General features: G+C 36.0%; 3 protein-coding genes across 6 annotated transcripts in view; 2 read left to right on the plus strand and 1 right to left on the minus strand.

Annotated features, from left to right (window-relative positions):
• The first annotated feature begins 272 nt into the window (after nucleotides 1-272).
• On the plus strand, nucleotides 273-45,945 carry trim62.1 (tripartite motif containing 62, tandem duplicate 1). 2 transcript variants are annotated; one of them, XM_079397174.1, is made up of 7 exons: nucleotides 273-432; nucleotides 1,536-2,049; nucleotides 25,413-25,508; nucleotides 32,583-32,839; nucleotides 32,963-33,007; nucleotides 35,853-35,968; nucleotides 44,318-45,945. In XM_079397174.1, the coding sequence occupies exons 2-7, from the start codon at nucleotides 1,642-1,644 to the stop codon at nucleotides 44,866-44,868; spliced, it is 1,473 nt and encodes a 490-aa protein (XP_079253300.1). In that variant the 5' UTR covers nucleotides 273-432; nucleotides 1,536-1,641; the 3' UTR covers nucleotides 44,869-45,945. The 2 variants fall into 2 exon arrangements, with proteins under 2 accessions (XP_079253300.1, XP_079253301.1); XM_079397175.1 differs by lacking the exon at nucleotides 32,963-33,007.
• A 5,605-nt stretch (nucleotides 45,946-51,550) lies between these two features.
• Nucleotides 51,551-62,984, minus strand: LOC306856849 (uncharacterized protein). Of its 2 annotated transcripts, XM_079396338.1 has the most exons (3): nucleotides 62,775-62,984; nucleotides 54,805-54,962; nucleotides 51,551-54,019 (listed from the first exon to the last, which is right to left on the minus strand). In XM_079396338.1, exons 2-3 carry the CDS (start codon nucleotides 54,953-54,955, stop codon nucleotides 53,049-53,051), a joined length of 1,122 nt encoding a protein of 373 aa, XP_079252464.1. In that variant the 5' UTR covers nucleotides 54,956-54,962; nucleotides 62,775-62,984; the 3' UTR covers nucleotides 51,551-53,048. The 2 variants fall into 2 exon arrangements, with proteins under 2 accessions (XP_079252464.1, XP_079252465.1); XM_079396339.1 differs by lacking the exon at nucleotides 54,805-54,962 and having other exon boundaries at nucleotides 52,891-54,019; nucleotides 62,775-62,894.
• Nucleotides 62,985-64,409: 1,425 nt separating this feature from the next.
• Nucleotides 64,410-72,089, plus strand: part of LOC306856455 (zinc finger protein 362-like) — an 11,986-nt gene continuing 4,306 nt past the window's right edge. The window contains exons 1-5 of one of the 2 annotated variants that reach the window (XM_079395751.1): nucleotides 64,410-64,528; nucleotides 69,353-69,416; nucleotides 69,838-70,084; nucleotides 70,163-70,288; nucleotides 70,868-71,213. In XM_079395751.1, the coding sequence (XP_079251877.1) occupies nucleotides 69,354-69,416; nucleotides 69,838-70,084; nucleotides 70,163-70,288; nucleotides 70,868-71,213 (782 nt within the window). In that variant the 5' untranslated portion in view covers nucleotides 64,410-64,528; nucleotide 69,353. Of the gene's footprint in view, nucleotides 64,529-64,715; nucleotides 65,209-69,352; nucleotides 69,417-69,837; nucleotides 70,085-70,162; nucleotides 70,289-70,867; nucleotides 71,214-72,089 lie in introns of those variants that run through there. The other variant, XM_079395750.1, reaches the window with a different exon arrangement.

Consider the following 72,089-nt stretch of genomic DNA (forward strand, 5'->3'; position numbering starts at 1 on the left):
TGATATTATCATATGCTCATTTCTGTCCATGATGAGGATGCAAGGGCTGTACCATTACAGCAGCGGGAGGGATTCACCTTCACCCGGGTAATAATAATTTATATCCTTCACGAATCCAGCCCAGATTACAAACGCAAATGGAAGATGTATACTTTACATAATTTTCCTTACAGCACGAATCAAAGTCCCGAGATAGCTGTCTTATCTTGCCATCTATTTGTGTGTCCCCCCCTGCGGAGTTGGTTCGCTCCGTTGCTGTGCTCCTCTGGATCGAGAGTAGAGCAGTGCGATTGAGAGGAGCTGCGCGTGCGGTCGGTCTTCAGCTTTGAACAATCTGACCTGATCAAAATGTGTAATTAAAACCACGACCTGGTCTTTCAATTATGTGACAGTGGGCTGTTTCCACTGTACAACGCGTCAGGACCGCTTAGGGTAAGTGAATGAAGTGAGAATGTCAGTTTTTGGAGAGGACCGAATAGATAGAAAATCTGTTTACACATCCTGCTAGCTGGCTAATTATTTAGCAGCCGGCTTGGATAAACAGTAAAAAGAAAACAATGGAAAAAGGGAAGATGGTTTGTAAAGCTGTTTTTTAAAACAAAGCAGCGATATTCATAACTTTTTTTTTGCAATTACCATGGTGTAACTTACAGGAGCTTTCTGATGTATAAACCGCTGATTTAAATGGACTAAGATCCAGTTCACTTAAGTGGAAGTCAGTATTTATAACCTAATTTAGAGAGTCAAGGTGTTTCATTAGCAATTAAAAAAATATTTTGATAATTTCAGATGATATTATATTGAATTCAGTGGTAGTCTAAGGTGACTGAGGGGCAGCGTGTATAAATGTAATGATTTTATAATGTTTTTAATTAGTAAGTAGCGAGGGAATATAATGTTGAATTATTTCAGATTTTTCTCTTTTAAATATTTTTACACGATTATGGAGGCCCATACCTATGATAAAATAAATAAACAAATACATATAATAATAGGAAAATATAAAGAATTAAAGTGAAATTAAAAATAAATACAGAAAATAATAAATAGGAAAAGGTATTGAAAAATAGATGAATTAAAAGACATTAATTCATTCATTCATTCAAGGTTGGGTCTCTCCATACAAGATTCATTTGATTCTTAGATAAGTCGGTTGTGACTGTGTGACATCTGTATAAAATTATTTTAGCAATGCATGTCTTTAATTAGCCAAGGAGTATCCTTTCACATTCCTAAGTGAAAATGTAATTAGTTTTTAATGGGCTCGATAAGGTACTATTGAATCTTGCAGAAAGAGTCCAGTAAATAATCAGATTTCAGACCTTTCTCTTTTTAATTAAGGAGCATTGACATTTTCTTGTTTACTTTCAATCAGATTTATCTGCATTCGCTCATTAATTCATGATAATTTAGGACAAAGTCGATGTCTAAAGCATTTATACCTGATCATCCGAGAGTCTAATATCAAACTTATCAAAGTATTCCTGTTGCAGAACCATCTTTACAGTGTCTTACTTACTTGCGCTCTTTTTCAGGAATCAGTCGAGGAACATTTTCAAGCCTCAAAGAGCCCAGCTGATTCAGAGACTTTGTGCGTCCTGCTCCCTGCACAGTGCATGACCGACCCCTCTGTAGATTCAAATGGCTTGCTGTCTGAAGGACGAGCTCTTGTGCTCCATTTGTCTGAGCATTTATCAAGACCCTGTCAGTTTCGGCTGCGAGCACTACTTCTGCCGTAAGTGCATCACTGAGCACTGGAGCCGACAGGAGCTTCACGGGACGCGAGACTGCCCGGAGTGCAGGAGGACCTTCACGGATCCCCTTCTGTCCCCGAGCCTGAAGCTCTCCAACATTGTGGAGAGGTATGCTGCTTTCCCTCTGGACGCCATCCTGAACGCCCAGAGGAACTCATACCCATGCAAGGACCATGAAAAGGTCAAGCTCTTCTGCTTAAGTGACAAGAGCTTGGTGTGCTTCTTCTGTGACGAGCCTGCCTTACACGAAGAGCACCAAGTCACCACCGTCGACGAGGCCTATGAAGAAATACAGGTCTGTTTGTTTCGGATTACGTATGTCACGAAAGCTCTTACTGTTTCCATTGGCATATTATATGATGATAATCTCACATGTTTTAAGGAAAGTGAAAGGGAAGTGGTGTGTGGCCAAGTAAGTTACAAGTTACCCGTGGGTTCGGGTCACCAACATTGCATTTATTTACAATTGACGTAGGTCAGTCTTTTGTTCATGAGTCTCATTACCATTTTCATAAACCTCAGAATGCCAACGGTTAACACTGTTTGTTTTTCTGTTCAGTTTATCTGGTACAGTACTAGATGAGCAGATACCCTATAGTGTCTCTTTCTTCATCTCTGCTTGGAGATACATGGGAAAATTAGTGCAGAAATATGCTTTCATGAGTTCATTCTAGATCTGTTTAGGTTTTACTCTTATTATTGGCAGAAGCTGTAATATCTGTGTTTGTTTAATCCAAACAGCTGTTCTGGTGAGATATTAATGAAGTGCGTCCCATTTACCTTACGAGCTTGGAAATGGTGTTGAAAATGTACTTTTCCCCCTCACTGTACTACTTTTATAATGATTCAGTTTTGCATTTAGTTTGTTCGAGAGAATTCAGGGCTTTATGTTGTTTGACTCAAATGCTTTTTCTGTAACTTATTTAGTCGAGGCAGGCATCTTTGTTAGGTTCTCTTTATTCACAGTACTTGCTGGTCTTTACAACTAGTCATCGCTGGTCTGTAAATACTGTTCTTCAAAAGTACCATGCCTTTGAAAACCGCTGGTTGTAGACTGCATGAATAGGTCAACTACTTTCTCCATTTTCCTATGAGTTTATCTGGTGTGCACAAATGCAAGCTCACTCTTTGAAGCTTAATTCTTCATTCTTGTTCAAGAATGTCCATTTTTGTTTATTCGTTTTTTGAATACTAGTGCTTGGATTAAAGTATAGGACCAATGGACATGTACAAATCTAGACATTTGCATTACACAAATATTACTTAAGCATCACAAGCTTTCCCCCCTTACCTGTTCAATGCATAACCCTTTTCAAATTGAAAGTGTATATATATATATATATATATATATATATATATATATATATAATTATTATTTTTTTTCTGAATGTAAGTCATAACTTTCTGTCATATGTAACTTGATGCAGGAATAATTTAAGTACTTAAAGTTCATATGACGTGTCGGTAAAGATGCATGTTTGTTTTTTGCTGTATTGAGTAGGGGTGGGAATCGCAGGGTAGCTCACGATACGATATAATCACGATACATGGCTCACGATAATATCACGATACAGCGATTCTGCGATAATCTATATATTTCTAGAAAATCCTATAATGATACATCATTAATGATACATATCTCTAAACAAAATGCCTGTGAAAAGGTTAAGTGCAAGTTTTCTTTCTTTATTCAAGTCCAAACTGTTAAAAAACAGCAAAAGAAGTTCTGTAAATCAATTTTAACATGTTGAGTAGGCTAAATTAATAATTTTATTCTTGGACTTATTAAAAGCTTACACTTTTCTTTTTCTCTGTGTGTAAACAAACACATTTAACTGCTTATCAAACAGAGAAAAAAAAATATATAGATATAATATAAACCTGGTACATTTCAAAATTGTCCTGGAGTGCTTTCTCAACCTTTCTACTCCTATCATCATAAATTGGAGTCCCACATGAAGAAATAGCCGTTCACATCGTGTCTTTTGTGCGCTCAGGTTCGTTATTTCAAATCTAGACGCACGGCAAGCATACACACTGCACACTTCTGCGCCGCATTACGTATGCCATAGGTGCAGATTTATGTTTCTGCCGGTCGGTGTACACTGTTCACACAGCATAACACGCACTTGTAATATCTGAGAGAGAGGGAGAGCATCCAGTGTTGTTCACATAAAACTGGACGCACCGGCGATGCTCTCTCTCACACTTGTGATCCGAGCGGAGAGGCTACTCACGGACTGAATATGCGCTCTGCAATAATAACGTGATCGGTGCCTATTGTCCACGCTGATAGCTGTTCTGGGGCAGCTAGTTTTCATCTCCATAAACGTATATATAGCAGTAAAGCTAATACAGTGGCTGGAAATCAGTTTATCCTTCGGTTCCTTGTGCTTCCCCATCTTCATAGAGAGCGCGGATCATGGTTGCTCAGAGCGCTCTTGGATAGAAGCTGGAAATGGCGCGGCCGCGATTTCCATGCATTTTTAGACGTTGTGATTTTTGGCGCCAGATATAGATTATCGTATCGCACTGAGAAGAATCACGATATATCGCCGTATCGATTTAATGTCCCACTCCTAGTATTGAGTGATATTTTAATTTAATTAAAAAACATAACAAATTGTGCCACTAAGGGTTTGACTAGATTTTTACATTTATCTTAAACATTTATTGTGACGTTGATGTGAGGCTCTACAGACATTTTTCTTTGTTAATACATTAAATAATGGATGCAATGGAATAGATTGAATCGCAATACCAAGTTAATTTTGTGGCTGTTGCCATAAATAGACCCGCCTTTTATCTTAATGGACTCTATAGTTTGGCATATTGGCCATTCAGCACGTCCGTCTGAGGTCTGATAACACATCAGAGGTGGCTAAAAGTGACACTTGTGTTTAGTGTGGCTTGGCCTTATCTGTAAGACTTTTTTATTGCCTGGAAGTAAGTACTTGAGAAACAGATAGGAAACTGCAGTGACACGGATGCAACTAAGACAATCAAGCCCAAGTGAAGTGTTTGAGTGGAACAGCTTTATACACAACCTGACTTTAACTTCAGAACATGGGCCTGAGATGACATCATAATGTTGCTTGTATTAACTGTAAACCATGCTAATATACGAGTCCTCTCTCCGTAATGTTGCCTTCTCAAGTGAAAAACTAGTCTGAGTGTTTGAGGTTAAAAACGTCTTGATTTGTTTCTTACAAACCTTAAGACATTAATCAGATGACTTGAGCGGTGTGGATTATTGTGATGTTTTTATCAGCTGTTTACACTCTCGTTCTGACGGCACCCATTCACTGCAAAGGATCCATTGGTGAGCAAGTGATGCAATGCTACATTTCTCCATATCAATTCCCGTGAAGTAACAAACCTGTATCTTGGATGGCTTGAGGGTGATTGAATGTTTAGCAAATTTTCATTTTTGGACAAACTGTTCATGCTGTTTTAATTATTTCTGTGAATGTTTTAAATCACAACCATCATTTTTGGTCCAATTGAGTTCTTCAGAGACTTTCACCTTTTGTAGTCAGTGCAGCAGAAGGGTTAAACACGTCTAAACTCTTGTTGGGGAATTAATAGGAGCAACATGCTGCAGTTGTCAGACAATTAGCAGCGGCCTCCTTAGAGACACTCTCCAGGGACAGACTTTATTCCGTTCCACGTCTTTTGAGATGCACACATCGAGGGACGCGTCTTTAAATGTCTCCGAGATACACACTGAAAGCCTCCGTCAAGAACAAATGCTCCCCATGAGAAACTGCATACTCTCTAATGCCAAGTGTGTACTTTATACACACGTTTTTCTCAAACACCACAAAGAGCAAATTGCTAGGGAATTCCTGGGCAGCTCTTGGGTGCAAATTAAACTGTTTATCCTCAACAAAGCCCTTTGGCTAAATGAGGTAATGTGTTGGAGTGTTGGATGGGGTTTCATAAGATGTGGCATTACATGGGAATCAATAAAGCACTCGTAAGATGTATTCTCTTAGCACTGACATGAGAAAAATGTAGCTGAGGAGCTTATTTCTTTTTGAGGAAAAAAAATCTGAAGTTACACTAACTTTTATTTTGTGACAAATTATGCAGAATTATGCATTTTGAATGAAAGTATTTATCATAAGCAGTGGCTGATGCTTATTTTCAGTTTTTTTCAGATTCACTGACATGCGTTGACTAGTACTGATTGTGCACATTAGTCATTGCTTTTGTCTTCTGCTTTTGGAAATTGTGGCCTAATGGTTAGAGAGTCGGGGAGAGTGGGGAGTGAATGTCCAGCGCTCTCTCCACCCTCAATACCACGACTGAGGTGCCCTTGAGCAAGGCACCGAACCCCCAACTGCTCCCCGGGTGCTGCAGCATAAACGGCTGCCCACTGCTCCTGGTGTGTGTGTTCACGGTGTACAAATTACGAGTATGGGTAACCATATTTGGCCACGTCGCATCACTTTTAAGAATCCACAAAAAAGTTAATTGTTTATATTATTTTCTGGCATTGTATTTTTTATATTTAACTTATTGCTCTCTTATTTTTTTGTTCAGTAAGCTCTTTTTCCTTTTGCTCTTATGGGCTTCTGTGAAAATGTTATGCTTTTTAATCTTATATGGCTTTTGTTGTTGTTGTTTGTAATCTGATGTTTCCGGCTTCCAGATGTCTCTGGTTTTATATGACACTAATTTCAGTGAACTAGTGAATTAGATTTATTTTTTAAAGAAGATCATACACAGGCAGCACCGATCTGAACCTCCATCAACAAATGACTTGCCAAGTCGACAATAGATCACACTACTTAGACTGAGCCTGTGTTTCAGTGAGAATAGAAGGCTCATTGTCTGTACTAAAACAGACTTAAGCGGTCATTTTTGATTTGAAGTGCCACTGTTCAATGCTTTTATTAGATTTAATAGATGGTCAGCTGTCTGCAGATGTCAGCACTCGCAGGACAGAAACTTTGATTATATTGTATAGTCTCTTTTAGAATGAAGTATTACCATTGGCTTAGCACATTTGCTGATTACTTGCATCATTACTATATTGTATGATGATGTGTATATTAGCATCATGTTGGCCATCGGTCAGCATGCTCTTTTTTTAATATTCTTGCTCTCATCCTCTTGTTTCTTCAAGTGTGTGTGTGTGTGTGTGTGTGTGTGTGTGTAATTTTTTTTTACACGGTCTCTTTCTCACTCTTCATTAGTCTCCCGCTCTTGTAGTCTCTGTCTGTCTTTCTCACCATTTTTTTCGCTTTTCTTATCCATATCCCATCTCTCATGTTGTAATGGCACCTTTAGAGTTCAGACACCTCTGTTTCAGCCAGTGATTGAGTAGAGGCTGAGGGAAATAGGCTGCTGGGAAGGGAAATAAAAATTCTGTGCGGTTGTTCCATCATCGCTGCAGAACCATGCCGGATACGGAGCGTTATTTAGGCGTAATGACCGTGTATGTTTATGCTTCTTGTTGCAAATAAATAAGAAAACTCTGTTTTGCCAAAGGAATAATCATATCACTTTATAATAAGGTCTCTTTTGTTAATAATTAAATGAGTTGTTCACCCAAACATGAAAATTTGCTGAAAATGTACTCTCTCTCAAGCCATCCAAGATGTAGATGAGCATTACTGAAGTGCTACAAGAATGGAATTATTAAATAACTGGAACCGCTATGTAAAATTGTGTGTGATTCCCATCCTTGTTCTCCTCTCATTTGTAGTCTGTGCCGTCTCAGCAGACTTATTAGTGCTGCTTACATGATGTTTTTGTGCCAGTGTGCTTTCCACAAAATACATAATCAAGGATTCTGATGCAGGCAGGTCTGATTGGAGCGGTTTTCAGCTGCCCGGCAAGCTCGTGTCGAGCGATGAACATATGTCAGCTCTCTCTGCTGGGCCACACAACGCTGTGAGATTTGGATTTTGCCTGTTGCAGTATATGCTCGCCATTTGTGTAATCTCCTTAACTTCGCATGCCTCACCCCTTTGACCTATCAGACTTGTGGGATGCGGCAACAGCATCTGCTGACGGACGTTTGCCCATGCACTCCTCTCCATCATTTCTTCTCCATCCCAGGTGTTTGTTACATTCCTAATGCACTTGAACATCCGTGTACCCTCTTCAACATGCTCTGTGTTTTAATAGACGCTATAGGGGATAGCAATGGATTTGTTTAGAGCTCTATAGTGTTTGCTTCAGGGGAAAGAGGGATTTCATTGCCAACTAATGCATTCTTAGCCCTGAGGGGACATGGCTTTTCTCAATGTCCTTGATGCGGGCCGTCAACAATCGCCGGCGCTTGCGCTCTCTCGTCGGTTTCGTGCTGTTTCCTGTTTCTTTGTAAACAGATTATTATACATGAATTCTGACCTTTGCAAATGTTTTGATGGAGGCAGATCGACCTTTGTTTTATAGCAATATTGGTGCGCGCTACAATACAACAAGTTTTTGAAAACTTTCATATGCTCAGCATTTATATACAGTATATACAGTTAAATACAGTAAAAACGGTAAGATTGTGAAATCTTAACATAACGGTTTTCTATTTTAAAATATAATTGTATTCTGTGATGCAAAGCTGAATTTTCAGCGTCACGTGATCCTTCAGAAATTATTCAGATATGCTTATTTGCTGCTCAAGAAACATCTGAAAACAGTTGTGCTGCTTATTTTTTTTGCTAAAGTCATGATTTTCTTTTTTTACAGAGAGTTTCAAAGAACAGTGTTTATTTGGAATGGAGATCTTTTGTAACATTAAATGTAGATTTTGAGTTACTGAATAAAATTATTAGTTGAAAGTAAAAATTAATAATATTAATAATTAAAATAAATATTTACTGACCTCAAACTTTGAATGGCAGTGTATATTGAGTTGGTACATTTTAGTGATCAGGCAAAAATACCAATATTAAGGTAATTGGCATGTATTCTAAATTGCATATTACTTCAGTTCAGTACAAAATAATGGTTATTGTAGTTGTAAAGTCTTCTAAATAATCTGTTTGGGGTTGAGGCTACTAGAGGCTGGATTTCTGATGCACTCTGGATGTGTTTCCTGCGCTGCTATTCTAAAAACGGAATTCTGTGGAAAGCGCTGTTATGTGACATAACTACTGCATGTCTCTTCCTGTTCTCCTCATCTATGTGGAAATAACCCATTTCAGTGTTATAGCTGGTCTGGTAACTTTACAATGAGGTTCTTATTTTATATTTAATGCATTAACTAATGTTAACTAACAATGAGTAATACATTTTTACAGTATTTACTAAACTTTGTTAATGTTAAGTACCATTAAACGATACAACTCTGGATTTTAATAATGCATTAGTAAATGTTGGAATCAGCATTAACAAAGATTAATAAATGCTTTAGAAGTATTTTTCATTGTTAGTTTAATAACTCTGCATATTTCCATAAGAAGTTATAAATGTTTCCTGCCATTCCATGCATGATTTTAAAGGGATAGTTCACCCAAAAATCTAAATTCTGTCATGAATTATGCACCCCCATGTCATTCTAAACCTGTATATTTCATGAGCTAGTTTTAATTGTGATCTATGCTTTGAAGATGTGTGGGTTGAAAACTTTGTAAGGGAGCTGACTGCCTTACAATGGGTTTTACTTGTTGCTGAAGCCCTAATAAGTGAACCCTAGAGTCAGTTGGGGTGGGTTCATTTGTGATGACTGTGGCAGGTCTGTTTGCTCTTTGTCTCCTACAGCCTTGAGGCCCATTTTACTTGATACAGTGTGTGTTTGTAGGTGTGTGCGTGGTGCTAGTGGGCGAATGAGTGTAAAATGAGTAATAGTGAGTCATCTTATGGAAATAAGCTTGAAACATTAACTCAAGGCAGTTAGATCAGAACTATATGCTTTCGACAGACACTAAGTACAGGAATTTCAGCTATTATGCATGTTCCCTTCATGCCCCCGTTTCAAAAAGAGGCATTAAGGGCTGGGAGATATATGTAACACACTCAGTGATTTTGTGGGCAGTATACAGTCTAGATGTTTTGCACTAGATTGCCATTTATAGACAAAGTTTCAATATAATTTTATTTATCTCGCTCAGATCTAAGTTTTCTTTTTTTTTCTGTCCTTGCTGTCGTGCAGCTTCAAGATCACCTGTAATCTGCTCCATACCTTCTCTCTTTGAACTGTTTAATCACCATTTTATCTTTTCTTCATCCTCCACACAACTTCCTTTTGAGAAATGGCAGCTTTTTTAGTTGGTAAGGGACTTGTTACCAAGTGATTTATTTTGCCTCAGGTTTTCTAACAAATGGAAAAGCAGCGGGTGGTCGGTGAGGAGTTGTCACGTTCATGCAGAATCACAGCCATAGGGAACAGCAGAACGGTCATGTTGCATTAGACACAATACAGGCTTTACATGCTTGGCTTAAGGCCTAATACACAGTGACAAAGCATACAGCTAACATTCTCTCATGCACGGAGGCAGTAGGAAAGATTGTGACCTGGTGCAACCTTGAACCGTGAACAAGCTGGGATTAGTTGGTTATCTTTGCCTATATTGAAGAAGTTAAAAAGGAAATTATGCCATTTGCTCAACTCGTATCATTCAGATTTGTATTTGGGATAATGGGACATGAGAATGGGGGAATTAATTGTCTGTTTTATTTGCGTAACATGTCCACTGTAACGGTCACATGGTTTGGCAGCTCAGGAAAATTCTGTTTGCAGTGGAATTGGATTGTCTGGAGATTTCCTTCCAGCATTTCCTGAAAGAAGTGGATTTGTATGTCATCAGAGAGAAGTGGAAGTGAAAGTAGTAGTCCACTAAACCTTTTGAAGTCTTTAAACACGTTCTTATGCTGATCCTCAGATATAGGATTGGTTCGTGAGGGCAGGTGCTTAGGAAAACGATTACAACCTGTCACTGGGTCAGCCGAGATAAGGCCTGCAGATTGTCACACTTTTCCCATATGAAGCTTCTTGTAAGCTTATCAGAATGAATGCTATCTCTTAAAGCAAAAAAATTAAGTACTGAATAACATTTTTAGCTGGAAATTGGAGATTTTCTTTTTAAATAGAGTACTGTCTTATGCTTCTGCTTAATGTTTGTTTGTTAGTTTATTTATATTCATTTTCATCTTTAATTTGTCTTTATTTACTGGTCAGTAGTTCAGGTTTACTTGCCCTGTAAACACTTTCACTTACCCCAGAGCAAAAATGTTTTTGAATGTTTTAAAAATATTATTTTTTTAGATGTATTTCATTTAATATTTATTTACTTCATTCTCATTACAATGTACATTTACAATTGTAATTTAATTTTAATTAAATTACAGCTATGTTAGCTGTATCTATGGTATGCAGAGATTTATCGCCATGTTTTTTATTTATCTTTATTGTTGAGCCCTGCCATTACTATCTGTACCCTTTTCTATGGCTCTGTATTAATGTTTCTTCCACTTTTTCAAGCTTTGCCTGTTGTTGTTGACAGACAGACGGAGCCTCCCTACTAAACCCGGATCTCTAGAGCTCCTCGCCCCTGATTAGGTTTGGGAATCAGCACAGATTACTGACCATTGTTCTGAGGCCAGCGCTAGACTAGTATGTAATCTCCTCTAATTCCTGCCCCTGATTAGCTCCAAATTACTCAATTAGACAGCCTGCTGATGGACGCTTATTAGCGCTGTACATCAGAGCATATCTGCGTAGCCATATGTTTGCTACACATCTTTACCAGGCCGATGGGTGCTGGAATGAAACGCTGTGTGTTGCCCTCGGTAAAGGACCTCTTGCTTTGCTGTTTGGGTTTGGTGAAATGTTCCGGGCCACAGGGAAATCATGCCAGACCGCCTGCGGCGAGCTTCAGGCTCTGGCCATCATCTTTGCCCCAGCTGCCCCCTTCATAGCTCCACACTGTGCTTTGGCTGTTCAGTAACTGAAAGTCCAGCTCTGTGACTCTAGAGAAAAATGTCCCACCATTCAATAAGCTTGACCCTAGTTAGTAGGAAGAAAAGGGCTGAATAAAACCTTGCGCTTTTTGCAGATGTTTAGATATTTCTAAACCTCTGCTGAGATATTTCATGCTCGTGCTCAAGGGTCAGATTCATGAAAATCTTCTGAAGGAAGAAGTTAAGAAATGTTTTAAACAAGACATTTGTAAGAAATGTCGCGCCGTGTACCTAAAGTCTTCTAAACAGCCAAAGTCTGTCTACACTGGATGCAACAAAGCTACTGTTGATGATAATTTGAACTTTGGGTCAATACGTCAGTAGTATGTACGTACGTACAGCATCAGTTTACTGTCGGGGATTTGTCGTGTAGACCGCATCACTGATTATAATGAGTTCTGTAGTATTTTGTTGCGCTGTGCCGCGCCGTGCGTCATGGTGTTATATTAACATTCTTATATTAAATCTTATATTAACAATGATGGTTTTGGTGGTGATCTGTTTGTATAGCTGTTCTTGTCGAAACTTGAGCAACTCTTAAAAAAAAAAAAAAAAAAAAAAACCCTATTTTTTTTCAGAGGAATTCTGTAATAGTCATAACACTATTTTGTTGCAAATGGATTGTTTTAAAAAGGTTATCCTAACTTTGAGGTTATTTAAGGTGATTATTTTCATTGTAAATGGCTTGACGAGTTCAGCACTTGCAGTGTCTTTTTTTTTTTTTTTTTAAATGTACCATGCATTTTAAATGCTTGTTTTAATGCTTATTTTATAAAGTAGTCTTAACTTTAAAATGTTATTTACTATGATTATTTTCGTTGTGAATGGCGTGATGAGAATTTAGCAGATTTTAAACAATTTGAATGGTTATTTTAAAAAGTTTTCCTAACTTTAAGTGGTTATTTACAATCATTTTTATTTTTAAATGTTTATTTTGGGGCATTTTTGCCTTTTATGAGATGGCAGATCAGAGCTGAGAGGAAGCGAAGTGGGGAATCAGGGAATCAGCACCGACCCAATGATTTAAAAAAAAAAAAAAAACATTCTTCTCGGGAATTCAAATTCAGGTTTTTAAAAATACTTCTTAAAAATAGTTCTTAAATACTTTTGGAAATCCAAAATATTCTAAACTTTATTTTTGCTTCTGTTTTGGTTCACTTTCACAATTAAGACTCCGCCTCTTTATTCCTGTATTTGTAATGTACTGAAGTATGTTTAATGTGGTTTATTGACATCTGATCTGTAGTGGCATGCAAATTCAAGGAAAACATTTAGCATGTTTTTTGGCAACACCTGATGCGGGCCGGATAAAACCCGCTGCACTCCAAGGCTGCTCAGTTGTTTTGCAATGTAGCTGAGAAATGGAATTGAAATGTTCTAGAGGCCGTTTTGATTTCAATACTGTGTGGTTTTAATACTACATGATGTATGATATTTTAACCAACTGTCCTTAAGGGTGAAGGATGTCATTTTGTTTGGTGCCGCTGCTGCAGAAATGACTTGGTTCACCTTGAGGAACTAATTTAGGGGTATTTTTCATCCTGCAACCAGTCTCAGATGGAGCCGTTAGCGTCCACTGCAAGGGTCATTGGGCACATTAGACTCTTTCAGTGGCTCAGTAAATGGAAGCTGCTCGTCCATTTTGATGTCCCTGTTTGAGTGCTGTGTTCAGCTCTGTTCAGCCACCTTTGACACAGACTGCCTAAAACCATTTATTGTCAAACAGTTGTGGCTTTGTCCGCTGTAGGACCAGAATGAGATGTCTCCACTGGGAATTGGAAGAAGACACTTGGAATTGAAGATTGTTGAGTCAAGATTTGGTTCTTTGGAAACGGGTGCCACTTGTGGCTGTGTGTTAAATCTTTCTTAATGCAAAAAGTTTGAGATGATTAAATTAAATGTTTGATGAGAGTGCAACATTTAAGGTCCTGAAAGAAAATAATCCCACTCATTCTCCATTCCTAAATTTTTAAAATGTGTTTGTTTTTCATTTTAATTAGACTTTTCAGAAATGCAAAACCATTGATAATAATGGACAAATTGTTCTTTAATTATATGTGGCAGAAATTAATAACCAATCCACTATCCTTAGGAATGTTGAAGGTACAAAAATCATACACAGCATAACATTCAAGTTATGCTGTTTGCTAGCATTATTCCTGGAACTGCACTAGCCAAACAGAGCTGATATCATTTTGTGTGACATTTATAGACATACTGAAAGAGACAATACATAATTTACCTTAGATCTTGAAAATAAATTAGAAGGAAACCGATGTTGAAGGGATATTTGCGGGTAATATACTCATCCTCGGGCCATCCAAGATGTAAGTGATTTGTTTTTTCTTGAGTTAAACTGAAGATTTTTAGCTGGAACTAGTTTTCTTAGACTAACATTAGCATCAAGCTAACTGAGATTGATATGTTTTTACTTTACTTTTTCATATCAGGGTTTGAAACATGCCATTGATAACCTATTATAAGCAGATATTCACTGCAACTGCTTAGCATTTTTCTTGTAAAAGCCCTTTATTGTTATGGAAATACCCAAAATTTCATGAAAATCTCACTCAAATTATATACTATTATAATCGTGTTTATTATCTTCATGTTTCGTGAGTAGTAACGTTTCTCTGGATTCGTTGTGGACTGAACAGAATGTGAAAGTGTAGGGGAAGCTCGTCATCTGAAGAGACGGGGCGGGTTATGAATGTGTAATATGAGTGACATGAGCAGGGAATAAGCTTCCTCTGAGTCAGAACAGCAATATAAACATTAATAACTTAACAAAATGCTTATAACTTTGTATTTGCTGCAGTTAAAAGCTCACACACTTAAACTTGATGAATATGCAACGTGTATAATTCCCTTCCTTTTCCAGGGTTTATGTGTGCTGCGTTGTCTAGTGAGTGTATTTGATAATAACATCCATGGGGTAATGTTTCTTTAAGTCATTTCAGATGTGTAATAGGCGATTTTGTATATACATACAGTTGCATTTCTTCTTTTTAAACATACAACACGCTGAGTATCAGAGGTTTTATTTAATCCTAAAGCGCTTTTTTAAGATGACATGGTTATATGTTGGGTTTTGCTATAATCTCCCCAGTAAAGGATATTTTTAGTTTCAGTTTCATGCCGGCTTTTGTTGCTTTAAAGCAGATTCTCCTTTCACAGTTACTGAAGAAACCACTGGGGTGAAAAAACATGTATGTTGGCTGAACTACCATCAGTCTGAACCAACATGAATAAACAAGAAATGTCTTCTTTATCTACAGTAATGCTACTAAGTAATGCCTTGTGGACAGTTGAGTGTACATCCTCCTCAGCCAGTGTTTTCCAGTCCACTGCATCTCATCAGCCTCGCTGGAGGTGACCCCCCCCCCATCCTTTCACTTCCTGCCAGTGGGATTGTGAAGGGAGCCTCTCCCCGTCCCTGTGGAGTGCTGGGATGCGTGTGTTGAAGGGAGGGCATGTTTGAGCAAACTACTCTAGATGATCTAATATAGATGGCATCTAATGTAGATGGCTAGATACTGTTTGACAGTACATCATGCAGTGTTGCTCTAGGATGGAGCATGTCAGCATGCGGGTTGTTCAGATCCCCAGTGCTTTTGAATGAAGTCCTTAACTGTTGTGTCAGTTCTGTCTAATTTTCTCTTTTATTCCTTGTTCTCTGCACAGCAAGTTCAAACTGCTTGGAGCTCTTTGTCTTTTTCTCGCTCATAAAGGGCCTTCATGACTTCAACAAGTCCTTTTGGCAGCTTTCAGCAGAAGCAGCAGGCAATACACGCAGTGCCTGCCAAAACCCAGGGTTCTGCCTAATGTGGCAAATCAACAAGACTCCCCTCATACCCACCGTGTTCAGTGCTGTTTTTTTGTTGATGGATAAATCCAGGAAGGAGTGGCTGGTATGAGTATTTTTTGCAGGAAATTCAACCTCAATATGTCATATATATATTACATATGTACTGATTTTACTTAATGCTCCTTAAATGTTTAAATTAATAATATTATATAATATTAATTTCGTATTAAATGTATTTCTTATATAAAATATGATTTTACTGCTTATTTAACACTTCTGAAATGTTTAAATTAATAATATACTGTATAATATTAATTATACTATATAATACAAATCATATTTGTAATTCATTTTGAATGATACATTTTTTATGTAAAATTTACATTTTCTAAAATCTAAAATGTTTTTTTTTTTAAATAAATTTATTAAACACTGTCCATCTACTATTTATATGATTTATTTATTATTGATATGATTTATTTTTTTAAATCTTTATTATACTCTGGCTGTTTACACATTAACATTATTAATAATTGTCAAATAATACAATTTTTATTTTTACATTTTATAAAAAAATAATTGTTTATCATTTTTATAAATTGTATTATTTATACATTGGCGTCTACATTTTTTAAAGAGTAATTATGCTTTATTAATAAAATTATTTAATATTTTATAAAATAGCATATGATGGTATCAAATTTTCATGTTGCGATTAATTGCTAATGCTTTTATCACGGTATACAGTATTATCACGGTATTGAAATTTAGTTGCAAAAAAGTGTTGTTATAAAATATAACAGGTTTAATAACTTTTTTCTTATAACAAACAGAACTGAACATTTACATAACTACAATAAAGTAATACACAAAATATGTATAAAGTAAAAAAATCCCAGATTAAAATGCAAAAGAATTATAAAGACCAATAAGTAACACTTTACAATAAGATCTCATTAGTTAACCTTAGTTAATACATTAACATTAATAATTAGCAATAGCTACATTTGCTACAGAAGTTATTAATCTTTGTTAAAAACTACAACTGTTAGTTCATTAAATAACACAGTTGCAGCTTATGATTTTAACAGCATGTTATTAAATATAGAAATTACCTAAGATTAATGAATAGACTGTAAAAAAACTAAAAATGGAAGTTGTGTCCGTGACATCACCTGTAGTTTTTTTTTTCTGGATGGGAAATTTAAAAAAATCGCTTTGCCATCATATCGGCAAGTTTTAAATCCAGGTGTAGCCTAAATCCTGCAACCGCAAATCTCTAAAGATCTGCCGTTCCTGATACTAAGATTCTTTTGCATATCCACTTGGTCATGGTGCAGATAGAGGGCTGGCGTGTACTGTAGCTGGTTGAAGAGTGCTTGCATGCACCATGTTTAAACTCTCTGTCCTGGTAGAGAAGGGGGGGGGGGGGGGGGGTCACTGCATTGTCCTACATTCTAACCTCTGGAGGAAATTCTGCTCGATACAACCCACTTCCCTCATTTGCATTTACCTTGCGTCACATTTTGCTAAAGATTCTGAGCCGGTTTCCTCAGCGTTGTTCAGTCTCAACTATCAAGGCAGGAGGATGGGGGGGGGGAAACAAGCACACGGTTTACTCAACTCTGAGTCACTCATTTATCCGTGAGGGAAATTTATAAGGTAGATATAAAACTGCACAGAACGCTTTCCATCACGGTGACAGTGACAGCATGCTGATTGCCTCTGCACTGCCTGGCTTCCTTTATGATTACGTTTTAGTCCCAGTTCAACTGATTTATTCAAATTCTTGCATATTGCGACGCATTTCTGCATGGTTTTTGAGAGTCAGAGCCATTGAGGAATGGTAATCATGTTACGATTGAGGAGTAGTAAACTTTGTGCTGCCAGCTTTTCCTGGTGTCCACACAACCAAGATGCACCAGTTAGAAACCTGCAGCATTCATCTTGCATTGGACTGAGTGGGAGAGGTGGATCAGCTGGATAAAAAAGGTCAGATTTGTCAATTGTGAGCTGTAGCTTTGTTTGTTATTGGCATCTAACGTGTTGCACGGACCTTGACAGTGATAGACACCAACCCTACTGTCAATTGGTTGTAAACAAAGTCGGCCTCTGTGCCTCACTGGTTTTTATTTATTTTTTAATGTTTTTTGCGCATGGCAGACCTGTAACACAAAAGTATTTGAGGCAAGTCTTTTCATGGCAGCACCAGGTGTAACCACACAACCTGTGCTTGCAATGAGAAACCAGCCGAATGTATGCAAATCATGAGGACACGTTCATTGCTGTCCAGACCAGAATTTTTTTGCAGGATATTTAACCTCATATATATTATATTTATTCATTTTTAACATAGAAATATTAATATTGTAATCTATATTTAATTTATTATTTTATTTGATATAATATATTTTTTAATTGATTCTACTTAAAAAAAATAATATGTACTGGCTATCCTCTATTTACATAATGATTATTTTTGTATTATTTATATATAATTTTTTATATATAATTTAATTTGATAAAATATCATTTTTAAAATGTATTTATTGCACACCACCAGCTCTATACATATTACATTCATTATATATATTTTATTTATCATATGTAATATATTTTATAAACCGTATTTTATTATAATGGCATCTACATATTTTAATTATTAATAAGCATTTGGGGCAGTTCTTTTCATGCCAGTACCAGGTGCAACCACACAGCCTGTGCTCGCAGTTTTGAGAAACCAGTTGAATGTATGCAAATCATGACACATTCGTTGCCATCCAGACCTAAATCATGACACATTCGTTGCCATCCAGACCTAAATCATGACACATTCGTTGCCATCCAGACCTAAATCATGACACATTCGTTGCCATCCAGACCTAAATCATGACACATTCGTTGCCATCCAGACCTGAATCCTCACCCTGTTTGCTGTATGAAATCTGCGATGCATGCTCTATAAATTGTTTGCATCTCAGCTGCATTTTCATACTGCTGCATGCTGTGTCAGTGTGCTGTGGCAAAGATGACGTGCTTAGACTGCAGGGTGCAGGCCCTCCCTCCCCTCACACAGGCTGTAGTCTCTGCTGATACCATGGGAAAGGCAACCATAAGCATTTGTGGCGCAGTTTGAGCACATTTTCATATGTAGAAAAGAGGATGAAAAGCTGTGAGATCTCCGACCTGACTTGGCAGCCAATTTGTGTGCTTTTTTCCCTCATATATGTAGCTTGTGTTTAATGAATAATATACAATGGTATTCATTATATCAGCTGGAAGGTTTTATTCCCCAGGTGATCACAGCGGGGAAGATCTTCCCTGAGATGTCACCATTACCGCAGTAATGGACAGCATAAAGGGCAAGTGCAGCTGAATCGCCCACTCACTGCGTTATAAAAGCAACTAAGTTTGCAAAATTATATACTATGATACAGCAGTTTTACAAACAACAGAATAATTTAATGAAGCACCTACTCAAGTAAGTTGTGAGTCAGAATCCTCTCAAATGCATCAGTAAGAGTAAATCAGTATGGACAGACTGTGATGATGCCTTTCCACAGTTTTTATTTTAAGAAATGTACATTTATAAAATTTTGTGTTTATTTTTATCTTGGCATTACGTTTCAGAAAACTGCTGTTGAGGGAGTGTCTGCAAAAAATTGACTTTTAACCACTGTATTCAAACAACCAATATTTTTTTCCCTTTTCAAAGTCTTAGTAATGCTGTCGTGGATTTTATCTTTTGCTATTGAATCAAGTGGGAACACAAAATTATATTTGTTGTGGTTTTAGTTCACCACTATAGAAGCTGAAAATTTACTTTACAGGTCATCCAAGATTAGGGTTGGTTATCGAGAACCGCTTCCGTTTTAGAAACGGTTCCAAATGTCCAAGAACCAAGTACTTGATAAGACACGTGCATTTCGATTCGGCTTAACGGTTCCTGCGTTCGCATTTTGATGTGATTTTAAACGATTTACGTGCAGGAAGGGAAAGAACTTGAGCACTGTTTGTGTGCAGCGCACACATCCGAAGCGCGAGCACAGAGAAAAGCGGTCTGCGTCCGTTCTCGAACCGTTCCGTGCATTTCCACTGAAGAAGATTTGCGCCGAGCCTAAACGTGCTTCTCTTTCACATTTATCAACCAATATGCACAAAAATACGTCAGTATATCATCATAAACGCATCCGTTTTTGTCCTAAGTGAACGTAAATAGATGTGAAAGAAAACGCACGTGTAAAAAGTATTTTTAGATCTACCCGCGTGCGTTTGGTGTTAAAGAGACAGCAGCCTAATAAACATGTGCTGCCTGTTAATCAAAGAATAAAAGAAAATCATTCACTGATCTCGACTTAATATCATTCGTAACTTAAGTGACAGTTAATGTATATAATATTTATGAAAAGAAAACTATGTATTTATGCTATTGCTAATTGATTTGTTAGTTCCCATCTTATTACTGACTTTTTACTTGTCTTTATCAATTTAATGTTCAATTTATTAGTCTAGTTGTTTTTGCTTTGGTATTTTTTGTTAAAACCATAGGCAAATGTTCCTAAGTGTAAAAGGCCTACGTGTTCTGTAAGTTGCTTGCTCTTGTTATTCAGCTGCAACAGAACACTTTGTAAAAAGACAGAATAAGTATGTTTGACATCTAAATGTTTCACTGAATTTTTTTTTTTAATCTTATTGGAATCGAACTAGGAATCAAAAAGAGTCGGAATCGGATACACAATGATACCCAACCCTATCCAAGATGTAGATGCGTTTGTTTTTCACCAGAACAGATTTGGAGAGATGCAGCGTTACATCATTTGCACACCAATAGGTCCTCTGCAGTGAATGGGTGCCGTCAGAATGAGAGTTCAAAAAGCTGATAAAAACATCACAGTAATCCACAAGTAATTCATACGACTGCAGTCCATCAATTAATGTCTTGTGATGCGAAAAACTGTTTGTAATAAACAAATCCTTCATTAAGGAATTTAAAGCGATAGTTCACCCAAAAATTTAAATTCTGTCATTAATATCGTTCCCCCTCATATCCTGTAAGACCTTCATTCGTCTTTGGAACACAAATTAAGGTATTTTTAAATGAAATCCGAAAACTTTCTTACCCTGCATAGACAGCAATACAACTGACATGTTGAAGGCCCACGAAAGTTAGTGAGGACATTGTTAAAATAGTCCATCAGTGGTTCAACCTTAACTTTAGGAAGCTACGAGAAAGCAGTATTATTTTTCATTTCATTTTTGGGTGGACTATTCCTTTAAAGGCCTTTGACACAAACAATGGATTGTAGAACATTGAACATGGAGCTGTTTGTATTTGCATTTGCACATTTGGCATGCAATGATTAAATAATAGCTTTCCATTGAAAATTGCAAAGACTTCTGTGAAACATCAATCTGTTTTTTTATTTTTTATTATTATTTCATAAATTAGAAGCACATACTTACCTACTGATAAACAAGAGTTTTGTGACGCTTGTTTTGCCGAGCCGTGCATAAATCACAATACATTTGTTATTTTTTATTGTTACGTTACACGCAATCCAGCAATAATCTAACACACATCTGTTGTGTAAGAACACCCCTTCTTAGTAGTATAAGTATTCATGGGGATATGCTACATTTAAATTAAATACTTGGGAAGAATAGGTTAGTATTGTCTGTACTTGTTTTTTAATCTTCACTTGACAGCAGAAACAACTTGCAGTGGTGTCTAGCAAACAGGCATGTTGTGTCCTGATAAGTGATGCATGGCGATGGCCGAATGATTCACACGTGGCCACTACCCTTATGATTCATGTTTGTTATATGTGGTTGAGTTGGTTTGATTGGACCCTGTTAAGGAAGGAGTGCAGATGACACATTTGCTGTCCTCTTCAGATGTGATTTACACACTAGTCATAAATAGGGATGGCAGAAGCGGCCTTGCACACCCAGGCTGTTTATTACTTCAGATCCTGCTGCCTTGCAGAATTATGACACCGGCGCATACATGGTTATGCCAAAGTGTCCTTGATTGTGTACCCTTCGGCCTGATGAGAACTGTGTAGCTGGACTATTTGGAAAGCTATTTCCTCATGGCAACAAATTTCCATTCCATTTTGTGTCATCCGAGTGACAGAGATGTTTTCCAGGAATAAAAACATGTTCACTGTCTAATGGTTCTGAGCAAGTTTGCCAGTTTTGACTCAAGGTTCTTCAGTGACGTCAAACTGCTTCACTTAGAATGCATTTGATCTCAGGGGTTGAAGGGCTGCGTGAAGTATCTTGAGTACGCCTGGTGCGTTTCATTATTTATGCACCCTTGATTATCTCATTCACTCTCATCAGTGCCAGCAGTTAGAACATATCTTTAGCTTCTAGGCAGCTGGTTGTTTAATGAATCCTTGAGGAGGTTCATAGAACGTACAATGCTGCTGAATCCAGCTCAACCGTAAGCAAGTCAAATGGCAATTCAGAATAACAATTGCTAAAGTTTCTTGCAATAACAAGTAAACTTTGTGTATATGTTATATACTTACACAGAAGTACATCATGATGCAAAAGCCAAAAAAGATACTGTTACGATGAAACCAGAACCTTTGCGATTAGGTTTGTGGTGAGTTCTTCCAGGGTAGCGTAGGCTGGCTAGATAACATTGTCTGATTTATAGAAAGAGTCGGTTTTTTCCTTAAAGGGACAGAACACTAAAAAAATCACACAATGAAAGTGGATATATCCAAGGACAACTGTGGTCACCATTCACTTTCATTACATGGGGGGCAAAAAGCAGTGTGATCCAAGTCATAAGAGTAACGAAATGAGAGGAAGTAAATGATCATTTTTGGGTTTACATAGTCTTGAACGTTTTGCCTGTTTTCTAATTTGTAAATATTTATTCATAGTTGTTGGTTTGGTCTTTTTCAGAAATGTCCATGAAGAAAAGTACATTTATTTATTTATTAAATATTTATTAATTTTGAATAATATTTATATATTCAAATTAAATTATTAAATTCAATGCATTCGTTTATTAAACATTTAATTATTTTGTAATAATATTTGTATATTTATATATTATAATTAGGTTTGCAGAGGGGCAAAAAGTTTCTGGGGAAATATTTCACCTCTTTGCAACCCTAATTATAATACAGTGTAGTGTAGTATATATATTTCATAAATATTTTACACATATCTAATAAACCTTGGTCAGTATAAAAGTGGATGTTCACTGTTGAGCTCTTATCGAAACCTGATTCCATTTTCTTTTGAATATGTTGCTCAAATGCAAACGCAAAGATGAGTAAAACCAGAGTGAAATAAGTTTTAGTCTTGCGATCGGCCTTCAGTGACCTCCTTCCCCTTGCCGTGTGGGATCCTGGGGAAATGTCATGTCAAACTTCCTCTCGCCTGCTCAGATTGATATAAACGTGGGCTGCCTCTGACCTCCAGTGCTCTGTGCTCTCCATGCAGCTAAAACCAGCACACTCTGTCCTTTGTTCAGACATTCTGAGCATGCCAACTCGATTCGCTGGAAAAATGATTAATTTGCAGGCTCTGTGCCACAAGTTCAGACAGATTTTTAAGAAGTTGTTAGTTCTCTGGAAAGGTGGAGGTAAATGGCACATAAAAAATGTATGGTCTATAATGATCCAATAACCATTTGCGTTTTACTCCCTAAGTGTACTAGCTGGTTATGTTGCTTTTAGTTGATGCATTAGAGACGGCTCTCATCTGTCAGGTATGCACACTGAAACAAAGCGATTTGGATGCTGGGAAGGGCATTTAGGTACTTGTTGAGCACAAACGCCATTTCCCTGAAGTATTGAGCTTTATAAAGAAAGTAATAGTTTTTTCTGCTCTTCTTCCTGTAAAGGATACATTTGAGAATTGTTTTCTAGTTAGCTTTATTTTATTTCAGGTTTAGTAATTTTCAAGATTTTTTTTTTTAATTAAAATCAGTTTCTCGTCTAATAAATATATTCTGTTTTATTTATGCTTTATATAAATGACCAAAAATGATTTTTAAAAGTTTTAGTTTTTCGTAAATTTTCAATGAATCACCTCTATTAAAACAACACAACACTGCAATGTTGGATGAATATGTTTTCAGGATAATCTTCTAGTTTATCAGTTAGTGGTGTTTCTCAAGGCAAGCATCAAGTATTAAGGTCATTGCACATTGAGTCCGAAATTTTCGCACGCTAAAAAATAAATACAACCTCACGTTGTGTCAATCACGTTTACACACTGCCTACGAAACTGTCGTCCGTCATAAAATATTGAAATCATGTTAAATTTTCTGCGTTTTCGCATCCGTAGCAAGCATTTTGATAGGAAACGATGAAGAATATGGAAAAAAAAAAATGCATACAAAAATTTCGGACTCGGTATGCAAGGACCTTTACTCACTCTTTAGCATTAGAGGTTTGTTCGAATCCCTAACCTTAAGCATTAAGCTTTGTTGTGTAACTCATCCCTCACCATTTGCTAATGCTACAGGCAGCCATGATTACTGATTGAAATTACACTGCTTATTGTTGAGAGGTGTGTTATTTACCAAGTAGTTGTCTGACAAAAAAATCTTGTGAAAAAGCAAACGAGTTAATTTGTTTCCTTAATGTTTTTATGTATTAGATATGCACAATTAATTGAAATATAACCAAATTCGTGATATATATATTTTTTTATAGCCATACTTACACATAATTACAAAACAAATGGTTAAATTGTGCAGTCCAACAAACAAGCAAAACTGGATTTTTTTTTCATTAATTTTAGATCACAGTTTTTATCAGAAATACAATTGCAATACATATTTTTCCCCAAATTGCACAGCTCTATATTAATATATGTATATTATACAGATGAGCTCTGGCTCTTGTGTATTGTAATGGGGCTGGTTCTTTTTAATAATAATAATAAACTTTTTTTATAAAGCGCCTTTAAAAGCAGCTTCTCAAAGAGCTGAACACAATGTAATCAAATACAATAAAAAGCAAAACAAAATCAATAAGCAAATGCAAGTTTAAAAAAATGTGTCTTAAGTTGAACTTTAAAACCATCATAATTCTGAACTTCCCTAAATTCAAGAGGCAGAGAATTCCAAAGGACAGGGGCATAGAAAGAGAAAGCCTTGTCACCCAGACGTGTTTGAGGAACAACCAACAAGTTTGGCTGGGAGGAGCGCAATCTACTACTAGGAGTGTATGGATGCAACAATTCTGTGAGGTAATGAGGTGCCAGGCCATGTAATGCTTTAAAAGTAAGCATTAGAATTTTAAAATCCACTCTAAACCTGACCGGGCGAACAAACATGGGCCGTCATCCCGATTCTGCCACGTCCATTGCAGCACAGACCCACTTTCCCTGACACAGACCTCTCTGGAGACTCGCTGTTTATTTATTAATTTCTCTCTCTTTTTTTTGCCTGCAACTATAAAGATACTTTTCTCTGTACCGTTCTTATGATTTGAAACTTCCAATCTAGATAAAAACCATTCACAAAAGGACTGAATTATAGTAATATAGCCTATTTCAGTCTTAAAAGGTTTATCAGATATCAGCACTCAGGACGTTAAGACCAATGGCATTAATCAGACTTGTAGCAAATTGAAATAATTCTCATTGTTAAGGCCTTGATGGAGCTTTTTTCCAGTCTGAGTGACACAACTTTTGTGTCCTATATACTAAAGATAAGGATCCCAGTGCCAGAAAAGTGTGATGTCCTATAACATCAAGCTCAGTGATTTTTATTTTAGCCGATCATGCAATGAAGGGTTGTGTGCAGCTTCAGTAACATCACATTTATTGCTGTCAGAGTTTTGGTATCTCTGTTAGGATGGCTTTGGAAGCAGTTCAGACTAATTACTTTGGATCAGAGGTTGCCAGATTAATGGGCAATAAATGACATGATCTGTTGTGCTGTGGTTCTCTTACAGAGGGAGATGAAGGAGCAGCTGGCGACTCTACAGGACAGTGAGAAGGGTCATACGGAGGCTTTGCAGCTACTGCAGAGACAGCTCACCGAAACCAAGGTACACTCATGTTATTCTGAAGAGAAAAATCACCAATTTAACCTGGTGCTCCATAAAACACACAATTTTCCCGCGGGCTTCCATTAAGGGTCCAACCCTAGCCATATAACGATTGAAGTGAGTGCTGTTTGCTGCTGTCATATTAAATAATGCTCCACTCCCTTGTAATCAGATTCATATTATGATATGTAATAGGTATAGTAGTTTTTATTGCTGAATGTTTTATGCCAGAGGGTCAATTCTAGATTGATGGACTAACTGTGATTTATGGACTAGTCATCCACAAATTCAAGACCTTGATTCAAATTACTATGGCTTGATACTGAAACCACGTCTCCATTTCATCTCTGAAACCACATCTGGAATCAGGTTTTGTGGAAATCGAAATGCAGCTGAGCTGACAAACAGTTTATTCTGCTCACCGCGGCCATTACAGATTCATGGCAGGTCTCTCACTCTGTCCCTTGCTCATTTCTCTCTCTCTCTGTTGACATTGAATTTCCAACAAGCAAACTGGTTTATTGAGCAGGTCTTTAATCTTGACACCTTGTTTTAATCAGTGTAAAGGGACACCACAGTCAATACTGCAACTTTGTCCGTCTCGCTGTTTTCTTCACTCCCTTTTTTAATTATCCCGCTGTTTGGGATTGAAGATTACTGTGGAGGAAGTGCTTCCTGACTGTGGACCTCTGGTTTTTACTTTCTGGTCCGTTTTTACTTTCACTTTCTGCTTAAATTGAATTGACAAATTAAGACGTTCACCAGCATAAATCTCATATCTATAAATGTCTGTATGTGTGTGTGTGTGTGTATACATGTATAAATACACACACACACACACACACACACACACACACACACACACATTTTTTATATATTTAACACCATTAACGCAGCTTTTCCTCCTGACATCCTTTGGTTAGTGTTACAGTAGAACACTATAGTATGTCACTTCACTATATGAACACACAATCAAGCACGATAAGATGCAAAAGAAAACTTACTTCAGTACTGGCGCAAGTAGTGCTTTAATGAACTGAAACCCACAAAACTGTCAAAATAGCAGTTTTTGGTGAGTGAACTCATAAACACAGTCTTAAAAGGGTTAAAAAGTTCTAAATGACTGTAAAGAACTGGGAAAAATTCGGGGAAATCTTCGCTGATTAACTTTTGATTGAATCTATATACATTTTTATAGTTTATGTGAAGGTTGTTTTAAGTTTAATTAAATTAAGTTATATTTTTCGAAGCCTATTAAATATAAAAATGAATGGCTTTAAATTATACTGTAGAATGGCAATAATTAATGGCTAAAATTGATGGAAAAATGCATTTAATAAAACCAGTAGCAATATTGGCATCATTGGCCTTCATTAAAAATCGGCTATTTAGTAAAAAGATGCCATTTAGTACGTATTTAAAATATACCTTCTTTGTTATTTCTACATTAATTTGAAGTTTCAGTGTAGAATTATGACAATATAAATATATTAATATGTGAATAATTGTGTGTGTTTATAAAAACAATTGTGATTAATTTCTTTCATCGATTCTTACTACAAGTTCCTGGTTATATTGTTAGTGATTCATCAGTACATTATTCCAGAGAGAAAAACAAATGTTTGTCTTCATAATCTTTCATCAAAATATAATAAATGGCTTCGTTTATAAGGACCGATGTCCCCAAGCCCTCTTCTTTTTTTTTTTTTTCCAACCTTGTCCTCTCTGACTGGTCATGTAGACCCACTGTTGACGATCTAAATTCATTTCCAATTTCACATTTCACAAAAATCTGTTTATTTTTACAAAAAGGTTTCCTGTTGTACAGTCCCATAATGCAGAAGTAAAATGGATTGCAGGCCATGTTGAATGTTACATGTCATGAATTTTCGAAGAACAAATTCCTTGTAGTCTCTCAAGTTCATTTAAACTTGATTCTTAGTGATTGCATTTTCTGGAAGCAGACCATGTTGTTCATTTCATTGATCTCACAGATTGCATATTTATCAGCAAGAACTGATAAAAATGCAAAAACTGTAACTTGAATGCAATGTAAGTCGCTTTGGATAAAAGCATCTGCTAAATGCATAAATGTAAATGTTATCTTGAAAGCTGATTAAACCTAAGTACCTTTCAGTTCTCTCCCAGGCTGTCTGCTGAAAATGTAGATGTTCGCATTGACCAGCCAGTCGTATCCTGTCTGAATTTATTGATGAGGTGCCTTAAGATGCTTGACATTGACATTCAGAACCATCAAGGCAAAATGCAGCCCAGACTCTGTTGTAGAGATAAGAGCTGTCACAGCACAACCTTTGGAGAAGGAGATTTATCGAGTAAACTGAACGCAATAATAAATTGGCCTCTTTGTTTCTAATTGATAATAAAGTGGCTAATTCAGGGCTGTGTTAGACTAAAGATCACGTGAAGTTACTTTGTGATATTATTAGTGGTTCTGAGGCAAACATCAATATTATTATTTTTGTTCATGCTATTATTATTATTATTATTCAGTTTGAAGTCCATATAATTTTTCTGACGTTCTAGAAAAAGTATTTTCTGTTCACAAAGGCTGCATTTATTTGATCATCAATACAGTAAAACCAGTAATATTGTAAAATATTATTAACTTTTCTATGGAAGCTTGTTTCCACCAAATGATAAAAAATTATTGCAAATTTTATTTTACAGTTCAGATTTTCTTGCAGTTTTCCTCAGAATTAAGAGAATTGCGAAAACAATTACCTTTTAATTTTTTTTTATACTGTGGTGGAAACAGGCTGCCATAGTTTTCTAATTTAATGTAATTTAGTCCTGTGATACAAAGCTGAGTTTTCAGTATCTTTTAGGCATATGATGGTATGAAATATTCATGTTGCAATAATTGCTGAAGCTTTTATCACAGTAAACGGTATTACCGCGATATCAAAATAAGTTGCGAAAATGTGTCGTCTAGAGAAAAAACGTTTTTTCTTGGAACAAAATGAACTGAACATTCAAATACAATAAAGCAATACACAATGTAAAAAGTCAACAAATGTTTCAAACAGTTTAATGTGCAAAATAATTCTACAGTTACAGTTTTTTAATAATATGTTATTAAATATTGAAATTAAAGATTAATAATTGCTTTAGAATTTTTCATTGGCAGTTTGTTAACTAAGGCATTAACTAATGTTAACTAATAGATCTTTAATATGCAGTGTGTAGTAGCATTACTCCAGTCTTCAGTGTCACTTGCTGATTTAATGATCAGGAAACATTTATTATTATAATCAATGTTGAAACTTGTGTCAAAAATACCTCTAGTTCATGTTAGCTCATTTTTAACTTGTTGCCACCTCCCTGCTAGCATGCTCTAGATTTAGCTCAGCGGCACGGTTGCTGACAGACCCTCTCGTCTGAAGTGCCGATGTTGTATCTGAATGGAAGACCCCAAGGAAAGATGTGTCTGATTAGCAGATGTCGTCGCAAGCAGGCTGCTGGGAGGCCGAGTCGCACTCGGCTCATGGCATGTGTTTACTGGCTTTAAATAGAGCCCATCCGAGACAGCGTGGCCCGTGGGGAGACCAACACCACTTCAGCATCACAAAGTCCCAATCATCCATCAGGCAACACCAGGTGGGCTGACTCGGCCAATGCAAATGACGCCAGAGAGAGACGTGATCTTAATAGGATTTCATCTTCCTGGTGGCAAGGAAATCACATTTCCCATTGGAAAGACAGAAGTGGAACAAGTCCTTTATTTCATTTGTTAGTTGTCATCAGTGAAGTCTGTGTTTTTTTTTTTTCAGCTCTTACTATAGGCGAAGAAAGAAATGAAAATCTGCGGCTCGCCTTGTTTGTATGGACACCCATTGGTGGAACGGTTTCCATCATGCATCGATTCGACCTTGAGGTTTCAGATCTTTGATCCGTCGACTGTAACTGATGTTCTTTACACTTTAATGGAGATGATCGGCTTCCTCAGAAACATTTCGTTTTATCTCTCTTCAACTTGTTTTCCTATGCTGAGTTTGTTGGCTAGTTTCACAAATTCTCTTTTACGTTCGGCATCGACCCCTGCTGCTTTTATCTCCATGCTCATCTGCCCGTCTGCATGTGTAATCATGCCCTTCTCATGGAGGCTATCCCACAATAACCCAGAAGATTGAAGGAGGAGCAACCTAAGGCCAATTCCACTGACTATTAGACCATGTCCCCGTCTCTGATGTGCACTTTCCACTTGCTTGATAGCCCACTACAATACACTGAGAGACTGCCAAAATGATCATTTTATAACAATAACTATACATAAACATTTTAAATATATATAATCATTTAATATGAATATAGAGACATTTGGTAACATTTTATTTCGATAATCCACTTTAGACATTCTACTAACAGTAAGTAACTAGCAGTCATTAGAGTATTAGTAGACTGTCTGCTTAATAACTTCTAACACTTTATTTTGATGGGTCCACAACATACAACATACTGACTATGAGAAACTTTGCAAGTATATGACAACCTAAACCTACCCTACTGAGAGTTAGTAGACATGTCGTTGCAAATTAATGAGAATTAGTTGACATGTAGTTGACACATAGTTACAGAGTTACTTATAGTTAGTAGAACGTCTAAAGTGGACTATCGAGTATAACCAGACATTTAAATATAAGTACCATGGTTTTAAAATGACATGCTTTTTGCTGTGTCCTAACCAGATCATTCACTCTTAATTTGTCTTTTAACAATTTGAATCCACAGTAAAACATCATTCCGGTCGCGTAATTCTCATTTTCTTCTTCACGGGTAGCTCCAAGCTGTACACTCCAGTTGTATTTTAAACATCAAATATGTCTGTGGTTTTGTCACTTCAAGCTGTATTTTATTTGGGACCCACAAATTACTTGATGGCGGAAACTTGTCATGTTATACCTGGTTAAGACAGATCTTTTGATCATGTTCTCCCTGTGTAGGTTGTCATTGACTTGAAACACTAGTCTTAGACTTCTCTAACTGCACATACCATTATCTGTGACAATTGTTGAGTGCATGGGAATCACTGTTGTAGATTTGATAGTCAAATTTAACTTGATGCATTAATTTTGTTCCATTTTGGTTATTTTATCCTTTAAGTGCAGCAGATCGTTGCCTAAAAATGGGAAGGCATTTCTTTATAGTTTTGAGATTCTGATTAAAAACTATTGATTCAAATTGGACACTACTGTAAACTTGTTCCAGTTATTTAAATGGATTGTTTGACAGAAGTGTTTGTAGTCATGAGATGGCAATGGAAGAGAAATTTTGTAAAATTTCAGTAATTTTGTGGTTAGTAGATTTTTATTTTATTTTATATTTTATTTAATTTTATTATTCAATTGAATTTTATTTGCGGAATATTATTACAATTTAAAATCAGTTTTCTGTTTATTCCTATGATGCAAAACTGAATTTTTAGCATCCAGTCTTCAGTGTCACTCATTCTAAATCACTGATTTGCTGCTCAATAAATATTTCTCATAATCATCAGTGTTTGAAATACTCACTGGACACTTTATTAGGAACACCTTGCTAGTACCGGGTTGGACCCCCTTTTGCCTTCAGAACTGCCTTTATTCTTCGTGGCGTAGATTAAACAAGGTGTTGGAAACATTACTCAGAGATTTTGATCCATATTGACATGATAGCATCACGCAGTTGCTGCAGATTTGTCTGCTGCACATCCATGATGCGAATCTCCTGTTCCACCACATCCCAAAGGTGCTCTATTGGATTGAGATCTGGTGACTGTGGAGGCCGTTTGAGTAAAGTGAACTCATTGTCATGTTCAAGAAACCAGTCTGAGATGATTTGAGCTTTGTGACATGGTGCATTATCCTGCTGGAAGTAGCCATCAGAAGATGGGTACATGGTGGTCATAAAGGGATGGACATGGTCAGCAACAATACTCAGGTAGGCTGTGGCGTTTAAACAATGCTCAGTTGGTACTAAGGGGCCCAAATTGGGCCAAGAAAATATCCCCCACACCATTACACCACCACCACCAGCCTGAACCGTTGAGACAAGGGAGGATGTATGCATGCTTTCATGTTCTTTACGCCAAATTCTGACCCTACCATCTGAATGTCGCAGCAGAAATCGAGACTCATCAGTCCAGGCAATGTTTTTCCAATCTTCTATTGTCCAATTTTGGTGAGCCTGTGAGAACTGTAGCCTCCATTTCCTCTTAGCTGACAGGAGCGGCACCCGGTGTGGTCTTCTGCTGCTGTAGCCCATCTGCTTCAGGGTTCGAAGTGTTGTGCGTTCAGAGATGGTATTCTGCATACCTTGGTTGTACGAGTGGTTATTTGAGTTACTGTTGCCTTTCTATCATCTCTAACCAGTCAACCCGTTCTCCTCTGACATCAACAAGGCATTTTCATCCACACAACTGCTGCTCACTGGATATTTTCTCTTTTTCGGGCCATTCTCTGTAAACCCTAGAGATGGTTGTGGGTGAAAATCCCAGTAGATCAGCAGTTTTTGAAATAAATACTCTGACCAGCCCGTCTGGCACCAACAAACATTCCACGTTCAAAGTCACTTAAATCCCCTTTCTTCCCCATTCTGATGCTCGGTTTGAACTTCAGCAAGTCGTCTTCACCACATCTAGAGTTGCTGCCATGTGATTGGCTGATTAGCAATTTGTGTTACCAAGCAATTGAACAGGTGTACCTAATAAAGTGGCCGGTGAGTGTATGTGTTGCTTAGTATTTTAGTGGAAACTTAATTTTTTTTTTTTCTAGTATTGTTTGATGAATATAAAGTTTAAAAGATCAGCATTTATTTAAAAAAAAATTAAATAAAACTTTTGTAACATTATAAATGTCTTTTAATGTCACTTCTGTTCAATATCATGCATCCTTGCTGAATATGAATTTCTTAAAACGTTTTTATGCTCCCCATTTGCCCTAGAGTAAAGACTTTGTCTAAAACAAACATGCTTGTTTGACATCTCAATAAGTGTGTACAGTGGGTGGTGAAGGGTTGGTATTTGTGACTGTGTATTATTTTAATTCTAGTCGTAACTTTCTCTTCTCTACTTCATAGTCATCAGCGAAGAGCCTTCGTGCTACAATCGGCGTCGCGTTCGAGCGACTTCACCGCTTCCTGCGGGAACGACAGAAGAGCATGCTGGAGGAGCTGGAGGCAGATACGGCGCGCACGCTGTCTGATATCGAGCACAAGATCCAGCGCTTCAGCCAACAGCTCCGTGACGTCAAGGAAGGGATCCAGATCCTTCAGGAGCGACTCAGTGAGACCAGCCGTCACGAGTTCTTGGAAGGAATAGCCCTGACGTCAGACAGGTACTGAGGAGGGCATGTGACTCAGGGAGGAGTGGGTGAGCGTATGTTGAGGGTGGTTTGTATGGTAGTTTGAGATTCTCTGGCCTAAAACGTTTTGTCTTTTTTCTTGTAACTGCTGGTCAGGGAGCAAGTGATTCGTGGAGGGTATTGCTGGTGGAAGCTACCAAGGCAAGTCAGGTTATTTGACTTATGTATGTGACCATTGCACTTTGCCGTATGTCACAGTCAGAAGAGAGATCACTGAGGAACAGGCTAGGTTGAGGTTAGTTAGGAAGTAGAAAGATTATTGAAGCTTAACCAGTAGGGCTGGATGTTGACAAAAAAAAAAAAAAATCAATTTGATTTACAAGCTTGCAATTTGATTCCGTTTTGATCTTAATTCAGTTCAATTTTATATATATTCTATTCTATTCTATTCTCTCTAGGGTTGCAAAGGGGCATAACATTTCTGCTATTTTTTTTTTTAACTTTACAGAATTTTCCAAAAAATGTCAAACTTTTCTTAAGGATTTTTTAAAAAATCCTCAAATTTTCAGAAATTTACCAGAAATTTTCCACCACTCTTCAGTGTTACAGTAAATCATTCTCTCTCTCTCTCTCTCTCTCTCTCTCTCTCTCTCTCTCTCTCTCTCTCTCTATAAATATAAATAAATAAATAAATAACCTGGAACATGAATGTTGGAAATAATTACATTAGATCCAAAAGATAGTTTTAGCAACATAGCACAGATGCTACAGAACACCGTTAGCTGACTAGCTGTATAAGATTGTGTGCTACGCCATTATATAACTTCACAGGCATTACTGGCTTGTACTTTTACATCCATAATATTATAAATTGACAGTTTATTGCTGGTCTGTCATTTTACAGTGCTGTAATTTTTAAAGATGTCATATTATCTTAAAGGGTACACTACTATGAAAATCACACAGCTTTAGCGTGACATCAATAAGAAAAAGTATAATTTTATAGATATTGTTAATAATAGTTGTTCATATTCAAATATGTATGAACTTAATACATGACCTACACTATTTATTTAGCAAAATCCTGTCATTTTAATAAATATTACATGAAATGTATTAAAAATAGTTTCTGCTCCCATTAAGCTCAGTGTGCTCTCTTTAAGCTCTTCCACATTGAACATCTATGTAAATACTTCATAAACAGACTTTACATATAAACCGATGGTTGTCACTTTAAGTTAATCTAATCGATTTTCTATGGATTCTGTCAACTCCAATCTGCAGACTGGCTCTGATCTTTGGCAACTAGCATCAGCTTCTCCAGACTCTACATCTGTGGAAAATCAGGGCAAAAATCATGTAGTGTTCTCCAGCCTTAAGAGACTATAGATAAATTGATATCCATTTAATAAGAGGTTTCATAATGAGGCTAGTTTCTGTGTTCATCCCCATGAATTAAATGTTTTATTGGTTTGTTTTATATGATTTTTGAATGTTACTTAGCTGAACTTGGACTAGTATAGATGTTGCAATGTGCTTGATTATGAATATATAACTGATTGACTTGAATGCCTTGTTGCTTGATTTTACTGTTCTGTTTTTGTTTTGTGATTGACTTTGTACCTTCAAAAAATATATATATTTTTAAAATTTTCCTTAAAATAAACAGGAATTTTTAATAAAACATGATGTGAGCTTAATGGGAACAGGGGTGTGCTTAAAGGGTACAAAATTTTACCCATTAAGCACAGCCGGACGTTTTGAATTTAATTATGAATATCTTAATTGAAATGCTTTTGTCATTTAAAATAAAATTAAATATTTTTATATTCGGGCCGAGAAATTAATATTTTATTTTAACATAGGGCTGGGTGATAATTCGATAACGATAATTATCGCGATATAATTTTTCCTTGATATTTCCTTGATATTTATTTCAAGGAAAATTAATGGTCTGGCTTCTACAACTTTCACTTTGGAGCAAAAATCTGGTTTTAAATTTGAAAAAATAAAGATTTGACATTTATCGTGATAATTTTTTCGGCCATAACGCCCAGCCCTATTTTAACATAACTTTTTGTACTGAAACCAATATCTTGTGCACTAAAAATGTCTCAATGTAGATTTTGGTGAGCTTAATAGGTATGTTTACCCTATGCAAATGGTGGCTATCATAACTTATTTTCATGACAAATTTATTCAAACATACATTAATTTAAACAAATGTTGAAGAACAGGTTAGGGAAAAAATATATAGGTTAAAAATTCATGAATGTGTAAGACAGTACATATTTTTAGCAAACTGTTCCCCTGTTGAGTTCGTTTTTCTAGATAACTATCTCGCTATGGTCATTAAGTGGCTTTTTTTAATGTAAATGTAACGTTACGTAACATTGTTTACAAACTGTTTGATTGGCATCTTTCTGCGGTTGAAACACTGAGCGATTACATGAGGCGTGATACATTTTGATAAGTTGTACTGTTTCTTTTAACATACTGATGTTCATTCGTGTTTATTTTGTACTATTACTAGTAGTAAAGAGAAATACTTCTACAGCGATCTGTCACATCACCAAGAGCATCAAAGCAGTGTTTGTTATTAAAAATAACAAAGCTGGTTGCGATTTATTAGAGGACAGGCATGCTATAAATCCACATATCTTAGCCTTCTTAATCAGCATAAATATTTTGAAGTTTAAGCCTGCATTTTGAGAAAACTGCATTTCTGAATGGGTGTGTAACAGTCTTTTTATTTGGGAATGATGGGAGGGGAATGGGTTAGCCGTATGGGAATGGAATAGCATGATTAATGTTGCTTGAACTAATAAAAGTAATCTGCAGTGTTGCCAAGATTGACCTCACTCCCAACAGCGAATTTGAGCTGTTTGACTTTGCAGGGGCGGCACAGCTATGTAGAAAACACAGTACGATTCAAAAACGAGTGTTTGGAAACAGGATCTAGCCTTTGAGGAAGAATCAGCTTTGGGTTTGGTGGGTTGCCAGTGTTGAATTTGAATAATGCAGTTGTTGTCCTCTGTCTCTGCAGAATAAAGGGAAAGATCCACGAAACAAACCTCACCTATGAAGACTTCCCAACATCCAAATACATGGGGCCGCTACAGTATACGATCTGGAAGTCTCTTTTTCTGGATATATCGCCAGGTAATACGCCAGAACAACAGAATTGCATTTTTAATAGTGGCTATATGTCATTGGGAAAACAACTGCATCCCTCCTGGGAACAAAAAAATTACACTACAAATTGAGGTTATTACAGTTCTGAATGCTTATGCCTCGAAAATAAAGCTCACGATAATGTTAGCCTTCAGTAATTTGCACAAATATACTAGATCCAGCTTTCCCAAACAGGGTGTATGAAGGAACTGCGAGAAGTTTGTGAGATTCCTATGTGAATCCTGTTTGGAAAACTTTGATTTAGTATGTTTGTATGTGTTTAGCAAATACTTCCCAGCATCTCAGCATTATCATGTGCTTATATTCCAGGCATAATCATTCAGAACAGTTCAAAATCCATTTTGCGATGTATTCAGCCAAGCGCACACTGCAGGACTGAAGCTCGTTGCCCTTTCTATTGAGTGCAGACACTAATTTCAATCTTGTTTGCGGTCATGTTGGAGCTCATTTACTTCATTAATTATAGACTAGGTGGGTCACGATTATGATGGCTTGGCTTCATACAAGAAAGTTTTAATTTGCACTGAGCCATTAGCTTCTGTCTTGTAGTTAGCAGTTGGATTGAGAGATTTGAACAAACCCAAAACTGTTTGTGCAGCAGACATGAATAATACCTCAAATCATGTGGCTTATTGAGGGGAAGTGTGTTAATATTTGTCTGAGAGATCAGACCAGTGTTATTTAAATTATTATTGTTTATATTAACATAAAAATATTATATTTTAAATAGCCTTATATATATATATATATATATATATATATATATATATATATTAGGGATGCACGATATTATCGGCCTGACATGCAAAATTATGCCGATATGTCTTGCCGATAAGGGGAAGGGGTTAACTCGCATGTGCTCAGGGTGTGCTAGCGATTAGATCACGTCAGCAATGTGGCTCATTCTTGAAGCAAAGTTTTGTCTGAATGATGAATAGATTGACTGTTTTGGATCGCTGCATTTAATGTGTGAAGGCATGTACAGAATGACGCGTTCGGTGTGGGATAGAGTAAACAGTTATAGCACAAGCAGGGGCAGCAGTGACAGCCTCCCCCAGGTCCTAATGCCCGTTCGGTAAGTAGTTTTAATAGTAGGGGCGCAGTTGGCCTACTTCTAATTAAATTAAAAGTAAAATAGCCTACACAAATAACATTTAGACTGTGTTTCTGATTAAATAAAACAGTAATTGATGTAATAAAATAAGTATGTTTTGATTTAATGGTCAGAAGCTATAGCTTACATGAAAAAAAATAATCACAAACATGACACTTGTAAATTAAATAATTTTATATATACTGATTTATTCATTAATGTGTAACGTTTTATTTTTTAAACAAATCATGAGCTCTAAAAGATTTTCAGAATTTTTACAACTCTTTTGTTTTAGACCATCTACAAATGTTAAATCTTAAAATAAAATATTATGGTTAAAACGGCATCTTTCTGGGGGAAAAAATGCAGCGATTGATATAGTTGATTTATATTTATTTTCAAAGCTTCAATGTACTGTTAAAAAACCTTTATTATTTTTTATTTAATTCTAATAAATAAGTTCTTGTTAAAAACTAACTAAAATTAATAATATTTTGCTTATAATTTCTGCACAGGAGAGACTTGGTGTTGTTTCCAAACAAAAGGAAATATATCGGTATCGGCATCGATATCGGCCAAAATTAGTTGAAAAATATCGGCATATCGAATATCGGCAGAATACCAATATCGTGCATCCCTAATATATATATATATATATATGTATATATGTATATGTATATATATATATGTATATATATATATATATATATGTGTATATATATATATATATATATATATATATATATATATGTGTATATATATAAATAATTTTGTGTTTTGGGCATTTTTATTAGATGTTCTTTTTTAACATTTATTTTAAATATTTAAGTTTAAATTATTTTGTTAGAATTACAATTATTTATTATTATTATTATTATTATTATTATTATCGTTCATTTTTATTTATTTTTTTATTTCCATTTAGTTAAATTATTTCAGTTATTTGCCAAAACAAAGTTTCTAATCTTTGTTTAATTTTCCTATAATATTTATATTTTATTTAATTTCAGCTATTTCAGTTTTTTTCCCATATAACTTTTTATTATTAGTAGTAGTATTTTTTTAAATAGTTTTAGTTAACAGTATTGACTCTTGATCAGATTGTCTTTTTTTGCTTGGTGGCACGTAGGCAGGACAAAAAAAACAATTTGAGACCAGAATATCATAACCACCTTAGAACTACCCAGCGCACCATAGCAACTACTCGGGACACCTTAGCAACCAAACAGCATCAACCTAGCATCATGTGAGCGAGTATTAAGCACTACTACATTTTGTTCCGAAAGAAATGGCTTCTCATTGAATAGCCTGTTGTTATTTGTGCATCTGTTGCACATTAATAAAGTAATCATGTCCAAAGATCTAATACTAATCATTGTGTATGTATTAGTGTATCCAATTAGAGGTGATCTAATCAACACAAACACAGCCTGTGTGTTTACAGCCCTGTGAATGAGATAATGCATGTCTGATTGAGCTCTGCACAAGTGGGCCATTTTAATCGCTGCGGTGAGAAGCACTGCAGGCCTCCTCCATCTGTATTCCCCCTCAGTAGCCACCTGAGGCAGAGCATTATTTAAAATAACACAGCAGGGAATATCTCACTCTCTCAATCAATTCTCCAATTTACCACCGTCCTTTACACTGACAGAAATAAGCAAGGGCAACGCTCAGCCTGTTACATGAAACAAATCCAGTTCAAACCCTTCCTTCCACACTGCCGTACCCACTGCTTTTTATTCTGTACTGGCATGGCGTTTTTTTGAATTTCCATATAGACCTTTCCAATACCTTTTTTTTCCTGTCAACCTAAAGCCAGTTACTGAGCATATAAATATTGAAAGTTTTATACACAGTCCTGTAAAATTATATTATTGTAATTTAGTAGAATGTTTTATTTTTTAAAGTGTAGTTAAAAAAGTGTTGTAAACATATACATAATGTGTATTCTTTTTTTTTTTTTTTTTTCAAATTTTCATATTTATTGCAAATAATATTGATATTATAGATTGTTAATAATTAGTTTATTTATATTTATTTACTTTTTAGTTTTTTATATATATATATATACACACACAACAGTTTTTTCTAGTTCTCTAATCTGATTGGCTGAGAGCCTTTTCCTGGAGTGTGATATTCTATTCTTATATAAACGCAATATCACACTCGTAGCCATGTGATATGGCTATATCAGCTATATAGCCATATATATTTATGTAGCCGTATATGTGTATCTATAACACTTTTTCACACAGGGCCCTGTGGGTTTGGATTTTGTTTTCCCTTCATAAAAATAAACCCTTCATTTAAAAACTGTAATGTATCGCAATATATCGTATCGCAACCTCTGTATCGTGATACGTATCGTATCGCCAGATTCTTGCCAATACACAGCCCTAATATACATATACATACATATATATGTATGTGTGTGTGTATGTGTATGTGTGTGTAAATGTAAATATCCTTTTTTTTTCCTCTAATCATTTATTTATTTCCCCCTCCAAACCTGAACAGCAATATTTTTTGGCACTTTCTGAATCCAAAGCCAGTTATTGGTGCTTGTTTAGTTTAGCGTGACTGAGAGAGCGAGGAGAGGCAGAGACAGATCGAAAGCAAGTCGACAGAGGCTAAATTATTTATAGGTTACCTGAAGTACAAACTGCCAATGTCAAAAGAGTGGAAATGTCGACATCCTATCCTCTGGACCGGCTTCTGGCACTGCCGTTTGTCTTGAAGGTTTTAAATAGCCAAGACATTGCAAATTTCCCTCTTCATCTCTGGTCTCTGGCAGACATGCCCATCTTTGGTATTGTGAAGCATTGTTTCACTGTGAATTTTCCAGCCTAATTTCATACAAACCCAAAAAAGTCACTTGTAAAAAACCACTAGTGGTGTGTGCAATGCAAAAGAATGCATACCATGCCTGATAAGTGATTGCTTCAGATAAGCATTCTTCATTTTCTCCCCATATTTCCTAATAATCTTTCTTAATCTTCATGTAGTTTCATAGCTCAATTTTCCAGGATTATATCTTGGCAGCTTGCATAACGTAATTTTGCAACTGCTTGGCTTGGGTCTCTTTTTCATGTCCAAGCTAGTGGCTTGTGTCCATTGTTTTTGTCTGTATGCAGGAGGCTTGTTCTCTATCCAAGGTTTGCGCTTCTCTCAGTCCATTTCTTTGGCACCACTGAACCCACAGCAAACTGGCACCATAATGGGCATTGCAGACCATCCGCTGCAGGCATTACCAGTCAGGCAGCTGTTGATGGATGGAGTTTATTTATCCTTCCTTGATAAAGTACTCAATGCCTGGCAGCAGCGCTAAAACAGTGGCCAGTGCTGCAAACTTTAGACACTTTTGCTCCTGGCCTGTGCTTGTATTCTGATTGCTGGATGGATCTTAAAGCTTACAATCCTTTGTGTTTGACCTGACCGATGATGAGATAGAGGGAGTGTGTTGATAGGTTTCAGAGGAGTATTTTTTCACCAGCTCCGGTATTAATTGTGTCAGCGCTTTTGATAGACAAGTATAACCTCCCCAAACACCCGTTTCCAGCTGCTCCTTTAGCCTTTGTGCCACTTTTCTCTTTGATAAGTATAGAAGAGAGAGTAAAAAGAAGTGGTGAAGAGGTGGAGTGGGATATTTAGGTAAAAGTCCACAAAGCACATGCACTAACTGCTAGACCACTGTGACCTTTTTGTCTTCTATGGATGTCCACATATAGACACCCAAAGGCAAACTATCTTTCTAAACTCTTACTAAATCTCCTTTAGGGAATCGGTCAGATTAATGCATAAGACCAATAACAAAAGAGCAATTTTATTTAAGGAACAATTAATGATTTGATGACAATAGTTGAATTATTGAAAATTATATTCACACCCAAGTGGTGCAATCGCGATTAGTCCATTTTCGACTATTCGATTTAAAAAATCCTCGACTTAATTTTGCTCGCATCAACTGACAATACCGGAAGTGGTGCATTTCACGGACGAGAATCCATAAAACACATTAATAGACTGTTTTCCAAGGCTGCATGATATATTAAACCCATTTAAAAATTCTAATTAAGCATAATTGTTCATTTACAAACATAATTATTTCCATGCGTGTAGGTTAAGTTTGTGCGTCACACAGCGGCTCCGTTCACAGTAGCTCCACAGAAACTGTTATCATTTACATGTGTGGAGCGTCTCTAACTCGTCTCTGCATGTTGTTGTGAGTTTGGGTTTATTATAACGTTCATCTGGGAACGCAACGTGCGCCATTTCATCAGATTTGTAAGGTAAATCATTTATAAATCTACACAAACACAGGAGAATACATCGCGGTTTCAGAATAAAAGCTCAAACCCTCACTCTGAGTTTTGATGTTCATATATTAATTTAATTACAGTGGCTATAGCATTTCTGTCCTAAAGAAATGGCCAAATATTAAAGATTAAGTGGACATTTGATTTAAATGGTGCGTGGTCAATATTAAACAAGCACTAGATCGCACAGTAATCTGCCGGCTGCAAACCTTTGTTGTAATGCGTAATCTACATTAGCTCTATTGATTATAATCAGTGTTGGGCTAGTTACTCAAAAAATGTAATATATTTCTCATTACTAGTTACTCCTTTCAAAACTAATATTGTTATTTTACTTATTACTTTCTGGCAACAGTAATTAGTTACTAGTTACATTACTTTTTCTTCACGCCCCACAGAAGTTGTAATTGTGTGTCTTCCACATAAAATTCTTCTAGGATGTTACTAACAACATATTTCTTCCTCATCATTTGACCAAAATCCACATTGCATCGTAGTCAGAAGTTATTACAAACACTCAATAGTATGTCATGTGTAGCTTGAAGCTAATTGGAATTTCTCCGTTACTCGTATACGATTATATTCAATTTTCCAAAAAGATTTTGAATTATAGTAATATAATGTACCACATGCTGATCGGGGGATGTGATGCCAGAGTAAAGTAAAGCCACAACTTGCACACAGCAGTGTTCAGATCATCTTTTTTCCTGACAAAATCAATATAATGCAATATTTCTGCTGAATGTACGCTTTTCCATATTCCAAGCTTGCCTGCTGCACTGGGGACATCACATGCATGTGCGAATCGTGAAAATTATGAAAATAAAATAAATAATTTGATTTGTTGGATTTTAAATCAGGGGGGTTGAGGCATCAAAAGTAACTTATGGATGGTAACTAATATTATTACTGAAATCGTATTAGTAATTAGTTACACTAGTTACTGCAAAAAGTAATATTACAGTAGCTAAGTTACTAGTAACTAGTTACTGCCCAACACTGGTTATAATACATTATGTATTTTAACAGTTTTGTTCAATAAAACCATATGATTTCTTGCTTTTGATACTTTATTTGAACTAAAATAGTGGAATTATTATTGCCTCATTGCTATTATAAATGTACTAAAGTCATTTTAAAGGCTATTGTTCACTTACATCTATTTTTATTACCACAAAAAAAAAAGTATTATAATTATAGGGCCCTATGAAATCCGTTTTATTTACAAATTCATTTTTTTTTTCCATTTTCATTTTTCTATACTCTGTTTTAATGGTTAAATAAAATTGTATTAATCATAATTAATTGAGTTTTACAGTTTTAATCTATTATTTTCTGGATTCCATTTTAATGGTTCCATTGAATTCCATTAAATAATCAAAAGCATCTCCAATTAATTAATTTTATTTAAAAATAATAGTAATAATAATTTATTTTTTTAAATAATGTGTATTTACATTTTTCTCCTAAATAAATTCTAGTAAATAATATTTCTGGTAAATACTTCTTTAAAAAGTGTTTTTTTGATTCTAATTGTATTATTATTAGACTAGAACACGTGGATATGTTGTCGTTCTCACACTATAGTGATTTGGATATGAGATGGACACTCTGTGTTGCACTTTACTTTTGCTTTAAAGGATTTCATAAAAGTTTGGATTTCATTTGGCGTTTCACTACTGAAGTCCTCTGTTCGTTTTTTTCATCATGCTGGAGATGTTTGTTTAATTCTGTTGTTTAAACATTTCTAAGAATACTTTTAATATTTAAAAAAAAAAAAAAACTTTTAATAATAAAATGTTAATACTTGATTCCAGTGGACTCTAAACATTGCATTTATTTAACGTGAATATCCAACTGTTGGGGTTAATTGAACAGATTTTTTCCCCTTTGTAGTTGCACTCACTGCTGTAATGAACAGAAGCCCAGAACATGTGGATATATTGACATTAAGAACATGCTGACTTTCTCAGACTTTTGTTGTTATTTTCTTTTCATTTTTATTAGGTTTGTTTACATTTTTACTTTTTTATGGTACACTACTGAATGGCAAAGTTGCAAGTTTAATAAAATATTCTTAAGTAAAACTGTTGATTTTTTTTATTTTTTATTTTTTTGTGGAAAATTAATTGTTTTGGATTAATCGATAAATTAGTCGATACATTAATCGAAATAAAAATAGTCGTTAGTGGCAGCCCTACACCCAAGGTGGTAACCCGGCCATGATTGTAGAGTAAATGCTTTCTGGAGGTATTAAAGTCATTTAATTGTCATTTAATAGAAAAGCTCTACTTATTTGTTATTACTTTTTAATTTATTAATTAAATATATTTTCAAAATAGTTGTATGTTCTTTAGAAATGTATTTATTTATTCTTAGTTTTTATTATTTGTATTTTATAGGTATTTTCCTTTTTCTTTTTTGTTATTTATATTTTTCTTTTTAATTATTGTTTTTCTATTTTTAGTTTTTATATTTATTGATTTTCTATGTATTTTTCACACACACAGAGAGAATTTTAATATTGATTTATTGATTTTTATTTTTATAATTATTTAATTAATTATTTTAAAAAAAAATTATATTTGTAGTTTTTTTTATTGTTTTTCTATGACATATTTTTTATATTTATTTTATGCAAAATGTATAAATTTTTTCTTTATTTTTATAGTTTATTTTTTAGAGATTTATTGTTTGTGTATATATGTGTATATATTTGTATATACACATTATATTTTATGTATGTTTATATGTGTATTTATTGTTATTTGTTGTCATTATTATTATTTTTTAGTTTATTTATTTGTATGTATGTTTACCTGCTGTAATATAACAGGTGATAACACGCTTATTTTGGACTGATTCTAAATGCACTGATTTTCATTTCCTCTATCTTTATGTTCACAGTGCCTGCTGCTTTAACCATGGACCCCATCACAGCTCACCAGCGGCTCATATTATCAGACGACTGCACCATCGTTGCATACGGGAACCTGCATCCACAGCCCCTGCAGGATTCACCGCGCCGCTTCGACGTTGAGGTGTCAGTGCTGGGAGCCGAGGGCTTCTCGGCAGGCGTCCACTACTGGGAGGTGATGGTGTCCGAGAAAACCCAGTGGATGATCGGAGTGGCCAACGAGACGGTCAACCGCAAGGGCAGCATTCAGATCCAGCCCAGCCGAGGCTTCTACTGCATCGTCATGCACGACGGTAACCAATACAGCGCTTGCACCGAGCCCTGGACACGCCTCAATGTAAAGAACAAACTGGAGAAAGTGGGCGTCTACTTGGACTACCCCAAAGGTTTACTGATTTTCTACAACGCTGACGACATGTCCTGGCTCTACACCTACCGAGAGAAGTTTCTAGCTAAACTTTATCCATACTTCAGCCCCGGTCAAAGTCACGCCAACGGGAAAAACGTGCAGCCCTTGCGAATTAACACCGTGCGTTTATAGGAGCCGAGTCAGCAGAGAAGTTCAAAAAGAAGAAACTGAAATCTAGGTTGTATAATAGTGTTTCTTTCAGCTTACCTGAGGGTGCTCGGTAGGTCGCCGACACGTTACTGAATGAAGCGATCTGACTGATGGATTGTGACGTAAGGCTCTGTAGATGCCTGGAGTTGGTAAATAAAATGGAGAGCCTTGCACTTTTCTGAGAGCTGCCTGTGGGCATTTTGTACATTTTATTGTCGCCGGTCATTTGTTATCTTGCCGTGGCCAGCCTGCTTGCCCAAGATTTCCCAGCTGCTTGTACACAACACCCCAACTTGTGTCCCTTCAGCCCCTGCAGGGTCCAAACGCTCCTTTCATGGCTCAAGCCTGGGAAAAAGAGCTTATCTGTTGTGCAGACGGAAATAAAAATGTGTTGCCTGTTTCGTTTTGTGCAATTGGTTTTGGTGTGTTTGTGGAGACACTGAACTAGTGCTGTATGAACTTCTTGATTTCTTTTATCTCAATAACTGCATGATCGGTGAGTGGAATATTGTGTCCCTCAGGTCTTGCTGAAAGAGTTTGACTGCAGTAATCAGGCCCACAGACACCCCGTACGCGTGAATGATCATGTACGTGTTTTTATCCCCTTCTACTCGAGATTCAGGACTCCAACACCACTAACGCATCTGCTGCTATTATTAAAAAGGGGCCATGACTTTTCGCATTTGTACAAATCGCAGGACAGGTGATAGATTTTGCTTTGGTGAAAAGTACGTCCCCCACGCCTTCCTTTTCCCTTTAGCTCGATAGTGCTTTTGTTTATTCATCTTGTGCTTACTTTCTAGAACATTCCAGTGTTTAGGGTCCCGGGACTTCTCGTTAAGAGGGTTAATACATCTAATCAGGTTATAAGATGGTGAAAGACATGTCCGTTTCTGAGAGACTACATCCGTTGCTCTTTAGAAAAGTCTTGAAATAGCTCTATTTTTTGTTGTTGTTGTTGTTATAAATCAAAATTATTTCCCCTTGTAAATAAGAGCCTGATGCAATTTCAATGACTTAAATATATATTATGAAGCGCCAAACAGGAAATAATTATATAAAATATAAATATATAAATAAAAAATGTGAATATATATATATATATATATGTCAATAATGTATGTAAATCTGAATATTTAGTTTTAAGTCTGAATATATGAATGTAAATTGTGAATATGTACTGAATAAGTAGCAATATATAGATAAAAGTCTGAAGATATAGATAAAAACTGAATATATAAATGCAAATCATGAATATATGTATAGAAGTATATAGTTGACATGCCCAATAATAAAGATATTTTCATGTAGAGATGTAGACGATATATATTAGAATTTACAGTTACAGTATATGTTCAGGATTTACAAATATATATTTTTAGAATTTTAACTATATATTCATGATCTATATTTATATGTATAAAAAAAATTACATTCATGTATTCAGACTGACATCTACATATTACAATTAATATTTATATATACAGACTTATAACTATATATTCTGAAGTACATTTCTATATTCAGATTTATAAATGTATATTCTATATTCACAATTTACATTTCTATATTCAGATTTTATATACCTAATTATAAGTTTGGCGCTTCATTTTATATATATATATATATTATTTTATTATTATCATTATTCTTATTTTTTTACAATGCATATATAGTTTTAAATGGAAGCACTACAGTCCTGGAATCCACTCGTAAATGTTCCTTAATTTCTCAGATGTGGCCACTATTTCAGTTTGGTGCGTTGCTGTTTTCAGAGGCTCAGTTGTGTGCTCTGAACCTGAGTTTTAATGCTAGTAATTATTGCTGGTTCCTCCATGAATTCTTACCATTATACGCCCTGGTTGAAGTAACTTCACCTGGAGTGATGGACAGGTTCAGAATCCATTCCCTGTATTATTCTGTACTTGAACTTCTCCGCTCCTGATTGGTTCTGATGTACATGTGTGTTTTGTCGTGTTTGGTGTTCAAGGGTAAAGGCCATTTATAATATGGACCTCGAGGTTGTTGCTCGTGTTTTAAGGCGGTCAGACGATTAATATTATTGTTAGGTGATGGTGATGGGTTCTTTATGAAATATAGTTATATAGTGCTGAGGATTGTTGTTGTTTGTGATGATGATTTGTGTGTTTGGATGAGAGCTGCTTGACACCCATCTTTGTCTAAAAGCGCTCTGATGAGCTCTTGAAACTGGAGGTTCATGGAAAAATGTTTTAGTGTTCAATTAAAAGAAATGGTAAAACCAGAAGCATTTCTGACTCTTCATTATGATTGACTGATTTCATAAACAGTCCAACAAGTGTCAAATGAGACTAAAAATAAAGGTGTTACTAGACAGAAATCCTGATTGTCTATTGAAGAACATATCAATGACTGTTATTCAGGAAACAGAACTTGAATTAACATTTACCTTCAGGGGTTTAACTAGTAAAAAGACAATGTTAACAGTGTGTTGTGGCTTAACACCGGTATCACCGCCAACACTGTCTATCACAGCAAGCCTAAAAAGTACAACAATAATAAAACAGTACGCTACAAACTAACTTATATAATGTAATTAACATAAAGGAATAAGACGAGGCATGGCATAGGCTACACCAGAACGTTTAGCAAACACAAGCCTCCATAGCGTAACGTGAGATAAGCAGCAAAGACAGCTTCTCTGGTTTAAGAAGCAGTCTTGTATTTTACTTTCACTTGAAAACCAAATCCTCCATCCCTTCCGCCATCCTTTCCTCAGTATTCGTGTCATTTTTGCCGCTGTTGCTGACGTGGCGAGTATAAACCAGGCTCTGCTCCCAAAGAGCACTCATTGAAAGCGCCTCTCTCTCTCTTCACATGATCAGAAATCTTACTCCTGCTGCACTGTGCGTTGGCTCTGCAGCGCGTGCTTTATGCATGGAGCAGAGCATATGTTTTGGAGCAGCGTATAGACCATGCACTGGCACAAATGCGACCACGTCAAACATTTGAACTCGCACATAACTATCGGTATCGGCATCTTTATCGGCCAATATCATTCTGAATAATCAGGCATCGGCAGAGAAATTCAGTATCGGTGCATCTCTAATATATATATATATACATAAACATACTATTGTAATATTTATTAATAATTAAGATTTTGTATTTTTATAATTTCCATTTTCAATTTTAAATTGATGTTTATGTATAGTATGTTTTTATATTCTGCATTTTTCAGTTAGTTGCCAAAGCAGTATTTCTAATTAAGTTTTTTTTTAAATCTTATATATATATGTATATGTGAGTATTAGAGTAATACATTGACGTGAATATACAAAACAAACAGCTGTTTCCGAATCACGAAAAATGACAAATATTAAATGTTGTTGGCCAGAAAGAAAATTTTTGGTGGTGAGCATTTGAAATGATTTGCATTGTGACTGTTGCTATAGGCCTACTCAAATTCTCAACAAAAAAATTAAATAAATAAATAATCCTTAGCAATTTCCAACTGGTGAAACTCCTTTCTTCCTTCGACATGCACTTTTCTTTTCCAGCTGTTTATGACGCATCAAAAGACAAAGCGAGCAATTGATAAATCGCTTTTGCCATCTAAAAACAATGTACTGCGATTTGGCACTTAGTCCTCCAAACTGCCGAAAAATGGCTTGTGTGCGAGTAGAAGAATTGATTTTCCTTGCATTTTTAATGAAATCATTGCATCAACCTGTGTCCAACAAGACTTGGGACATGGTTTATGGATCTTATATTGCACAAGTGTTTTGTTATTCACTGAAAGCTGCTATTACACAGTCTCCTGCGTCAAGGAACCGCGTTCTTGTGTGTAATTGTGTAAGTATCCCTCAGGACAAGGGTCCTGTCAAACCTATAGACTTCTGTACAATGTATCTCTACAAAAAAAAAAAAAAGATGCTGTCATACTAGCTGTCATAACTAGGTGTGGGCGGTGTGAGGTTTCAGCTAGGAGACCAGCTTTAAAATCAGACAAAAGACAGAAAGAATGCTGTCACGCTGTCTTCAAGACACCTCGCCATCATTATAATGAAAAGCTCACTTTCTCACACCTAGAAATGCTAGGATGTCACTGCAGGGCTTCAGGGAAGACATTGCACTTTAGTGAGGAACTTGCCTATATAGCACCAGATGCTGGTTTAAATGATACATAGATATCATGATGGGGCCTCGTAGGCAAGGTAAATCATTCAGAAACGTTAGTCAGTGTTTAAATAGTGGCTGACGTAAAAGGTTTTGAGAGTATCTTCTCATGGTGGTTGATGTGGCACTCAAGCTGTAAGCTGCTCTTTTTCTCAGTCCTTACCCTTCAATCATTTTTTTAACCACATGATATCTGCAAACCTATAATGAATTGTACATTTTATCTAAACTACTTGACTTTTTTGAAGTCAAATTTTATTGCTCAGTGTTATTTTAGTATAATTGAGACACTAGTTTTTATTAATATTTTGAATATATATTTTTCATCTTATTTTAAACAGTTTTTTTGTTGTTTTTTCTTTTTTTGAAATATTGTTTTTATTATTTTATTTATTTTAGTATGTCAAGTTAAACTAAATGTAAATCAGAAATGTTGCCTTGGCAAGTATCTGAAATCAAATATTTTTAATAAATATTATTTCAGTTTCAGCTTCAATAACAATTTTTTAATGGTTTTAGTATTAGAATCGGTTCAATATTCCTTACCAGGGTTGTTATTGATAAATATGAAATAAAAAAATCATTTAAAATATTAATAAATGCTGTGATAAATAATACTAAAATAACACTTTTAAAATATAATCAAATATTATATTAAATGTAAATCTTAGCAACTAACTGAAATAATTTTTAAGTACTAAAATTACTAAACTGAAAATAAAAATAAATAAAAATAAAAATAAGAATGATTTACTCCTGACCAGGGATATTGATAACTAAAACTGTTTAAAATCATTTTAATTAATAGAAGTAAATGCTAAATAAAATTGGCAACTAACTGAAATAAAATTGAAAAACAAAAGTTGAAGTACTAAAATGACTAAAACTGAAAAATAAGAAACAAAAACAAATAAAAATGATAAAAGCACAGTTGAAACAAACTAAAATTAAAACTTAAACTGAAATAAAAATAAGAATTCTTTATTCCTAACCAGGATTGTTATATCTAAAACTGTTTAAAATAATTTAAATTAATTGAGTTAAAGAAAAAAATAAAATGATTAGATATTAAATGAAATCTTTGAAAAAAAAAAACATTAATAAAATCTTTTGGCAACTAACTGAAATTAAATTTTAAAGTACTACAATTGCTCAAACTGAAAACTGAAATAAAAAATAAGAAATATTTACAAAAAAGATAAAAGCACATAGTTAAAAGTTACAAAAATGTAAATGAAAACTAAAAATATATATTAAAAAAAAGTTAATTTAAAATATCAATAAACACTATAATAAATAATACTAAAATAACGCTGTGGCTTACGCATGTTGTGTCAGAGTTATAGCACTGCCTTTTACGAGTGTTCAAATAATTTGCAGAGTTGTTTGCTCTCCTGTTCTTACAGAGATTCACCTGTGCATGTGTGCCTGTGCAAGTCTGAGTTCTCAGGTAGGACGCGTTTATGTGCTGTCAGTTGTAGCGTTTGCCCTGTGGTGCTTTTCTGTAGAACTCAACTAGAGCTACAGAAGGGCCCAAAAGGAAGATGGGGCGATTAACAAAGGTTTCTTCAGTTTCCGAGTGCGGTTTCATATGCAGATACGTCAAGACGGCGCAGGGAGACCTCTGCTGTTGAAAGCTATACTTCAGAGCTGTGACCTCATCCAAAGAGGTTCTTTTTCTCCTTCAACTTTGTGATTGTTCTTATTTTCCCTTGTTCAGTCCCTAATTTGCTCTTCATAAACCTCATTCTGTACCGATTCCAAGTTGTGGGAAACTTTGGAGTTTGATGAATGTGCTCATGACAAATAACCAGTGCCTTCAAGCACTTCTGTACGCATAAATACTTTATTGCACATTTTTATTTTTTATGATAACTCTAAATGCCACTGCTCATATGACACTATTGTTCTGTGAAGCACAGCTCCCTTCGAGCCCCAATCCTTTTTTAGGGAACCATAAACTGGTTTTGGGTTTAAAAATAACGTAACAATCTAACATGAAACCAGCTGGTGTTCTCGGAATGAACAGATTATTTACTTTGCGAGGAAAATGCACCTAATAAACTCATGAATTCTTAACACATCTGTTTTGGCAACCTTCATTTGTCGGCTTCTATCAGATTTAGCCATGCATAGACGATCCATCAAACGTGTTTGTCTTTTGTTACACGGACATTGACGGATTGGCCATCTCCAGTTTTCAGCTTCACAAACCTCCTCCATCAGAGGTAATTCAGAGTTCATGCATCACATTGCAATCACGTTTTTTCACATTTTCTCCTGTGGATCATTTTACACAATGATTACAAAATTGGTCTGATTTTTAAAAAGGTTTCTATTTAATGAAAACAATTGCCTTATTAAATGAACTATTATTTATAAGTTTTTTGCTTCTGGGGCCTTCTGTTTTTGCTTTAGATTTTGAAATGATACAGTCTAATATAAATCAAAGATTGCACATTTTTATATATACACATACACATACACACACACACTACCAGTCAAAAAACTTTAAACTGCAAGATATTTTATTTTTATTTTTTTAAAGAAGTCTCTTCTGCTCACCAAGCCTGCATTCATTTGATCCAAAGTACAGCAAAATAACAGCATAAAATAACTTTTCTAATTTAATATATTTTAAAGGGCACCTGTTATGCAAAATCCACTTTTACATGGTGTTTAGACATAAATGTGTGTTGGCAGTGTGTGAACACAACCACCCTACAATGATAAAACCACCCACTCCTCATTTTTTTATCCCTTTTAAACCAAGTCAGTCTAGGCCTGCCATTTTGATTCTCATGCAGTGTGACATCACATTGCGTAGGGCCAGGCCACGGGGGTTGATTGACAGCCCTGCATTGCCATAGTTTACACCCTCAGCAGTTGTAAGCTGTCCTCTATTTTCTCCGCGCTCGAGCAGCTGTAATGTCAACAATGTCTCCCAAGCAATCCCAGTGCTCCGCTTGGATTTAAGACTGAATATAAAAGTCTTCATTTTCTCCCAACGTCCGAGCTGCTGAGGACACTGTGGATTACTTTCATTTCATTTTCAAGGTAATGCGCCTCAAAATCTACCTAAATACATGATCACTCCAGACTCCTTTGTGAATGTCATGTCGTTATAGTGCTCAGCATTTTGTGTGTAGATTAAGTATTTTTTAACTGACCTGCGCCGCGCTTGTGAGATTAATTTGCGCCGTTCGTAGCGCAAGATTTGTTCGGTAGCGTGATTGATCCGCGCCAATGACAGGTCAGTGCGGTGCGAGCTCTGTAACATTGCGCTGTTTTGTCCCACTTTCAGTGCATTTGGCTTCCCATATGGACAGCTAAACACTGGTTCTCTCGCTCTGTTATATTGCTTCTACCAGCTGTTTATTGCTGTAGATATGCAATGCAGAGACATATGTTTTTATATAATTTAAGATGTATAAACGTATCATCACTTTTGATCAATTTAAAAAAAAAACTTTTTTTTTTTTTAAATGGTTTGAATTTTAAGGCGATTTTATGGTACTAAGTTATATTTATGCATATATTTATGCATAAATTATTGCCTATTAACCACAATTTCATTGCATGAAATTTCCAACTTAAACTCTCATTAGTCTTGAATGCTTTAGAGCACAGACTTAAGTTTGGTCTCTTTTAGAAAGGAGACACATGGCAAATTGCTGAAGTGAAAAAAGTGAAATTTTCCAAATTTGAGGTCGATATCTCAAAAAAAGAGCTTTCGGTAAGATTTTTTTTAGGCGCAGTACCAAGCTAGAAGAAATTGCTTCTTCATTCGTGTCCTATGATTCCAGTCATTTTAAAAAATCTTTTTTATTTATTTTTTATTTTTTTCACACAAGTGCCAAAATCTTTACAAAGTTTTGTATCATTCTGATGAAGTAAACAATTCTAAAAAAAAAAAAAAAAAAAAGTCAAAAATAACCAAAGAGCACCAGATGGTTAAATACACAGATTTGTATTTGTTTATGCACACATCTGCCCTTCAGCACTTACAGATCTGGTACTCTGTTGACTGATAGAGATAAGAGTTTCAAGTTGTACACCACCAGATTCTCCAGGTTAAAGATTAGAAGAATATTACCGCTGACGACTGTGGGAAAAACACAAACTAGAGCCACGCATACCAACCCTGTGAAGATTTCTCGCCCTGAGCAGGGACTTTCCCTTTTGGGAAACCAACAGCGTTTGCTTTGAGACTTTGCGTCTGTCCTGTTAAAGACCGCCAATGACGTGACTTCCAGAGGATGATCCGTTTTGGACTGTGCAAATGTTGCAAGGCTGAATGATTGCTTTTGTTTCTCAATATTGTCTGCCAAACCGGTTTGTTGAGCGCACAGTACACCATTCCCAGGACAGATCAGTCGTGGCTCACTGTTCACAAACCCAGCCATGTGAACGCCACAGCTGTTGAGTGTTTTTTCTGAGTCAACCAGAGTTTGTGACATATGCATTAGCCCAGGGCCCAAATAGTCCTTTTTCTCGCCCATCTGTGCGTTTTTAGATGAGTCGGGCAGTCTTCGGGACGCCTTCGTCCTGAACAGACCCAGGCTCCCTGTTAAACTCAACAGGATCACCATAGAAGGAAGAACCCAGGAAAACTCATCAGTACTGGGAAGGCAGGTGAGAAGATGGGCACCTTTTCCCCGACAGGTTTCCACTAAGATCTGCTCCAGCATCCAGTCATGGCTGCTGTAGATCCCGCTCGTGCTCCATGCTAGAAAACATCCCAAATAGCCAACTGTACTAGAGAGGGATTCACTTGCATCTCGTCCCTTTGTTCGCCTGCCTTGAGGACACAGCAGATCAACCAACAACTCCACAGCAATCAAAGGCGGCATCAGCAGCAACACAACTCCATAGGCCTTGCAAAGGAAGAGCAGAAATCGAAGGGCGATGACATCTGAAGATGCGTAAAAAGGTGCCAACCAGGACTCCATGAACCAGACGTAGAGCAAAAACACTGGAGGAACACAAAAGAGGCATTAAAGGGAGTAGTTCACCCAAAAAGGCCACCTAAGATGTAGATTTGTTTTCTTGAGTAGAACACTAAGGAAGATGTTTAGCTGAAACTGTGGTCCTTGGTGATTCATAAAATGCAAGTCAATGGTTGCCAGTTTCTTTTTTGAGAAAAAATAAAAAAAAAAATGCCCGTGGCTCCTTATGATATAATCTTATGAAGGGAAACAATCGGTCTGTGTAAGAAACTGATTATTATTACCTGTTAACCAGAGCCTCAGGCAAAATAATTTTCCGTGAACTGGTTCTCGTTTCATTTCACTAGTTCATTTACTTAATCAAGCAATGACATAAAGTATACACATATTACTAAAGGGATAGTTCACTCAAAAATGAAAATTCTGTCATTAATTACTCGCCCTCATATTGTTCCAAACCCATAAGACCTTTGTTCATCTTCAGAACACTAATTAAGATGAAATCCGAGAGCTTTCTGACCCTCCATATAGACAGCAATGGTCCTACCACGTTCAAGGTCCAGAAAGGTACCAAGAGCTTCGACAAAATAGTCCATGTGACATCAGTGGTTCATCCATAATTTTATAAAGCTACAAGAATACTTTTTGTTGCTCAAAAAACTAAAAGATCTTTATTCAACAATTCTTTACCTACATCTTGGGTGGCTTGAAGGTGAGCAAATTAGCAGCAAATTTTCATTTTTGAGTGAGTTGTCCCTTTAAAATGGTGAATTAAGTGGAGAATGTGGACAAGGTTTGTGGTTCTGCTTACTGGTGACAGCGAGGTCTGTAAATAGCAGCAGGCAGCAGCAGCACAGACTGACAGCAGTGATGGTGTGCGTGATTACAGACGAACACAACAGCATGCTGCTCATCAGTTTGCACACACACAGACGCAGTGTAACATCCAGAACACCCTCCATCTTCACACTTAGAAGAGACATTAAAAATACAGTGTCACTTGACCTTTCATTGTTGGAAGTTGGAAGTAAGCTGATGAACAAGATAAATGCACAAGATGTGAAAGTCAGATGATGTTCACGCCCCAAGATTCACTTAAAAGGCAATAATGAAATCAAATTTGACCCTATTTATTTTCTTAAACACGTTCCAGGGGCCTGTACTATGAAGCCGGTTTAGCTGGTAAGTTTCAGTTTAGTTTGCAGCAATCCTGGGTTTTAGGTACCATGAAAGAGGCTTGGCTTTTAGCTTCAGGGTTAGGGTTACCTGCTTGGGGCGGGGGGCAAACACTTTTTCACACAGGGCCATGTGGGTTTGGATTTGGTTTTGCCTTCATAAAAAAAAACCCTTCATTTAAAAACTGCATGTTGTGTTTACTTGTGTTATCTTTGATTAATATTTAAATTTGTTTGATGATCTGAAAAATTAAAGTGTGACAAACATGCAAAAAAAATCAGGAAGGGGGCCAACACTTTTTCACACCACTGTATATATATATATATATACACACACACACACAACAAAATTGTCTGGCTTTAATGATAATTACAATTTACATATGATTTATATAATTATAATATGGTTTATTATTACTCCATTACACACAAGCACTTTTAGTTTAACAATTATTATAAAGCTTTTATTTTAAATGAATATTAATATATACATATGTACTATAAATAAGTGGTAGAGTCAACAGATAACACTTTAAAAATGGCTGCATGTGACCTTACATGTTTGAGTCTCTATCACTATATATTATTAAATATATAAACTAACTTCACAAGTTTCACTTGTGACTGCACTGACAGACCAAGATCATTTCCTTTATTTGTCCTCTTTCATGGACAAGTACTTCAGTGGAAATGTTTAAATTCCTCATTCTTTAATCTCAACCTTTAACAAAAGAGTTTTGAATCTCGCGAGAAATGAATCACACGTGCTCTGTGTTGTAATTGGCTGTTCGCCGCTGATGTCACACATTCATGTGCACGCGCTCCAGTCGTGAGAAAGAGTCGACAGAGAAAGTTGATGATCAGCTTCATGGTACCAACAGAGCCAGATTGGAGTGGTTTGGTTTTGTCAACTCTAAATGTATCCTATAACTCTGAATTTGTTCATCTACCATCATGGTACAGGGCCCTGGTCTTGTTGTGGATTATTCATACAGTAAGTGTGTCTTTTATTTTATTTCCATTTTAATCTCCTCCTGTGTTTAATGTTTCATTAAAAGTAACTTTTTTTTACTTCTGTAATGTCTTTCCATTTTGGCTGAACCATTTTGGTTTTAAATGCCCATTTTCTCATAATTCAATCCAACATTTCCAATTGCTAAAATGCTACTTTTATGGGGGGTTTTTTGTTTTTTGTTTTTAGTGCTGTCAAGCGATTAATTGCGATTACTCGCATACAAAATAAAATCACTTGTTTGCATAATATATTTATGTGTAAATATATTTAATATAAGCATAACATTTTTCTGAAATATATGCATGCATGTGTGTGTATTTATATTTATACGTAATAAATATGCACAGCACACATACATATATTATGCAAACAAAAACTTTTATTTTGTATACGATTAATCTCGAATTAATCATTTGACAGCACTGTTATTTTTATTTATAATTATAAAAAAAAATAAAAAAATGGCCAAAGTGTAGTGAATGCCATATCATGTCAACTTATTGATGCTGATTTTCAAGAACCTCAGGCTAATAAAGATATAAAAAGAGAATGCATTTAGTAAAATCAGTTTTAAATTGATCACAAAAAAGTAACATTTTCACTTAAAAATAAAACTTTAAGTGAAATAGCTATCTACAGTATATATCTAGATAACTTACCCATTCTGAAAATATGTATTTTTTAAAGATATACATGTATTCACTTCATAACTTAATTTGTCATTTGTGTCAGATGCCGTAAAACGCATGATATATTAAATTGATCCTAACAACAACACTGTGGAGTCTTCAATTATGTAATAATGGTGTTCAGTAAAGGAGTTCCCTACCCTCTTTTTTTATATATTAAACATATATGGGCCATTCTACAGAATTTGGTCCAAAGTCTGTCCTCTCCTCAAATTTGTCACTACCGAAACGGTAATAATAATTTAATATTTAATTAGAAGGGTTGTAGTGTTATATGCATATGTATATATATATATATATATATATATATATATATATATAGTACAGTGCCCTCCATAAGTATTTGAACAGTAAAGACAAAATTGCTCTGTTGGCTGTGGAGTCAAGACATTTGCAAATATGATTAAAAGATGAATATGAGACAAAACTACAGAATGTCACGTTTTATTATTAGCCGTTTCAACAAATACATGTTTTACCAAATAAAAAGAACAGCACTTTTAGAGTTCTTCTCACTCATTGATGTGAGCATAAGTATTGGGACAGTTGAACATTAGGCAGATATAAAAGATTAAAAGCTATTATTTAGTTGCAGATCCCTTGTGCACAATCACAGCAGTGAGTCTGTGACCCATAGACATCACCAGACTCCTGGTCTCATCCTTTGAAATACTTTCCCTTTAATGCAGACAATTCCAATTATTGCTTGTTTTGGGGAGTTTCTGCCTTTACTCTCCTCTCCAGCTGGTGAAATTCATGTTCAATCAGATTTAAATCTGGAGATTGACTTGGGCAATCTAAGACTTTCCATTTCTTTGCCCTTATAAACTCCTTGACTGAACTGGCAGGGTGTTTTGGGTCATTGTCCTGATGCAATATGAATAGTTGTTGGTTGCTGGTGTCGCTGGTGTTTTCCAAACTCTTGATTTCTCCATGCCCTTTATTTTTGCTATAGCTCCAATTGACTTCCACCAAATTGCTAGCTTTTCTCTCAAAGTCAGCTCCCTCATCTTCATCCTGGTTTGTGTGTCATCATTGATTGCAAGATTCAGAATATATAAGTAATGGATATAACTGATACGACACATTCCCTGCTTTTAATATCTGAAGAATTAATGCAACAGGACACAGCTGATCACTTAGAAAGACCTGAGAGGCAACTGCTCCAATACCAGCCCGATCTCACGGCAATTCGTACATATTTTACGAGGTGGCTAATTCGTACGAATTCGTACGACCTCACTCGTACAAATTCATACGATTTTTGCTTAATCGTACGTATGCTCACATCAGATAGAGGGATGAAACTCTAGAAGTGATGAACTTCTTAGCTGGTAAAACATCTATGTGTTGAATCACCCAATAATAAAATGTGACATTCTGTAGTTTTGTCTAATATTCATCTTTTAATCATATTTGTAAATGTCTTGACTCCACAGCCAAGATAGCAATTTTGTCTTTACTGTTCCAATACTTTTGGAGGGCACTGTATATATATATATATATATATATATATATATATGCATGTATTTATAAGGTATGAGGGAACGTACAAGCCATAATTCATTCTGGTGCTCTCACACACTTATATTCTCCTCTCACATACATATATGTTTACTTTCACACACTTAGGGAAAGGAAAGGGAAAGGGAAGTGGTATGTGGCCAAGTATGGTGACCCATACTCGGAATTTGTGCTCTGCATTTAACCCATCCAACGTGCACATATACCCAGAGCAGTGGGCAGCCAATGGCGCCCGGTGAGTAGGGAGTAGTCTACACGGGATGCAGCACAACATGATAAATCCTGGAGAGTAAAACTGATGCATCATTCTATTCATGACGTACTGACACAAAGCTCAAATGATTTGCAATAGTCACATTGTCCAAGTAGGCCTCGCTGCAGTCCACAACATCCAGGGGGCGTGGTTGGATCCACATCTAGGGGGTGGAGATGGGGTGGGTTTAGGGATCAGTGGGTGGAGATGGGTAGGTTTAGGTATAGGCAGGTGGAGGGAGTTGGATCTGGATCCAACCATGCCCCCTGAATCTTGTAGGCTGCAGTGAGACGCTTCTCGCTTTGTTGTGTCCAGTGCAGACTACTAGACTCTTGCAGCGCGGCGCGTCCGGTGTAGACACCGTGTGACAGAAATAAAAAATGGTCCATATACAGCGCGGGAAGGTTATTCCTGACAGCAGGGCCGGCCCGTGGCATAGGCAGTTGCCTAGGGCGCAAAATGACTGGGGGGCGCCGCACAAAAAAATTTTTTTACGTTTTTTTGTCGGATGTGCGCCCTCTTCTGACCATCGTGCGTTCCTACACCCATATATTAAGCAAAATAATTTCTGACAGTTAACATACTTTTAGTACTGATCTATCATCGAACTGATTAAAAAAATGTTAGCATAAAATAAAATTTACATCAATGAAAAAATCATAAAATTTGACAACATGTCATGTTGGAATATTTTAAACACTGTGTCATGACGTAATTATAATACATTATCATATTAATAAAGCAATAACGCATCTCCTCCAACTGGCTAGCTATCTGGCTACCTTTATTTTGTTGTCTGTTAGACTATATTAGGGATTTCATATTGCTCATACTTTTCCTTGGTGTAATAAGTAGGCTACTTGTCACTGTAGGCATAGTTGTGGGTTGCATTTCTCTGTTTGGGAGCTGTCTGGTCTCTTCAATGTTTTAACAGATTCACTCATAAAAATACCTACAAGGTGCATTTATTTATTATCACAGTTTATTTACTACTTATTTATACTAATACTTATCAGTATTTATGTAATATTATATTATAGTAAAGTTTAAAAAAAATCTACATTTTCTGAAATTTTTCTAGTGGGGGGTGGGGGGTAGAAATATGAAATCTGGCCTAGGGCACCAACAGAGCCTGGGCCGGCCCTGCCTGACAGGACACCATTCGGTAACACAAACGTAGTGATCATCCTTATATTACAAAGATGCACTGAAGACGGACACGAAGAGGAGAGAATAGTCACGCAAGCAGATAAAATATTGTACCAGAGAACAAATTCATTGTTTGAGATGCTCGAAATACTGGAAGAAAACCATAAATATTGAATTGGGGTGGGGGTTATTATGAATGTATTTCTGAGGAAAAGTTTTGATGCCATTTTCTTTTCCTCTTACCTCTGTAAAATACATACAGTATTAAATGAGTGTTTATAAGCGCGGAGCTGTGTACAGCAGTGGAAACCCTATATTGCTATTGCTGCTTTATAAGCGCCACCTGCTGTCAGAAAGTGAATTTGTCTTTGAATCAGAAAGAGCTTTATTGTCAAGTGTATTTACACACACACACACACACACACACACAAGGAATTAGTTGTGGTGTCAGGAGCTTCAGTACAGACATAGTGCAAACATACATATAATTAAGGTAATAAAACACAAATAATAAAGAGTAATAATAAAATATTTATTCAGCTCATCTGATGTTTTACTTTTGTGCAGTTGCTTCATTTTGCAGATATTTTTTTTTTGTTTGCTTAAGGTTAGTTTGACCAGTAACAGAGCAAAATAAACAATTAATAAATGAAAATAAATAAATAAATAGGCAGGGAGTATGTATGTATATGTAAGGAAAATGTATGTGTGTGAGAGCACCAGAATGAATTATAGCTTGTACGGCCCCTAATAATAAGGGTTACATCCATCTATTAAGATTTTGCTTACATCTACATGTAAATATATATTATATATATATATATATAGAGAGAGAGAGAGCTATTTTAATAAAAAAAAAAATCCAGAGGTAAATCAATAATTACATTTTTAACAATATTTCAAGTGTAATTTATGAGATTTGTAAAAGACAAAAAGTTGATCATACTGATTTCAAAGTTAAGGATTCATTAGTTTGAATATTCATTGAACCAAAAACTAAACCAAAAACATTTTAGTTGATAAATCAGTATACTTTATTTTTGACAAAACATCCCATGTGTCGGTAGTGAGAGCACATTTTCGGTAGTGACCACATAACTTGCATACTAGAACACTACTAAAACATACTAACATTTTTATTATTTCCCCCAAATATGAGGATTATGTGTTCACTTTTGTCACTTTTGCGACAAGTTTATGTGATAACACCCAAAAAAACAAATATGTCACTACCGAAACCCCACCAAATGTTTCGGTAGTAACAATTTTAGATACTTTTGAACCTAGCTCAAAGAGGCTAATAGCACAGTTCTGAACAGCGATACATGTATAAAAACTAAATTTTATGGAATAACTCCCAAAAAAAGTGTGCTTTATTGCAGAAAAAAGGTGTTCGGTAGTGACGTTCCTTAAACTTACACAGATTTTTCAGCACATTTTGAACACATTTACTTGATGAGACCTATCTACTCTACACCTTGTAGCTACGAGAGAGGGGACACAGGAATATTTCCTGATCATAAATTTAGGGGTGTAGTTAAAATCAGTCAATAGACTAAAACATACACCGTTTCGGTAGTGACATGAAAAATGCGGGAAACATTTTTCTTACATAATTTACAAAGAAAATATAAAAAAAATAATTAGAACTTCGCCTTTTAAAAGAATCAGAAAGATACTTTTAAAAACAACAATGGAAAAAAATACAAAAATTATTTCAATATCATTTTCATAAGTTGAAATTTAAGGGTTAGGGTTTGGGACAGCCCCCCTCCCAATTGAAAGTACCCAGTAAATGATGATTATATATTAATCTTTCTAATATTTTATATATTATTGTGGGTTTCAATAGATAATAGAAGGATCCTAGTTAACATCTAAGATTTGACTACTTATTTGACTACTTTTTTGGTGTTTTTTTAATTGTGGGACAGCAATTTACACCAACTCTATAGAATGGCCCATATAACCAATGCATAATGATAACACAATGAATTAAAATAAAATATTTCTTTCAAAAATAACAGAAACCATCTTACAGAGTTAAATATTTACGGAGTTGACAAAAACTGCAGAGTTAACAAATACCAATGGTTTTGACAAAGGTCCAACTGAGGACTGACAAGACAACTAACCTAACATTTAATTTAATACAACAATCCTTCCAGCGGATTCCAGTCTCATTCTGGGTGTCCAGTAGCTCATGAGAAACAAGAAACAAGGTTTAGTGTATGTGCTGTCCTGTAGCAGCAACAGAAATGTGAAGCCTGTCTTTAAAGCCCATCAATTATATACATTTTATTTGTGTCTGACCTGCATGACGTAAGCAGTAGGCAAAGGATTACCAGAACATCGCCTGATTTATTCAGAATTGTTGACACAAAGCGAGACAGTTTTATATTGTGACTTTATGCTGAGGACAGGTTGAATTACATTATTTTCCAAGTATAGAGAATGTGTTTAAAATAATACAAAATTGTTATTTATTTTTTAATGGAAGCAATGAATGCCCTGACTTTACAGATTTCCTTTAGATGTAAATTTTATGTTTTTTTTTTTAATACATTTTTCCAAAAGAGGGCTTTTGCATGTAGGACATGTTTTGTCCCTTATCTCAATAATCAGTGATATATATTTACAATGAAATGTTCTCAAATGAAGGAAGGCTGAGGTGTCACAATAGCACTGACACTATACCAACATCTGTGTTCGGCACTTCTAGTGTTTTTTTTAGCATTGCTGTCAATTTGTTGATTGTATTATGTCTCGCACCTTCTGCATTTTTTTCTAGTCTAGTATGCACTGAGCATTTTGAATATTCATTTATTTTTGTTCAAATCTGAGTTTATATAAGCTTTTTCAAGAGCTTTCCACTCTATCCACTACTCAGGGTATCTTCTTATGAACATTAAAATCAACAGCATTTTGCATTTGGTCATAACAACAGGGCCAGCACAACCTGATGGACTCACTCACCAGAAACTAGAGATGAAAGGATGTGACCTCAGACATCTGAGGAGCTGCAGGTCCACGCACAGACAGATCCTCAGTCAGCGTCTGTCCACTCGTCTTCTCAATGTTTGTGTGCTTGTGTGCATTTCTCCTACCCCCTCCCCCAGTGGGACGTGTCCAAACATTTACTCTTCTTTTTTTGTGATGTTACCTAGACTCAAAGCACGTGTCTGTGTGGAGGGAGTGTCAGTGTTCGATTACAGAAACCAGTCCATCTGCTTCCTCCACGACCACAGGCCTTCAGATGTGCGCATGCGTCTTCCTAATGTAGTTCTCGTGTCTCTGGTGGCACACACACACCGCACGCTTCGGTGAGCTTTATTTGACTGATGTTAGTGACTGATCCACGCAGTCAGACTGAAGAGGACTGAGCACGTTCTGCCATCTATCGATCAGCTGAGAGAACAAAAACCGACGAAGATCGAAGCCTAAACAACGAGCAAAGATACAAAACTACACACAGTAGTATTTGATCTATTAATCAAATAACATTTTGTATCTTATATTTAGTTTTATTTTCATTTTAGTTGTTTTGTTGTGTTTTTTATTTTTGTTAGCAATTTTAAAAATGCTCATATAGTTTTTATTCATTTTATTTTAGTTATTTAATATGTCAAGTTAAATAAAATAGAAATATGAAATATTAGCTGAAATAAAACAAGTTTAAGTTTTGTTCTATTTTATTTCGTTTCAAGTAATTTTGTTTTAGTTAACCATACTAATCAGAAACGATTATGTCTATATAGCCTAGTTATTATTATTATTAATTATTTTAGTATTAAACCAAATAGAAGGGAGAAATCTTGCTTTGACAACCAGCTCAAATAAAATAAGTTTTAGTTATTTTAGTACATCAAGTTAACACTAAAGCTGAAATATGTATCTTATTTTATTATTTTATTTCAAGTAACCAAAAGGCGTTAACTATAATAACCCTGATCAGAAATTAATATTTACTTTACATAATTAACTAGGAATATATATATAAACTATACAATGTAAACCATGTAAAAGTAGCTGTGTTATTCATCTTTATAAACCTTTTCATTTAAAGCCTTATGCTTAAATAAACTTGTTTTGTAGACACTTACAGGTTAAGTTCACTAATGATAAATTGTGTGTGTGTGACAATGTTTTTTCAATGTCTTTCATAATTTTAAGGTCGATCGTAATTCCTATACTTCACAGTGGTATTTCATAGTTCTGATGACTGTATTTAGATGTTGAAAATGGTCAATAATAACTAGGCCGGTTGTATTAGTAGGGCTTATATATTTATATTGTTTTTGTTCGCACACAGTATCTCTATTCTATTCTATTCCTGTTAAAAATCCAACCTACTGTTTACATCCCATGAGACACAGAGGTATAAATGGACGTTATGCAATTCTTCAGTGCTGTTACAAAACAATGTTTTATTTTAAATGGTTTTTTTATAATAGAAAACGCCTATTACAGTATCTATTCTTTCTATGATGTTTTCTGAATCGCTCCATCAGTTCTCTGACTTGTTACAGTAACACCAAATATTAAATAGTCCGATTATTTTGCTGCGGAAAGCTCTGATGTATATTTGATCATATATGATTTCTGTGCCTGCAGCACCCAGAAGTGAACGGCAGGCGACCCGGAAGGTCTGAACTCCCTCTGAAGGCAAAGCCGAAAGAACATCTGAACCTTTCGTTAAATCTAATAAATCCACCGTCGAGGTGTGCAAGGTATGTCTGTCGCGCTCTTTCCATCTTCACCATCGCATATATATATTTTTTTATGTTTGCATGATGCGTTGAAGCGACGCTAGCAGTCATTCGAGTGAGCAAAAAGTTCAAATAAAAGAAAAAAAAAATCAAAAGCGGACGCATGTTGCAACAATGTTGCATCCGCGCGCTCCCGCAGAACTGCGTCACGATAGAAATGTTACATTTTCGCCGGAGAGATGCGCGTCTGGTTCCATCTGCGAGATTTGTTCGCATCGCATGATTGTTGTAGGAAGTCTCACGTTTTTTTTTTTTTCCTCCTCTCTCCTCCAGCCGGGCTATTCAAACCTGCAGATCTAAGTAAACAATCATTCGCGCACTTAATGCAAATAATGCGGCGTTTTACACGTCGCTCTTTTCATCTGAAATCACACGCTTTATTTTTGGGGCTAAAATTTTGGGATCTGCAGAATATGGCGCCCTGTCCTTATAAAAATAAGACAGGCTGCCATTTTTGTTTTCCTTTTGTCTGAAATTTTTAATAAAACTGTCTGAGAATGTGGGAGAGGCAGACACCGGGGAGAAGCGTCCGTTCGCCTCCGTTATTCTGCGACTGTTTTTAATTTGACGTTTGATCAAAGGCGACGTGCTTTAATCGAGAATAATCTCAAGGATGCCGATAGAATAAAAGAAAAAGTTGAGTAAGTTTTATCTCCGTTTATATCAAAGCCTCTGAGACGTGTCATTCTTCTCCTAAATGTTGATTTGATATGTACATGTCGGTTAAAGCTTAAATAGTCGTTAAAAAGCTTAAGCTTGAAATAGTTTTAAATGTTGTCACTCACAGACTTCACCTCAGACTCATTTATATGTAAACTAGGACTAGCTATAAGTAGACTTCTTTGTACACTATTGTAGCGTGAAAATGTATTTGCTTTTTTATCAGATGAATTTACATCTAAATGGTACGTGTTTATTTTGGAACATTTACTATGGTATTCTTGGAAGTGCTTTTGAGTTCTAAATATTGTATGTGAATTTCAGGGCTATTAGTTAATGGCATTGCATTATAATTTGTGACTCTGGACCACAAAACCAGTCATAAGGGTCAATTTTTTTGAAGTTGAGATTTCTACATTACCTGAAAGCTGAGCGAATACGCTTTTCATTGATGTATGGTTTGTTTGGCCGAGATATAACTATTTGAAAATCTGGAATCTGAGGGTGCAAGAAAAAAAAAAAATCAAAATATTGAGAAAATCACCTTTAAAGTTGTCCAAATGAAGTTTTTATATATTTACGGTGGGAAATTTACAAAATATCTTCATGAAACATTATCTTTACTTAATATCCTAATGATTTTTGGCATAAAACAAAAAACTCAATAATCTTGACCCATGCGATGTATTTTTGGCTATTGCTACAAATATACCCGTGCTACTTACAACAGGTTTTGTGGTCCAGGGTCACATGTGAAATACTCTGCAGTGTTTACATATAAGCTATTTTGCATTTGGAAACCTGGTGTTTCCGGTCTTTTAAAAATCGCTTGTAAATTTCTCATTATGCTATAGGCTACATTATCACCAAATGTTGGATTTAGTCTTTTTGTCAAATTTTTTTCTTTCATTTAACACAGGTTTTGTGTTTCTTTGGAACTCGTAGGCCTCGTTTATTTAAGCTTATAATCAAAAAAGCATTATATGTGGATCATTTTGGCAATATTCACTCAAAAACTGAGGTGCAATAAAACAAATCGGTTACAAAAAGAAACACAAAACCTGTGGTGATGGAATTAAAACAAGTTGATTAAAATATTCAATCCAGTATTTGGTGATAATATAGCATAACAAGATATTTGTAAGCGATTCTTTGTAGGCCAGTAATTTTTGACTGGGAGCACCACAACAAGGTAGATTTTAGGAAAGTTGTCAAAGTCAGTAGGCTTTATTCAAATGTGATATCATTAGTATTTACAGGAAAAAGAAGACCCTTTCTGGGTCAAACTGACCAGAACGCAACAGGAAAGGATTCCTTGAAGTGGTTGTATTGAACAAACAGGACAATGACATTCATCTTTCCGCCCTTCTAATTTTACCTTTACCCATCTGGACCTTAAGAAACGGTTCCATACGGTGTGATTACTTTAGGCGTATCGTTTTCTTGCATTATGTCCATGACACTGTGCTATGAATGTTTTGGCAGTGCTTATGGGTCTTGAGAGTGTTTGACTAAAGGGCCTTGCAGAGAAATTCATTTAGCGGAGCCAAAAATAATAAAAGCGATATGTCCAAATATATGAGCCCAGACCCCGCTGAATATTTCCTTAATGATGCTGAAAAGGTGTCTGTTTCACTTCCTGCTAAAACTGTGGGGTAGAGTTTTCACTTTTCCATATGAATCTGCCACATTTACATATGCATTTGACATTTTCAGGTTTTAACATTTAAATGCTCAAATATTATCTTTTTTTATTTTCTCTTTATGACTTTACAGTCAGCTTTGCTTTGAAACAGTGCTTTCTGCTTGTAAAATTAGTGATAAGACCAATAATTTGATTTGCACCAATGTATTTTTATTTTGCTATTACAAATCCAGCAATTTAACAAGTAATATTCAAAGTGTCTTGCTTTAGGACGATGTCATTTTTTTTTATTTTTCCCAATGAGTGTCATGTTGATTTTGGCAATATTGCGTAATCTGCTGTGGGTGTGTGAACTGTTTATGAACAAACAGCATGAGTTTGCTTGAAATGCTTGTTCTGTGTTGTATCATATTCATATCACTGTGTCATGAATAATGCTAAGTAATGTGCTGATGCCTTTAAAGGCACAGTCTGCAATTAATAAGAGTATTAGCTCAAGACTTAAGCCAGCAAGCCTCTGAACAATGGCAGTCAGTCCATATCACTATAATTAAGCTTTACTGTAACTCTGTACATAAAGCAGTACATGATCCCAGTGTTTAATTCCTTAAGAACACCGTTTAATGTTAAAATGAATCCTAAAATGTCCTTAATGTACTTTTGTGGCCATATTTCTAATGATTCACAAGTCTATGTTGTTTTAAAGAAAACTGCTCCGTTAAAGTGCACACAAAAATTAACATTTGCTGAAAATGTACTTACTCTCTTGTCATCCAAGATGTAGATGAGTTTGTTTCTTCATCAGAACAGATTTGGAGAAATTAGCATTACATCACTTGCTCGCCAACGGATCCTCTGGAGTGAATGGGTGCCGTCAGAATGAGAGTCCAAACAACTGATCACAATACATCACAGTAATCCACACGACTCCAGTCCATCAATTAACATCTTGTGAAGTGAAAACCTGCATGTTTGTAAGAAACAAATCCATTATTAAAGTCCATAATAACTCTTCCTCCAGTGAAAAATAGAGATGCAATGATTGACCGGCCAGTGATCGGAATCGGGACGATTTTTCGCATGACTGGCCCACAGTTGCATGTAAACACGTCGTTTCGCGTGAGAATGATTCTAATTTGAATGGCATTCAGTATAAACGGCGACTGATATTGTATTTATGTTGTGTCAGATGAGGCCTCTTTATTTTGAGAGTTGTTTAAGTGAGAGAAAATCTGTAACTTAGTTCAGATTGGGGGAATTGTAATGTTTAACAATTTCTTTTATTATGTAAATAAATTTTCCATTTAAATTTGCATAGATTTTTGTTTGTGTATGCTGTCAATTATAGTTCTTATAAAGAAAATCGGAATCTGCAAAAATAGATATCGGCAGGTCACACTTCCAAAAAATCGGAATCGGCCAGGAAAATTGCAATCGGTGCATCTCTAGTGACAATCTCCTATTGTCCTCTCACATCAAAATCCACTGACATCTTTGTTTTGAACTGTTTTGGACTCTTTTTGCTTGTAAACGGTGCTTGATCTGTGCATATTTCTTTCCTGATTCAGACGAGACGTCTTTTTCACTATAGAGTACTCATAATACGATGGATTTGTTTCTTACAAACACACAGGTTATAAATGGTAAATGATGCACTGGAGCTGTGTGGATTACTTGTGAGTTATTGTGATGTTTTTATCAGCTGTTTGAACTCTCATTCTGACGGCACCCATTCACTGCAGAGGATCCACTGGTGAGCAAGTGATGTAATGCTACATTTCAATGAAGAAACAAACTCATCTATATCTTAGATGGCATGAGGGAGAGTAAATGTGAGGTGAACTATTCCTTTAAGTCCCAGCATTTTTATTTTTTTTTCAGTATTTTATTGAACATGTTTTATGTTATACATGCAGCATCACTTCATGGAAGTTAAATGGGTTGTGAATGTTGTTGCTGAACTAATGTACTGCACTAAGTTGCAACTTAATTTAAGTCATCTTCTCGGATTAGATCTGAATTTCAAATCAATAAATAATCATGGGAGGGCAATACTAACTCATGCAGTACATTTTTTTCCAGTTTATTTCAGCTGCCTCACTCTCATTCAGTCACATATGAGCCAAGAGCCTTCAGTGAGAAATTTTACATTTTTGTGAACCTTCCAGCAGCCATAGTGTGATATTTAATTTTTTTTTAAAGGCTATTACCTCGGTGCAGTGTGTGTTTCGGGCCTAGTCAAAAATTACAACCTTCAGATCCTGCTGCATCGTTTTCCCCCCAAAACTTTGTCATTCTCAGTCATTATTGTCTTATGATCTTTTAATCTCTCAGCAACAAGTAATTCAAATTAAATGTGCATTCCTGAAAAGATCCATTTGGTTTGTTATCAGCATAAGGTTGGTCAAATAAAAGCTACGTAACAATGAATGATGATAAAATAAAGCATCGTTAATCAAGCATGACTGTGTGTGTTTCAGAATGGCAGAACCTCGATTTAATAATCCATACTTCTGGCCTCCTCCACCATCTATTCCTGGTCAGGTAAGGAAACAAACATGCATCAGTGGACAGACTTCATTAATCCTTATCGTTTATCTAAAAAGTTTAGCATCAGTAATTTACTTTCGTTCAGCACTGGGCTTAATCTTTATTGTTTACTAGTTGTCTTGTAGCAGGTAAGGGCGCCAGGATGCTAAAAACACATCTTATCTTTTAAATATTCTGTCAGATCTTTCTCTTGACCATAAACACTTTTAACCCTATAAAGCCTGCTGTATCCTATACAATTTCTAAGGCCTCTAAATATTCAGCATACTGCCGAAAATTAGATTTTTCTGATTTGTTTCATAAGTCAGGCTTTACAGAATTAAACACGTTCTTCTCATCATGTCAGTAGTTCAGTACCAGGAGGATTTGAACCATCTGCATGTTCTAATCTCACTTTACCCCTTTTTTCCCCCAGTTGGATAACCTTGTGCTGATCAACAAGATCAAAGAACAGCTCATGGCGGAGAAAATCAGACCTCCACACCTGCCGCCCACTTCTGTCCCTTCCCAGCAGCCCTTGCTGGTGCCGCCCACGGCCACAGAAGGCGGGCAGCACAACATATCAACGCCTAAGCTACAGCAGATGCCGGGCCTCCACGCTCACAGCACCACCCAGCCCGACATTGCCCTACACGCTCGACCCGCCTCCAGCACAGTCGCAGGTACATTCTCTGCTGCATAGCACAGATCTGCTCACTGAGACACATGCATACTGCTAATTGTGCACATAATGTGGGCAGGTCGTATTCTCGGTGACGTAAACTTGAATCTGGACGATAAAACGGCTATTAAAGCAAGAGGATTGTGGGAAGACTGGCATTTGCGGCAAATCATAGACCAGCCATCCAGAGCAAATCATCTGTCAGGTACGTGAATGCAAATATGTTCTTGCTTGCATTTAAAAAAACAGTTCACCCTTAATTGAAAAAATTATGAAAATTTGCTGATCCGCAGGCCCTCCAAGATGAGTTTGTTTCTTCATCAGATTTGGAGAAATGCAGCATTACATCACTTGCTCACCGAAGGATGCTCTGCAGTGAATGGGTGCCGTCAGAATGAGAGCGCAAACAGCTGATAAAAACATCCCAATAATCCACACGTCTTCAGTCCATCGATTAACATCTTGTGAAGCGAAACGCTGCGTGTTTGTAATAAATTCATCAAGGCATTTTAATTTCTGGACAAAATACTAGTTGTCTCATCTGAATGGGGAGAGAAATATGCTCCGGTTAAGTGAATTGCTTGTGGATTGTTGTGATGTTTTTACCAGCTGTTTGAGCTCTGATGGCACCCATCCACTGCAGAGGATCCATTGGTTCTAAAAATGTTCAAAATAGCTTTCCATGAAGAAACAAACTCTACATCTTGGATGGCCTGAGGGTGTTGATTATCGGCAAATTTCCATTTGTGGGTGAACTGTTCCTTAAAGTGAGGTTCATTTTCAGGACTGTCGCTGACGTCTTCTCGAACTGCCAACCACAACACGTCAGAGAGTGTGACGCCGAGCACCCCGACCACTCCAACCACCAGCAGTCAGACGCGTCAGGGCGGTGCTCCTTCCCCACACCTCATCTCAGGACTGTCTGGCGGGCCAGGGATGGACATTATCAAAAACAGCGGAGGACTGGCAGGACTGCTGGGTCCTCCTCCGAAGAGCATTGGACGAGGTCGCAAAAAGATCAAAGCTGAAAACCCCTCTGGGCCGCTCTTAGTCGTTCCCTACCCAATCCTGGCCTCTGGAGTCGACCAATCAACTGTCAGCATCACTGCCAAAGAGGGCAAAACCTACAGGTACGACTTCAGAAGATAACGATTTGTTTAAAGGGATAGTTCTGTCATTAATTACTCACCCTCATGTCATTCCAAACCTGTAAGACCTTTGTTCATCTTCGGGACACAAATTAAGATATTTTTAATGAAATCCGAGAGCTTTCTGACCCTCCATAGACAGCAACAAAACTGACATGTTCACAACAGTAGATGTACTCCGTAGGCATTCTGACGTAGAACCCGGATGCACTGCACCTTGTTTACAAGCAGAGGAATGCATGCATGCATCATGGCACTGTTGTGAACGTGCGTAATTAATGACAGAATTTTCATTTTTGGGTGAACTATCCCTTTAAAAGAATGCTTTATTCTTTACCCCAAAATGAAGATTCTCTGCTCAATTTTTGATAATAATAATAATAATAATAGCATTATTATTGGTGTTTTTGTTATCATTATTATTACTAAATATCAAATTCAAATAGTTACTTACTGCTTGCATTTCTTTTGCGTACAAATACGGTGTGTCAGGCTGCTTGCAACACCAACGTAAAGGGTTTGATTCCCAGAGAATGCATTAATGGATAAATTGTATAGTTTGAATGCAATGTAAGTCACTTTGGATAAAAGCATCTGCCAAAAAGGGCTGCATGATGTGGGAAAATGTAATTGCATGTGGCAGTTTAATTTTTGATTAATTTATTTATTGCACAATTTGGCCAAAAATTTAATTTGTACATCATTTTGATGATTTGATATAACAATAGTGATAATAATCATTGATTATCATTATTAATATTATTCTTTTTATTATTAAATAGAAGTATTAAACAAAATGTGAAATATTGCTAATGTAATGTTTCAATGTAAAATACAAATGTACTGTTTAAGAAAATA

This window comes from Barbus barbus (assembly GCF_936440315.1).
Source record: "Barbus barbus genome assembly, chromosome: 37".
Classification (NCBI taxonomy): domain Eukaryota; kingdom Metazoa; phylum Chordata; class Actinopteri; order Cypriniformes; family Cyprinidae; genus Barbus; species Barbus barbus.

What these genes read in the sequence shown, in the direction of transcription:
- trim62.1 (XM_079397174.1), top strand. Translation starts at nt 1,642, where the DNA reads ATGGCTTGCTGTCTGAAGGACGAGCTCTTGTGCTCCATTTGTCTGAGC. An exon ending in AGGCCTATGAAGAAATACAG is followed by an intron (nt 2,050 to 25,412) that starts GTCTGTTTGTTT and finishes GTTCTCTTACAG; the next exon opens with AGGGAGATGAAGGAGCAGCT. An exon ending in ATAGCCCTGACGTCAGACAG is followed by an intron (nt 32,840 to 32,962) that starts GTACTGAGGAGG and finishes ACTGCTGGTCAG; the next exon opens with GGAGCAAGTGATTCGTGGAG.
- LOC306856849 (XM_079396338.1), bottom strand. Translation starts at nt 54,955, where the DNA reads ATGGAGGGTGTTCTGGATGTTACACTGCGTCTGTGTGTGTGCAAACTG. An exon ending in TACAGACCTCGCTGTCACCA is followed by an intron (nt 54,020 to 54,804) that starts GTAAGCAGAACC and finishes GTGTTCCTCCAG; the next exon opens with TGTTTTTGCTCTACGTCTGG.